At 37.9% G+C, this 65,280-nt stretch overlaps 3 protein-coding genes and 2 long non-coding RNA genes across 5 annotated transcripts; all 5 read left to right on the forward strand.

The window, feature by feature from the left end:
* The first annotated feature begins 12,226 nt into the window (after positions 1-12,226).
* LOC110873402 (pentatricopeptide repeat-containing protein At1g56690, mitochondrial) lies at positions 12,227-14,608 on the forward strand. The gene has a single exon (XM_022122320.2). The coding sequence runs from the start codon at positions 12,268-12,270 to the stop codon at positions 14,368-14,370; it is 2,103 nt and encodes a 700-aa protein (XP_021978012.1). The 5' UTR covers positions 12,227-12,267; the 3' UTR covers positions 14,371-14,608.
* A 23,088-nt stretch (positions 14,609-37,696) lies between these two features.
* LOC110871334 lies at positions 37,697-40,291 on the forward strand. The gene is made up of 4 exons (XR_002553658.2): positions 37,697-37,872; positions 38,755-38,825; positions 39,784-39,899; positions 40,050-40,291. It is a non-coding gene; the product is annotated as an uncharacterized LOC110871334 (long non-coding RNA).
* Positions 40,292-40,997: 706 nt separating this feature from the next.
* LOC110871333 lies at positions 40,998-41,514 on the forward strand. The gene is made up of 2 exons (XR_002553656.1): positions 40,998-41,117; positions 41,316-41,514. It is a non-coding gene; the product is annotated as an uncharacterized LOC110871333 (long non-coding RNA).
* Positions 41,515-47,692: 6,178 nt separating this feature from the next.
* On the forward strand, positions 47,693-50,536 carry LOC110873401 (scarecrow-like transcription factor PAT1). Its single transcript, XM_022122319.2, has 2 exons — positions 47,693-47,847; positions 48,900-50,536. Exon 2 carries the CDS (start codon positions 48,931-48,933, stop codon positions 50,389-50,391), a length of 1,461 nt encoding a protein of 486 aa, XP_021978011.1. The 5' UTR covers positions 47,693-47,847; positions 48,900-48,930; the 3' UTR covers positions 50,392-50,536.
* Positions 50,537-56,046: 5,510 nt separating this feature from the next.
* LOC118480851 lies at positions 56,047-59,676 on the forward strand. The gene is made up of 6 exons (XM_035975770.1): positions 56,047-57,012; positions 57,084-57,242; positions 57,307-57,690; positions 57,767-58,872; positions 58,961-59,125; positions 59,194-59,676. The coding sequence occupies exons 1-3, from the start codon at positions 56,247-56,249 to the stop codon at positions 57,666-57,668; spliced, it is 1,287 nt and encodes a 428-aa protein (XP_035831663.1). The 5' UTR covers positions 56,047-56,246; the 3' UTR covers positions 57,669-57,690; positions 57,767-58,872; positions 58,961-59,125; positions 59,194-59,676.
* The last annotated feature ends 5,604 nt before the right edge of the window (positions 59,677-65,280 follow it).

Genomic DNA, 65,280 nt, shown 5'->3' on the forward strand with positions numbered 1-65,280 from the left:
TGACATTACCCTCGGCTAAGTAGTCTGAGTCAGCAGGGATACAGTCCTAAGTAGCCGGGTTAAAGTTTTAATAATAGCTTACATATGAGGGGATCAAAGAGTTTGGACCCCCGCCATCCAATACCGGTGGGTATTGAAGGAGGTCCTACTAAATTTGACCCAGGTCCTTACAGGATCTATACACTGAACAAGGCAAGACTCTTACCAAACCGTTCCCTTAACCCCCGACCAGGTAGCCAACATATCTCCATATAGACCGTGGAGACATGAATGGTGAAAATCTTTTATCTTTTATAGACAGTAAAATAATGTCAAAACACCACGGACAAACGATAAGGAAGAATCACCTTCAACATAAGAAACTAGTTATTAAAGTCATTAATATATAACCAAATAAAAAGTGCGAAAAGAATAAAAATAAAAAGTATTACACTAGACACTTGTCTTCACCAAGTAATGTAAGAGACTTAGGCGAACATGGCCTTCGATTGTTAAGAACTCTTACGATCAATTTTGGATCCCGAGACGACTCACACACTCTATGATGGATGATGGATGATGGTGGTGGATGATGGTGTTGTGATGGTGGTGGTGGGTGGGTGAAGTGTGAGAGTGGTGGTGTGCCAAGGGATGGTTTGCAAATAAGCCAAGCACCCATATTTATAGCCTGAACAGCAGCTCGGGCACGGCCCCGTGTCCATCCTCCTTCTCTTTCTTCATTAATTGCAGTTTGTCTGCATTAGTTGACCATGCCCCCGTGTCCGCTGGGCACGACCCCGTGTGCAGAAGTGTATCTGTACTATCAAGATTTCCTTAGATTCTGCGAATCTTAGAGTTGACCACGGCCCCGTGTCCGCTGGGCACGCCCCCGTGTCCGCTGGGCACGCCCCTGTGGTGGGTGATAGAAGCTTCTACAACTGTCTTTTCTGTAGACACTTGGGCACGCCCCCGTGCTCACTGAGCACGGGGCGTGTTCAGCCTTCTGTTCTCTTGTTTTTGCTTGGGAAGATGTTGTCGGGGGGTCGAGCATGCCACGTTTGTTCCTTTTCTTGTATTTATGTTATATTTAGCTGCCTTTTTGCTTCATTTGTTCATTTAAGCTCATTTAATCCTGAAAATACAAAAGGAAGACAAAAACACACTTTTTCCAACATTAGTACTAAAAAAGGGTTAGTTTTATGCCACAATTAATGTAATTTATATGTTGCATTTTGTGCACATCAGCAGCTCGATTTCAACCTTGTTTCAGTCGAATTTGATGGATCACTACAAGAAAACCATAGCAATATAGGCGCCGCACCTCACCGCTAAAGGCACCGTTCCTTGCCACTAAAGGTATTAGCGGCGACATGTCGCCGCTAATTCTTGGCCGCTATTGAATGAGATGTCGCTGCTAATGAGATGGGTCGCTGCTAATGCCTCTGCCAGAAATTTTGCCTGAAAGTTCATTGGAGACGAATTTCCAGGTTACACTGGTTATTTTTTTGAATGATTTATAATTGAAGACAAAGAAGTTAAAAAAAATAGACAAAATGATACGTTATACAAAATTATACATAAACATTGCAAATCCTCCTAAACTTGTTATGTTTTATGGTTGATGAGCACTACAAAAAATCTACATAAAATGTCACGACTGGTCGGAGCTATTTTCGTCGAAGCTTGAGCTCGTCTTCGGAGCTTGACGGATACGGTGGTGGTTGAGAGATGGAAGAGGTGATGGTTTGCTTTCTACGTCGTTAACGGTGGATGAGCTTCACTTGTCGTCGGAGCTTGACTGGTACAATGGTGGTTGATGGAGGGCGGATGTGGTGGTTGACTGTGGACGTCATTAACTGGAGGAGGTTGACTTGTCACTGGAGCTTGAGCTTCTCCCCGGAGCAGCCTTCCAAGAAGAAAGGTAATCGACACTTGTGTTTTTTGAGGAAGAGGAGGAGGAGGATGATGAAAAAGTTTACGAAGTGTGTTTGTTTGAAGGGGAGAACAACTGCCATTGGATCAAGTTTTCATCAAGGGCTAGGATCAATCACCTTTTACAGCACACAGATCACAGATTTACCGACGACGCCAATAACGGCGACGACGTTCAATAATGGCGACATGCAATCGCGACGGCATGATTACATGTCGTCGCTATTGTACGGCGTCACCGCCATTGATGTCGACAGTAATACAAAACTTTCTTGTAGTGGATGATTGAAGTCGAAGTGTCGAACACATTTTTGTCTTTTGTTGAAGTCGAACACATAGATGGGGCACAACTTAGTCATGTATTGTTATTTTTTGTTTAAACATCTTCCGGTTAAGACTAATGAACCCTCAAGTTTCATTTATATAAAAACTAGTTTCAAACTTTATTTAAACTCACTTTAAGTTTAATATCAATTATAAAAATTTATTAATTGCCCCGTTCTTCACGTTTTTTAAACTCAATACGAAAATATGTATAATTTTTATGAACAATAAACTTTGTAGGGGCAAAGAATTTTTAGGCAAAATAATTGGCGGAGGTGAACCTATTTATTTTCTATAATTTTGAGATGAAAAATCAAAAAAATTACACCACTAACCAAAATGTGACGAAGACAGGTACACCAAAGCTAGTAGTTAGGGTTTCAACTTTCTATATCTTTAGATAAGGCTTGGTTTTTACTTTTTTTAAATATAATTACTATACTATGTTAAGGAATTATTACATATATAATTATTATATATACAGTAAATCAGTTGTTAGCTACATTAACTTAATTTATTATTATTATTATTTTTTTGTTAATTTTACCCTCAACTCTTATTGTTTGTTTTTGTTTTCACCCCTCAACTTTATAATATTCACATTTAAACCCTTTAAAATTTCTAAAAATTTTGTGACATGTCATTTTGACTGTCTTGAGTTTTACGTGATTATCTTTATGTATATGTCGGGTATAAATTCATGTTTTACATTTCAACATAATTTTTATCGAAAATGAGTCGTGTCAAATATAGGGTAAAGATCCTATACAAATAGTCTTACCGTATAAAACATACTAAAGGCATGAAAAGGTAAAAAAAACGCAGTTGTGTTTTCGTAATTATTTTACTCGTAATTACCCTACAGGATTAAAATTACCATACGGGATCAAAATTACCTTACAAGATTAAAATTACCCTACAAGATCATTTGTAGACTAATTGTGATGCTCTACAAAATTACCATACAAGTTCAAATTAAATTACAAGATAAAATTACCCTACAATATCATGTGTAGAGTAATTATGATACTCTACATAATTACCCTACAAGGTCATTTACAAAATTACCCTACAAAATCATTTATAAGTAATTTTGATAATTACTCTACGAGTAAATAATTACGAAAATGTAATCGCGTTTTTTACCTTTTCATGCATTTTGTACATTTTGTATGATAAGGCTCTTTGTATTTGATCATTTGCCGTCAAATATAGATTTAAGTTCACGTACAAAGTGATTTATTGTATAAAACGTACGAAAGGCATGAAAAAGCCGAAAAATGCGGTGGCATTTTCGTAATTATATGCTCATAGTGTAATTATCAAAATTACTCTTAAAATGATCATGTAGAGTAATTTTGATTCTGTAGGGTAATTATCAAAATTACTGTAACAACTCTCACCAAAACTATTATTTCTTATTATAGTTTGTCCAATAGGAAACCCTAATTGAGACCCCCAAGTGATACTGCATGACCCCTAAAATTTTCAGAACAATCAAAATCAGGATCAGGACCCCTAAAACTCGGGGGGGGGGGGTATTTCCTAGTTAGTATTATCCAAACTGTTTTCGATAGAAATTGAATTTTAACGAACCGTCGACTCACCCAAGCTACTGGGACGCGTGGCTACCTCATATTAAAAGTGATCTCTCGCGCCAGGACCAGGTTTCCCTGTCGTGACACGCGAGCGCGCCATTTTTCCAGTATAAATAGAGGAGTTTGGCACTTGATTTCCTGCGTTAGTTCGACGGTAAAATTCAATTCGTACACCCAGATATCGTCGAAATACTACAAAAACCCACATAATCTCGAAATTCTGCCGCAAAACAGGGTAATGACTCGATCGCTATTACGATTCATTTTCCGAGCAATCAATATATCCAAAGAATGTCTAAGTGCCGCCCACATTGGGTTATGCTTTGTCGTTTGTCGATAATTCGATAAATGAGTTGAAGCATTATACTTTGTCGTTTGTCGATAATTCGATAAATGAGTTGAAGTATTATACTTTGTCGTTTGTCGTTAATACGATAAATGAGTTGAAGTATTGCACTTTGTCATTTATTGGGAGAATTTGATCTCGTGAGTTATCGTAAAAGCTGTATTGATCATTAACCCGGTTTTTGTGAAATTCGTTAAGGTTCGAATCTCATGACTACCGTTAAGGTTTGATTTGGGTTTTACACCAATACGTATTCTATTCTGTTAAACCACCAAAAACACTCCCAACTACACCCTTACAATCAAACAAACTATTAAATCATCAGAAGATCCAGAATAATAAAGTACATGCTTAATTATCGGGAAAAGTAGAATCAAGAAGTTTGTTAACTCAGTCCTGCATGATGATTAGTGAGTTATTCTTCTTTTCTAAACTCTTTCTCACCATTTGTGAGTGTTAACTATTTTACAATACTCCAAATTCATTTTTCCAAGATTATAATACCAGTGATTAAGTTGATGTAATCACCAAATTACAGCCAGTATGTGGGGTATTGTGCACAGTATTATTATTATTGTTTCCTTCACATTAGGTGGGCGAACCTAAATGTGACATACGTCATTCATTGGGGCAGCCAATGGTGATATGACCACAGTCACAGATCCGGTCGAGTGACAAATACTGTGGGTAGTTGGTTGATATCAGAAACAGGCGTAAAAGATCTTAAACACTGTGAATAATCATAAAATGTGTCATTTTCAGTAACTAGAATAATTCACTCAGTATTTCCCGCTGACAAAATCTTTTTAAAACACGTTTCAGGTAATTACAGTAGATTGGAGTAAGGATTGGATCCGGCACTAAAAGACTTCAAGAAGTGGCTTATTTTATTAATTAAATCAACTTAAGAAATATTGTTTTCATCAAAAGCTACCTTTGTAAAACATGGAATTTATTCCATCTTATGAAATAAAATCCGGTGTTTCTAAACTCTGATATTTTCTTAACTCACGGTCCTGATGAAATTTCCGCTGCAATGTTTTTCAAAATAATCACCGGTACCACTGGACTGCTCGCGGCTTCCGATTCCGGCCAGGATGGGGTCGGGGGTCGTGACAGAAGGTGGTATCAGAGCTAAGCCACTACTTTAAGCCTATAAGTGTTGTGATAACAATACTTAAGCTTAAATAAAAGAGTTAGGAGATTACTATTAACTTAACTGGTAGCACATCTGATATCATTTAGACTTGAACATAAGAAAAGATGCCTTAGTATAAGCTAAGCCACTTGTTTACGCAAATAGGTGTTATAATAATACCTAAGTTTAAACGGAGAATTAGAAACTTAATATTATCTGATAACATTCTGAATGATATTTAGACTTGAACTTAAGAATCTCGCCTTAAAATAAACTTTAAACGTAAATTACTTATATAAGTATAATGTAATGGATACTGGTATGTCATAAGAATGCCGGTTAGCAGGCAATAGCACTTAATTGCTATTTATTCTTGCTTATTGATATTATTTGGTCTAGAATAAGATATGTTATGGGAATACAAATTTCCTTGATTCTGGATAAAAGTCCTAATAAAAGAGACACTTTTAAAATCTTGAAAAGATACTATTTATGGGAAATAGAAAATTTTCTCCGGCAAAACTGGGTATAGAGTAGCAGACTCTCCAGCTTGTCCGAATATACTGAGGTTACCTCTCCGGCGCGAACCGGGTAAGATGGGGTATATATAAAATGTCAAACAAGTGACAAGATTTCCCTAAATAAGTATCATGGCCTGATATCAGACTTGTTTTTGGAAATAAGAATCTGTTAAATACATTAACCTTATAAAGGGTATTTATATTACAGCATGTGAAATATATGATTATATAGATATGTATATCTATAAGAAATTTCAAAAAGCCATAACAATTGATAATTAGGGATAAAGCACAAGTATATGTGTCAATAATAAATCTAGATTCCTTTATCAAGAATCTCTTACCTACATCGATATCAATCATTATTTCATCATCTACCTCGTAACTCGAGCATCAACATAAACAGTGGAAACTCTATAAGTTGGAACACCATCAAAAATATAAGAATTACCAATGCGTTACCATAAATTATTAACGCCATAAATTATGAACGCAAGTAAGAACCATCTAAAGTTGTGCTAATGCACCAGAAAACACATGAAACCTAAAATTTCACGTCCACAAGACATCAAAGTGTATCACATACAATTTCCAAGGCAAGACCTTTGAAAAATATAAATTTGGGCATGATGATACCAAAACTAAAAGAACTCCTAATCAAAAAGCGGCATTTTGCCACATGATCTTACAAAACAATCAAAATCTTGCTGAGGTACGTTGAAACAATATTTCACAAACATCGGTGCATAGTCTAACCTGAGTCATAATTATTAGCACTACAAAAGAAGTCATATAGTTTTGCAAATTCCCTATTTCATTTCACTTCATTCGGCATTCTCTGATAATGTCATTTAACAATAGTTATCACACGAAATTCCAGATAAGAAGTTCTTATATTTCTTTCGTTACAATTCTAACTTCTGCCTATAAAGAGTTAACTTTCACTTCTTTTAATGGTAATCATACCATGAGGATTTCTTTCATAGCAGCAAATATTGATCCATTTTATTTCTTGGTAAATCCACACGTTACACATGCACTGTTTGTTGCGCATATGGTTCAATTGAATTATGAAAACCATAGGAGGGCAACATTCCAATTTGTTGTTTTATCAAAAGTTCAAATATCATTTCACTATACTTGATCTTTGCATTGTAAACCGCGTTTTTACAAAGCAATGACTCTCTAATATCGAAGCAATGAGTTTCTCGAAAAACTCGAGTTTCTTTTGAAAGGTATACATGGTTTTGTTGTAATCATGTCGAACTTTCTTATTCAAACTCGGTTTATTCAAAATCAGTTAACTTGCTCGCAATACATATTCCATTCAAAATCCCATATGATGAATTGCAACCATCATATTCAAAATAATCCCAACAAGCACTTCAATTTTCTTGAACTATAACATGCTTGTTGGTCTTCAACTTCATTGAATCATTTTCTTTAAATCACGATCACTTTGTGGTGACGTTTTCACAAAATCTGAAGCTTGCGCTAATCTCGGATTAATTATTTAGTTATTTACTTATTTTGAATCCGCTTTGTTGATTTATTCTATACAAACAATCTTAACACAATTATGTGCTAAGATAAGGATACCCCATTTCATGTCTTATTTCCGTGTATCTCTTAAATAGTTCTTACAGCATCAATCAAGCCTTTCGTGATATTTATTATCATCATTGATCGAAAAACATTATATAAATTTAAAATATAAATTTTATTTATTTTATATGGAAACTTACATAAGTAATTACCTAATTTATAATATAGTATTACTATATTTAAAATTCTTGTTAAAACCATTGAGGTGCAGAATTTATATTTTACATATAAAATTATGTTTGAGGTATACTCTCATTTTAGTTTTATTTAGTTATTTATTATTGGTAATTCATATTAATTTTATTATTAGTAATAATATTAATAGTGATAGTGTTAGTATTATTTTAAAATACTAGGGTTATTGTCAAAGATAGGTATTGGATAGCCTAGCCTTAGTTAGGCATGGACTGATCACCTATGCTTAAACAAGGCAGCACTAACCAATATCCAACCATGATAATAACTATTTACTATATATAAATTAAGTCATCATACTTAGTTAGTAAATTTCAATTACATGTAAAAATATTTTTATATTATATATAGAAATATATATACTTCGTACTGTAAAGAGAAAATATATTTTCATAAAAATAAATTAAAGGGACGAACAAAATTATCTAAATAATTGTCTAAGCATTCATGAACAAAACATATTATAAATAAATGATCATCTTAATTAATATTTCACAACTATTAAATACTTATAGAAATATTCTTTTATAATATATACATATTAAAATATCAAATGTCATTTACGCAAGCCAATATTTAAGTATGCTCGATAGTAAAATAAACATTTATTATTCTACTTTCATGATACCCTAATCTTATAGTAAACATACTTGATTTTAAAAATAATAATCATGAGTTCTACGATATTGGGTAAACCTATTTATAAAACATATATTATTATTATTACGGGTTTTGATATTTTAAACCTATCTATATTTATGTATTATTTTACTTTATGATAACATAAAAGGAAAAGGTATTTAGTAAATCAAAATATCACCTATCTTTAAATCAAATATTTTGATTAAAATCATCTAAATATAATTATGTATTAAGACAAAAATATACTAACTTTATTGTCTTTTCATGTATTCTTATAAAACACCCATCTCAGCACATTGATTTTCTCATATCATAATTCAATATTTGACGAATCATTTTCATGTTTTCATTTCATTTTGAACCGGTCAATCTTAAGTCTTCCTTAGGTACCAATCAAGGTAAGTTTTCTTCTGACAAAGAATTTTACTAATTCCAAAAAGTTCTTCACATTCATTTTAAGAATCTATAGATCATATATCTTTTGGCTTGAACCCAATCACCTTGAAAAACTATACCATTTCATCTCATTCGTTTGAACATTTCATCTTTTGAAATATCTAGATTCGCTTCCTTGAAACTCACAATTTCGAAAACGGTGAATTTATTCGGTCATCATTATTGAATTCTTTCAATCATTACAAACACTTTGTAGCATCCGAATAGAGCTGTAACCTGTGTTAAACCCTATTCATGAGTCATTCGTTTGATTTGTCATATTCTTGGTACAATTATGTACTCAGATTACAATACACTAAATCCGGTTGTCCAGTACCATTTAAGTAAACGATATTGATTTTTCGGATAATCATTAACTAAATCATTTTCCATACTTCCATTCACAAATAAATATCTATCCATTCAGAATCTCCCTCAATTGATCAAAGTAAGTTCATTTCGAATACTGAATCCAATTGTTTCTATAAATCATTTTTAATTTTAAATTTTCATACCCCTCAAAATATCATTTGATTCCATTCCACGCTACATTATTCCTCTTAATTAAAAGAAGAAACATAACCCTAAGAAAATATCATAGTTCAAATCTCGAGGACGAGATTTTTATTAAGGTGGGGAGGATGTAACAACTCTCACCAAAACTATTATTTCTTATTATATTTTGTCCAATAGGAAACCCTAATTGAGACCCCCAAGTGATACTACATGACCCCTAAAATTTTCAGAACAATCAAAATCAGGATCAGGACCCCTAAAACTCATGGGGGGGGGGGTATTTCCTAGTTAGTATTATCCAAACTGTTTTCGATAGAAATTGAATTTTAACGAACCGTCGACTCACCCAAGCTACTGGGACGCGTGGCTACCTCATATTAAAAGTGATCTCTCGCGCCAGGACCAGGTTTCCCTGTCGTGACACGCGAGCGCGCCATTTTTCCAGTATAAATAGAGGAGTTTGGCACTTGATTTCCTGCGTTGGTTCGACGGTAAAATTCAATTCGTACACCCAGATATCGTCGAAATACTACAAAAACCCACATAATCTCGAAATTCTGCCGCAAAACAGGGTAATGACTCGATCGCTATTACGATTCATTTTCCGAGCAATCAATATATCCAAAGAATGTCTAAGTGCCGCCCACATTGGGTTATGCTTTGTCGTTTGTCGATAATTCGATAAATGAGTTGAAGCATTATACTTTTTCGTTTGTCGATAATTCGATAAATGAGTTGAAGTATTATACTTTGTCGTTTGTCGTTAATACGATAAATGAGTTGAAGTATTGCACTTTGTCATTTATTGGGAGAATTTGATCTCGTGAGTTATCGTAAAAGCTGTATTGATCATTAACCCGGTTTTTGTGAAATTCGTTAAGGTTCGAATCTCATGACTACCGTTAAGGTTTGATTTGGGTTTTACACCAATACGTATTCTATTCTGTTAAACCACCAAAAACACTCCCAACTACACCCTTACAATCAAACAAACTATTAAATCATCAGAAGATCCAGAATAATAAAGTACATGCTTAATTATCGGGAAAAGTAGAATCAAGAAGTTTGTTAACTCAATCCTGCATGATGATTAGTGAGTTATTCTTCTTTTCTAAACTCTTTCTCACCGTTTGTGAGTGTTAACTATTTTACAATACTCCAAATTCATTTTTCCAAGATTATAATACCAGTGATTAAGTTGATGTAATCACCAAATTACAGCCAGTATGTGGGGTATTGTGCACAGTATTATTATTATTGTTTCCTTCACATTAGGTGGGCGAACCTAAATGTGACATACGTCATTCATTGGGGCAGCCAATGGTGATATGACCACAGTCACAGATCCGGTCGAGTGACAAATACTGTGGGTAGTTGGTTGATATCAGAAACATGCGTAAAAGATCTTAAACACTGTGAATTATCATAAAATGTGTCATTTTCAGTAACTAGAATAATTCACTCAGTATTTCCCGCTGACAAAATCTTTTTAAAACACGTTTCAGGTAATTACAGTAGATTGGAGTAAGGATTGGATCCGGCACTAAAAGACTTCAAGAAGTGGCTTATTTTATTAATTAAATCAACTTAAGAAATATTGTTTTCATCAAAAGCTACCTTTGTAAAACATGGAATTTATTCCATCTTATGAAATAAAATCCGGTGTTTCTAAACTCTGATATTTTCCTAACTCACGGTCCTGATGAAATTTCCGCTGCAATGTTTTTCAAAATAATCACCGGTACCACTGGACTGCTCGCGGCTTCCGATTCCGGCCAGGATGGGGTCGGGGGTCGTGACAATTACTCTACAAATGTATATTGTAAAGTAATTTTGATTTTGTACGGTAATTATCAAATTACTCTACAAGTGTATCAAAATTACCCTGCATCAAAATTATTCTACAAATGTATAAAAATTACTCTACAAGTTTATCAAACAACATACAATTCAAAATTACTCTACAAAATCATTTGTATAGTAATTATGATACTCTACAAAATTACCTTACAAGATCAAAATTACCATACAAGATCATTTGTAGAGTAATTATGTACTCTACAAGATTAAAATTACCCTACAAGAACATTTTACAAAATTACTCTACAAGATCAAAATTAACCTAGAAGATCATTTGTAAAGTAAATCTGATAATTACTCTACGAGTAAATAATTACGAAATGCCAGCGCATTTTTTTTTTACTTTTTCGTGCTATTCGTACGTTTTGTATGATAAGGGTATTTGTATTTAATCTTTTGTCGTCAAATATAATACATTTTTGTGCTTATTTTTATGGACGTTTTTAGTTGGTCTACATCTTGACGTAAATTTTGTTTTGAAACGAATCGGGCCAATATAATACATTTTCATTATACTTATTAAATTCGAATTACTTTAAGTTTCATGAGTCATGTTAAACATAATATATTTTCGTGTTTATTTTTCTGAACGTTTTCCATTGATCTACCCTTTGATCGTTAAGAAATTACAAAAAAAAAAAAAATCAGTACGTTCAAATCACATTAAAAAAACGGACCCCACAACACAGGGAATCAATTCTACTTAGGTTAGGGGGGTTAACAAACATAAGGGGGAAAGTAAATAATAAAAAAACATTAAAAACTTTTGTGAGATAAACATATACGAACGAAAACGAACATATTACCGAACGTTAACAAACGCAGTTGAACAAACAAGACTTTTTCCGTGTTCATTCATTTAATTAATTGAAAGAAATTTTCCGGTCGTGTTCATTCGTTAACTTAACAAACAAGACTTTTTTAGGCATATCATGACTTTGATTTTTTAGGTTTTCTTTTATTGTTGCTATAGCGAATGTCAATGCAGTAACAAACCGTATCTATAACGACCAGATTCCGGTAGCGTTGTAAGTGAAAGTCTCAGTAGTTATACCTTGCATTTATGAAACTAAAGTAAAAGAATTAACAATTAATAGACATTAAAATTAAAATGAGTTCTATATTAAAGAACGTTGTGTGTAAAATCAACAGTTTGACTACCAGTCAACAAACCAAATGCGTACTCTGTTTATACACTGCCGAACCTACTGCTCAAATATTGCAAATTCTCAGATCACACGCCATGGCCGCCTCGGCCAAATTCATCGTGCTCGTGAAATATTCGACTCTTTACACCAAAAAACCATCGTTTCATGGAACTCAATTGTCGCCTGTTACTTCAACAACAACCAACCTTATGAAGCCCGCCAACTGTTCGACGAAATGCCTGAACGAACCACTGTTTCTTTTAACGGTTTGATTTCTGGGTATGTGAAAAATGGGATGTTAAAGGAAGCCCGGTGTGTGTTCGACGAAATGCCTGAGAGAAATGTAGTGTCCTGGACTGCTATGATTAGAGGGTATGTGGAACAGGGTTTGGTTTCTGAGGCGGAATCGCTTTTCTGGCAGATGCCGGAACGGAATGTGGTGTCGTGGACGGTGATGTTGGGTGGACTTATTAAAGAGAATGAGGTCGATAAGGCTCGTCGGCTTTTTGATGCTATGCCGGTTAAAGATGTGGTTGCTAAGACTAGTATGGTTGGTGGGTATTGTCAGGCGGGTCGGTTAACTGAAGCGCGCGAGCTTTTTGATGAAATGGATGAAAAGAATGTGGTTACGTGGACGACGATGATTTCTGGTTATGTTCAAAACCAGCGTGTCGATGTTGCGAGGAAACTTTTCGAGGTGATGCCGGACAAAAACGAGGTGTCGTGGACCGCAATGCTGATGGGATATACGCAGAGTGGACGAATGGAAGAGGCTATGGAGCTTTTTAACGCCATGCCTTACAAGTCTGTTGTTGCGTGTAACGCGATGATACTTGGGTTGGGCCAGAACGGGGATGTCGGTAAAGCGAGGAAGATATTCGATCAGACGAGGGAGAAAGATGTTGCAACATGGAGTGCGATGATAAAGACTTATGAAAGAAAAGGGTTTGAATTGGAAGCGTTGAGTTTATTTACGTTGATGCAGACACAAGGAGTTAGACCGAACTTTCCTTGTTTGATTAGTGCCCTTTCGGTTTGTTCCAGCTTGGCGAGTCTTGATCACGGAAGAGAGATTCATGCGCAGTTAGTCAAAGCTTTGTTCGATACGGATGTGTATGTCGGTTCGGTGTTGATCACGATGTACGTGAAGTGTGGTGATTTGGTTAAAGCGAAGAGCGTATTCGATAGATCTCCGACTAAAGATATTGTTATGTGGAATTCCATCATTACGGGTTACGCGCAACATGGTTTAGGAGAAGACGCGTTAGAAATGTTCGGGAAACTGTGTTCTCTAGGCATTGCGGCAGATGACGTTACCTTCGTAGGCGTTCTCTCAGCTTGTAGCTACACCGGAAAGATCGAAGAGGGGCGTGAAATGTTTGAGTTAATGAAGTCAAAGTATTTGGTTGACCCGAAAACCGTTCATTACGCATGCATGGTGGATCTTCTCGGTCGTGGTGGTCGGTTACAAGAGGCAATGGATTTGATTAAGAAGATGCCAATGGAAGCAGATGCGATCATATGGGGTTCGTTAATGGGCGCGTGTCGAACGCACATGAATCTCGAGATGGCTGAAGTGGCAGCGAAGAAGCTTTTACAGCTCGAGCCGTGGAACTCCGGACCGTACATCTTGCTCTCGAACATATACGCGTCGAAAGGTAAATGGGCTGCGGTGGCAGAACTCCGCAAAACAATGAGATCGCAGGACGTGAAGAAAACGCCTGGTTGTAGCTGGATAGTGATTGATAACGAAGTGCACATGTTCAGAGGTGGGGAAAGCAGGCCCCACCGTGAACAGTCGTTGATTGTCGGGATGCTGGAATACTTACGGGGTTTATTAACGGAAGCTGGTTACGCTCCTGATGGAAGTTTCGTGCTGCATGATGTGGATGAGGAGGAGAAGGTGCATAGCTTGGGGTATCATAGTGAGAAACTGGCGGTGGCGTATGGGCTGTTGAAGGTGCCGGAAAAGATGCCGATTCGGATAATGAAAAATCTTAGGGTTTGTGGGGATTGTCATTCTGCGATTAAGTTGATATCGCAGGTGACGGGTAGGGAGATTATTGTGAGAGATGCGAATAGGTTTCACCATTTTAAAGATGGGTTATGTTCTTGTAGGGATTATTGGTAACAAATATAAATATAGTTATTGTGAGAGATGCGAATAGGTTTCACCAAATGATTTAATTTACAAGTCGCGAATTAGTGACGACGAGGAGGAGGAGGAGGTAGTCAGCGGTGTGGTGGTGGCCGGTGGGTTGTGCGGGTTGCAACTTGCACCGATAGGTAAGGAGTAATGTTTTTGTGTCTTACACAAATGGCCCCTCAATTTAACATACAGAATATTATATAAATGGTCTCTCTAATTATATAAGGGTATTTTAGTCATTTTACACTGATTTAACAGAAAAATTAACGGTGGTTAGCCTTAATACTCAAATGTGTTATCAGGGTTGTACTGCAACAGTGCTTCTAATCTGCGCTGATGGTCCTGACAACTACTTTGCTGCAAATATTGGGGATTCAGCCTATAATATCTCAAATTATGTCACACGTTTTCGTTGTGAATTTATTTTTGTTGTGTTTAGAATCGGCCTTTTTGCTTATGTCTAAGCGTTGCCTACTGAAGGATTATATTGTTAGTTGTTGAGCGCTGGATGCAATCGTACTGCAGTGTTGAAGGAAACAAGTTAAGATGTCGGAAGACTATGGTGTATCCAGTTATACCGAAAGACTGCGGATGGCAGCAGCTGGTGAAACACGACTATGATGTGCCGCATATAGGACTCACATGGTGGAAAAATGATGCGGCCCCTCTTCGTCACTTGAACAACATTGTGGCCCCCACGACGGCTCTTTTCCGATAACCAGAAGGTCCCCATTCCTGCGTGTATTTTCAAACGGAAGCCAAAAATGGTACAACAGTTTTAAAACGTTATAGAAGGATGACCAGCCAATACATAAGAAAAGAGAGACTAAAACAACCAGAGGGATTGTAGCGTTCTTGGACGAAGGTGGTTGAGATGATTGGCAACAACTTATTTTATTTTGAATACAACTTTGTTTTCAATAACCATCTTTAATTTTTTTAAATACAAGAAAATATCAATAATTTTATAGCAACTAACTAACAAAAAAAAAAGATTTAGTAAACATAAACGTAGAATACTAAAAAGAAAATTAAATATCTAGTCTTCATCGTCGTTAGGTAGTCGAAGTGCGTAATTTTATTCTGCTGAAGTTACGGATGCAGCACGTGCAAAAGTCTCGGTACTGGTACCAAAAGTACCAAAATCAATACAATATTGGTAGTGCAAAAGTACTTAATAAAAAGATCGAAACCAACTCATATCGAAACGTGAAACACTAAAAATGAATACATCATACAGGTATAATCACCGATGTTCGGTCGGTATTAGTTCGGTATGGTATCGGTACACAGTTAAAAATTTTCATCCCTAATTTACGATACCAAAAAGTATTTTATTTTGAATATATCTACGTTTAATAAAATTTATATCAGATTGTTGATTTTTTTTTTCAAAATAGTTTTTGTTTAGATCTTTTTTAAAGTTAATGAATGCAAATCATTAGAGAAAAAACAAGGTAGGGATAATAATTAAAATACTATTAAAAACATGACTTACTAAATACCCTAGTAAGTTACTACACATTTTTTGTAAATTCTCAAGTTCATGAAATAGAGAAATTAGTGCATGTTGTTGATAATTGTGTTGAAATTTATTGTTGTTGATGATTTAAAAGAAAATAAACACATGTTTTGAAAACATGGGAAACCTCAAAAATTTTGACACTTAGAAAAATATATAAGTTTTGAGAAACTTATTCCCTAAAAATGTATACCAAGGTATTTACCAAGGTTTCCCTAATTTTTGAGTTAAGAAACGATGATTTCGTCAAGGTTAAAAATTGACATTAAGTATGTATATTTTTGAGAAAAATATATATATTATTTTATCACCAAACTTTGTGCTAAGTGTATGTAGTATGTATTATACGTGCTAGTGTATTAGGACTTAAAAATACACTAAATACTCTTGAGAAGTAAAAACACAAAAATACACATACAACATACTTAGACAAATACAAGAAAATATATTTGTGAAAATATATTAGTTGATAGAATAAATAACTTGGACAAGTTATGGACATAAAATGAAGTTTTGAACAAAGATACATAATTCGGGTGCAAAGTGCAAAATACAAGATACTTATATTAATTTTTGAGAAAATAATATAAGTAAGATGCATAGTTGAAAATATAAAATATTTTTAACACAACAATATATATATATAAAAGATAGTGACTTGTGCTTGTACGATACAAGTCTAGTGACTAACGATAATAAAACACGTTTAGGTCACGACGCACTATAAGCAAATCCGGTGAAGTTTACGACGCAAGGAACGCAAAGTTGTGAGTTCATGCTCCCCCTTTTCTCTAACTGTTTTGGTTTTAAAACTTCGGGGGTGAAATACATGTTACAAATATTACAATGCTTATAAATGGTATGATACAAAAACAAGAAGCACTTTTGGTGATAACTAGTACCAAGTATGATGCGTTTTGAGACATGATACGAGAAAACGTGTCACGAATAGGGTACCATAAGCACCATTAATCGTGTACATACTTAGACCGCAGAACAAAAGGTTAGATCTAATGGGTTTCATGGCAGCCCCACTCTTGGTGACAACTAGTACCGAGTAGTGTTTTTGTGTCTCATTCGTGAATCGACTACTAGGAAAATGCCTATGGTTTGGTGACTTCCTATGTCATGTCACATGTTAATGGCCTTGCAACCCATTAACAACTTAATACATACATGAATACTTGATTTATACATGAATACTTGATTTACACAAAATACATACCATGTTTTTCATACAAAGTATACAAACGTTCAATACAAGAACTGCATGAATTCACACCAACATTTTGTTGACGTTTTTCCAAAACTCACATGTATTTTAGGTAACTAGAAGTGGATGTGCGCGTGGCTTTACTCATGCTTGTGGATGTCGTTTATGTTTATCTCTAAATAAAGTTGTAAACTTTTTAAGACAATGTTTTATGCTACCTTGCGATGTAAACGCTAACTTATGTTTTCAAATTATGAAATGTTTGGTATTTGAAGTTATTTTTACGAGCATGTAGTATGTTTACCTTTCGTATGCAATGAGAACCTTTCATGATCACACCTTGTGCTTCCGCCGAAGAAAGGGGTGTGACAGTTCTAACCTGAGCTCTCACGGTTTCGCAATTTAACCCCTTACAGATATCATCTAAGTATACTCACCTGTAAGACTGAATATTGGGATCTGGATACGGGAGTATATTCAAGTAGTGGGACACGCGAATAAGTTTAAGTGCTTAAAACATTAATCTCGTATCTCGAAACAGTTGAATTTTGTGTGAGAATTTAAGTGGATTAGTATACTGGCAATCTAGGTGAATTGTTTAGAACTTAAAATGAAATCAAGATTAACGGTGTTGGTGATTTGTCTCATAAACTGATATGATCCTCTTACACATACTCACAAAAAAATATTGTTTTTTAATATTTCATTGCTGCATTTCATATTATTCAAAAATCCAAAAAGATTTTATGTGTGTTTTAGCATAAATTTTGAAAAATCCAAAAAGATTTTCGTCAACTGTTGTTGGAAAGCTGGTATTCAAAATACCAAGTGATAAACATGATGAACAAATGATTTAGGTATAATTGTTTGAGATGTTTTGATATGAAATAAGAAAAGTTATTTGAAATGAAAATTGTATTTCTGCAAGTGGTTCATCAAAAATTAATATTGTAAAATCCATTGTTTGAATATGTTATCCACAAGTGATCATCAGAAAATTTATTTTTGGGTAGAGATTTGTGCAGGATAAGAGTTAGGTGATCTTGGGATAAAAGATTGAAAAGCCAGGCTTCAATCCAGAGCAGGATGAGAGCCAGGGCACGATCTTGAACCTGTGGAAACCAGACTCCCAGCTAATTGAGAGGGGGAGTCTGAATGACAAAGAGCCAGGTTCTGATCCTGAGAATGCTGATGCTGATAACTTAATGAATCATGAGATCTGATCAAGTGTAGCAAGAGAAAAGTTCAGATCCTGATAAAGGAGTTCGAGGGGAGTTTGTTGATGATGATAGAGAAGAAAAGAGAGAGTTTTGAAGGATGCTTTACAGTGTAAGATACTTTGAAAAGAAGCCCGAAGACTGATAAAGATTGAAGATGCGAAGACTCGACACTGAAGACTCGTCAACATTCGAGGGGGAGTTTGTTGGTGCATGCGTCTGTCGACTTCGTCTTGTATCGAGTCTTGTATAGAACTAGTTAGATCAGGGCACGAAAATCAAGAAAGTGAGAATTAGTGGTGATTCCGCTTGAAATGACATCAGGTCACTTTCAAGCGAAATCAGAAATGTCTTAATTCCGCTTGAGTTTATCCTGATGATTTCGCTTGAATCAATGTTGCTTATTCCGCTTGAAATGAACATGTCATGTTCAAGCGGAATCTGATGCCTATATATAGGATCATTCAAGCGAAATCACATATAGATTTTCCGGTTTTGCAACGAAGTGCTGCCGAAGTGTCGTCACGCTGTAAAACGTCATTATATCAATCAAACCGACAGTTTAAAGTGATATTCTTGCTGGATTGACCTCAATACGTCTGTTTCCGCCTTTCATATTGAGTAAAACTCTTCTGATCGACTCGTTCAGGTCCGAATACGATCCTACACATTCTAACTAATGGATATTAGAATGTTGGAGGATCATTTATAAAAACCACAAGACCTTCACTGCTATCATCTTCACACCATCAACATTTCATCTTCCTCTTCCCCTCTCTTGTGCTCTCGGCCGAACCCAACCAAGGAAACTCTGGCGAAATTTTCTAAAAATTCCAACACTTAGAAAATATTTTTCTAAACAAGCGTTGCAAGTATATTTTATAACTTGTGTTTCGAATATAAACTTCACCATAATTTTTGTGGCAAAATACAAAGTATCGAAGGTTGACTTTTACAAGTAAAATGGATAAATATATATTTAGAATATATATTTTATATTAGAACACTTGTGTATATACTTGTTTATTTTGTGAGATAGTTAAATTATTTTAGGGTAAAATAATGTAAGTTAACAATATAACTTGACATTTGAATTGTGTGGTATGTGATAGAAGTAATGAGTAAATAAACCGTATGTAGGATACGTGTTATGCATGCACGAGAAACTGATTGTTATATGTACCTTATTAGGACGTGCTTGATTTCCTGATTATTAGAGTAATTAATCTAACCGAGCAAACCAAGGTGAGTTCACACTTTCTACAAGGCATGGGATTCCCGGTGGTTTGGGAATGGGTTAAGAAACTAAAACAGAACCTACATATCCTCCTTGGGTAGGATATGTACCGCCATCCTCCATAGGTAGGATGCCAATAATAATCCTGCGTATTCTCCTTGGGTAGAATACGTACGTTCGTCCTCCTTGGGTAGGACAACAACCCTAAAACTTACTAGACAAAACTCTATCATTAAGTCCCTCGTTTTATATCGACTTAATCGCCGAGGCCGATGGCGAGCGGGTCATTAGTTAATAGCGCTATTAGGTTTAACAAACCTCACACCGTGTCGTTCGGACGGGCGTGTACTAATGGACTATGGCAAACTGTCAATGATGATACACATTGACGTAGGGCACAACTTACTTTCGTTAGTAGTCGATATCTTAACGGTCTAATGGTTCACATGGGGAAGCCCCCACTAAATATGATTTGGGAGAAGAGAAATTGGTTAAACATATTTTCAACTATGGGGTAACCCCCACGGCAAGTAAGCCAACTAAACAAAAACTATGTTTTTTTGAAACAACTTAAAATGAATAACCAACCGTGAACTCACTCAACTTTGTTGTTGACTCGTTGTTACATGCCTTACAGGTCGTTAGATGCTTATGGAGCTTGCACGAGGAGGAGGTCGTTGTGGGACATGGACTGTCGAGTCCCGTGCTAAACATTTAATCCTTATGAACTAATTAAACTTACGTTTTGGACTTTAAACTTATGAACTATGGAACTTATGTTTTGGACTTACGTTTTATGCTTCCGCTGTTAACTTAAAGTTCGTTACTTTCTTTTGGTCACCAATTGTATTGTGGTTGGTTTTATTTACTTAATTTCGTTGTTCAATATGATTGGTGGCTCGATCCTGGTCATGTCACGCCTCCAAGCGGTGATACTCCGCATGGTGGATTTTGGGGGTGTGACAGATTGGTATCAGAGCCATTGGTTATAGTGAACTTGGTTTTAAGAAGGGAAAAACTTTTTGATAAAAACCAGACTATAACCTGTACAGTGCTCAACGATCCACAACGACGTTTCGCTCCATGTGCAAGACTCAACATCCTAGGTGATATGGTTTATGTTTATATTACCTACTTGTTAGTTACATGGTACATTGTTCATGGTATGCATTAATTAATGTGATAACTGTTATTTGAACCTTGTGTGCTTACTCTCTTCTGTCACTCCACAGTTACGCACCTTGCGACACCTCTCTTACGTGTGTTCCTTCAATGTGAAGATCATGAGTGGACGTCTCGACATGACCCAGGGTCAGCTGACGACCTTGATTAACGAACGGATTGCTGAAGCCTTAGCAACCCAATCAGGGAGTCAACCCATGCGCACCCAATCACGCATAGGCACTTTCAAGGCGTTCTTGGAATGCGAACCTCCCACTTTCGACGGCACTGGAGGAGCAATCGACCTTCTACACTAGATCCGAAGAATCAAATATAGATTCGAAGAGAGTGAAAGCCCTACCAGCAAACGAGTAGAGTACGCTACTGGCATGTTGCAAGGGAAAGCGTGTTCTTGGTGGAACGCGCAAGTTCGGATGCTCGGGTTGGCAGACGCGAATGCCACCCTCTGGAGCGACTTCAAGGATTTGATTAAGGAAGAATTCTGCCACCTGGACGACATTCTGAAACTTGAAATAGAGTATTATGGTTTAAAGATGGAAGGATCAGAGATTGAGGCGTACACAAAGAGGTCCAACGACTTGGCTGCCTTATGTCCTAACTTGTCGCAACCCGTATCTAGATGAATCAAGCTATACCTCAGAGGCTTAGTCCTGGAAATCCAAGGGTCTGTAATTGTGGCCAACCTTTCCACAATCTAGCAAGTCGTTCGTTTGGCGCACCAGCTCACCGATCAGGCGGTGGAAGAGGGAAAGTTGCCCAAGCGTAACGTTTCCAATGCAAACACTCTTAATAGCAACAGGCATATTTGGGGTGATCACCAAGGTGAGGGTCCTAACTCTATACGACAGGACCCGCACAGGAAACTAGTACAGCAGGGGCTGAACTACCAAAATCAGGGGGGATACCTAGGGAATAAACCGAGATGTCGCAAGTGCCAACGGCACCACAGCGGGGTATGTGCAGGATCGTGTTGCCAGTGGTGCAAGAAGATGGGACATATGGCTAGAGACTGCAGGAGCCCATATCCTGCAAACCGGAACCACCACCACCACCAGCAGCAGGGTAGCAAGAAGGGGTGTTTTCGATGTGGTGCTGAAAACCACTTCAAGAGGAACTGTCCGCAGATGAGACAGAATCGTGACAACAGCGGCAACCAGGGCAACGGGAACAATAACGGAGACAATAAGGATAACCGCAGGACTGGTGAGCATGAGTTCCTGAATGGACAAGAGGAAGAAAGAAACAACCCCAACGTTGTGGCGGGTAAGTTCCTACCAGACAATTTCTTTGTTTCTATTTTAGTTGATTCGGGTGCCGATGTTAGATATGTGTTCCTAAGAGTTAGTCAGGTGCTTAAGCGTACCCCATTACCCTTAAAACACCAAACATGTTGTAGAACTAGCTAATGGTGAAAGTCTTAAGGGCACACACACAGTTAAGGGTTGTAACCTCATCTTAGCTGGTCAGACCTTCTGAATCGATCTTATTCCTATCGTACTTGGTAGCTTCGATGATGTTATTAGGAAGGATTGGTTATCTCACCAGCAAGCGGAAATTCTTTGCAACGAGAAGATTGTCCGCATCCCTCGTTCTGGTAAAGGACCCCTCATGATTCATGGCGACAAGAGTGGTGCTGTTGTGGGCATCATCTCTTTCCTTAAGGCCCAGAAGTGTTTGCGAAAGGGCCACACTGCTATCCTAGCCCTCATTTCTGATACATCCTCGAAGGAAAAGAAGATAGAAGACATTCCTATTGTGCGCGACCTTCCTGAGGAATTACCTGGTCTTCCGCCTCATCGTCGAGTTGAATTTCAAATCGAGCTAGCTCCTGGAGCAGCGCCCATAGCTCTAGCACCTTATCGTCTAGCTCCATCAGAGCTTAAAGAACTGTCTAAGAGACTACAAGAACTCTTGGACAAGGGTTTTATTCGCCCTAGCTCTTTGCCTTGGGGAGCTCCAGTGTTATTTGTGAAGAAGAAAGAAGGTACCTTCAGAATGTGTATTGACTACCGCGAACTCAACAAGGTGACCGTGAAGAATCATTATCCTCTTCCACGCATTGATGACTTATTTGACCAGTTGCAAGAGTCGAGTTTCTATTCCAAGATAGACCTGAGGTCAGGTTACCATCAACTGAGAGGCCGAGACAAGGATATCTCTAAAACAGCATTCAGGACTCGTTATGGGCATTACGAATTTCTGGTTATGCCTTTTGGATTGACGAATGCACCTGCGGTCTTCATGGATCTCATGAACCGAATGTGCAAACCTTACCTGGATAAGTTTGTCATAGTTTTCATCGACGATATCCTGATCTATTCAAAGAGTCAGGAAGAACACGAGCAACACCTGAGGCTTATTTTGGAACTTCTTTTAACAGAGTAGTTGTATGCTAAATTTCGAAATGTGACTTCTGGCTTCGCGAAGTCCATTTTCTAGGCCACATGGTAAACAAGGATGGGATTCATGTGGATCCATCTAAGGTTGACTCGATCAAGAACTGGCCTGCACCCCGTGCACCAACAGAAATCCGCCTATTCTTGGGTTTGGCAGGATATTACAGAAGGTTTATCAAGGGTTTCTCAAAGATTGCGCAACCTCTCACTTCACTGACTCAGAAGGGTGTCACCTATCGTTGGGGTGATGTACAAAGTCCGCATTCCAGCACATAAAAGATAAACTTTGTAGCGCGCCTATCCTCTAATTGCCTGAAGGCACAGATGATTTTGTGGTTTATTGCGACGCTTCCATCCAAGGACTTGGTTGCGTGTTGATGCAACGTGACAAGGTCATTGCCTATCCATCGCGCCAACTTAAAGTACACGAAAGGAACTACACTACGGATGACTTGGAATTGGGAGCAGTTGTTTTCGCACTTAAGGTATGGAGACATTACCTATACGGTACCAAGTGCACCATTTACACCGATCACATGAGTCTCGAGCATATCTTCAAGCAAAAGGGGTTAAACATGCGACAACGCCGATGGGTTGAACTCTTGAATGACTACGAATGTGCGATGAAGTATCATCCGGGCAAAGCCAATGTTGTGGCCGACGCCCTCAGACGAAAGGATACTATACCTAAGCGTGTACGTGCGTTACAGCTTACCATTCACTCTAGCCTTCCCGCTCAAATACGAGATGCTCAGGTTGAAGCGTTGAAAGCAGAGAACATCAGGGCTGAGCCCTTATGAGGATCGAGGCAGTGGCTAGAACAAAATGAAGACGGCGCCTACTATGTAACAGGGCGCATTTGGGTCCCACTTTACGGAAATTTACGCGAGCTTGTGATGGATGAAGCACATAAATCTCGTTATTCAGTACATCCTGGTTCGGATAAGATGTACCACGATCTCAAGACTACGTATTGGTGGCCTGGTATGAAAGCCAACATACGTTAGCAAATGTTTGACTTGTGCGAGAGTCAAGACCGAATATCAGAAACCATCAGGCCTACTTCAACAACCAGAGATACCTAAATGGAAATGGGAGCAAATTCCCATGGATTTCGTTACTGGTCTGCCTAGATCTCAACACGGAAATGATACCATTTGGGTGATCGTGGATCGACTGACCAAGTCTGCACACTTTCTGGCCATCAAGGAAACAGATAAGTTTTCTACCCTAGCAGACATCTATCTAAAGGAAGTAGTGTCAAGGCACGGAGTGCCAACCTCCATCATTTCTAATCGTGACTCACATTTTACATCTGAATTGTGGCATGCCATGCACAAGTCCTTTGGCTCTCGATTAGATATGAGCACGGCATATCATCCACAGACGGATGGGCAATCTGAACGCACCATCCAAACCCTTGAAGACATGCTTAGGTCATGCGTAATCGACTTTGGTAATGGCTGGGAAAAAAACACCTCCCGTTAGTGGAGTTTTCGTATAATAATAGTTACCACACCAGTATCCAGGCCGCTCCGTTCGAGGCATTGTATGGACAGAAGTGCCGATCACCTCTCTGTTGGGCAGAAGTTGATGACAGCCAAATCACTGGCCCAGAACTTGTAGTAGATACAACCGAGAGAATTGCTTAGATACGGCAACGAATGACGGCAGCTCGTGACCGTCAAAAAAGCTATGCTGATAAGCGAAGAAAGCCACTCGAGTTCCAGGTTGGGAACCGGGTGCTACTCAAAGTCTCTCCTTGGAAAGGTGTAGTTTTTTTGAAAAACGAGGCAAACTCAATCCGCCTTATGTCGGACCATTCGAAATCATTGAGAAAATTGGCAAAGTCGCTTACAAATTGAATCTACCTGAAGAACTCAGCGGAGTTCACAACGTATTCCATGTGTCGAATCTGAAAAAGTGTCTGTCAGATGAGACCCTCATACTTCCCTTAAAGGAGTTCACCATCGACGACCAGCTGCGATTCGTCGAGGAACCAGTAGAGATTACTGAGCGAGATGTTAAGATTCTCAAGCGTACCAGAATACCTCTTGTCCGAGTTTGTTGGGATTCCCGTCGTGGCCCAGAGTATACCTGGGAACGAGAAGACCAAATGAAACTCAAGTACCCCCAGCCGTTTAAGAAAAGTGCAACAACTACTGAGGCTGAAGCTATTGCAGAATTTCGGGACGAAATTCCAAACCAACGGAGGGATGATGTGACACCCCAGGAAAACCAGGAAACCAACGCAACTTAACTAGCTTCCTCAGTAACCACGTGCTAAATTTCGGGATGAAATTCTCTTAACAGGGGGAGAATGTGACAACCCTCAAAATTTCATGTATCCGTATGATTTATTTATGTTAATTAAAGTGCTTGATGACTGTGCTGAATTACTTAACTGCTTTCTGATTTCTGTGTCATACTTACATGTGCTTGTTAACATACTAGTCTTGTGCAAAAAAGTTACTAAATAGTCCTGTATGCTTTCCTGAGTGTTGGGAATTAAAAGTGTTACAAAAAGATATATATAGAACACTATATGGAATAACTTAGCACTTTAACAGAACGGTATCTAACCGAACACCCGGACATTACCCGGAACACTAAAATATTACCAGAGGCATTGTTTTTATTTTTCTAAACTAGTTATGGTCCCCGAATATCATAACACACACTACATAAATATCTAGTAATTTATATCACTAACAAAATACTAGAAATCTAACTAAACATCCAACTAACTAGTTGAAACCCAACTCTATACCCCCCCCCCCCACCTTACGGTTACAAGGGTGGTATCCCACCCTTGATTTTCTTGATTTGTTTAATAGAATTGCTATGTACTTAGGAAACATTCTAACTAATGGATATTAGAATGTTGGAGGATCATTTATAAAAACCACAAGACCTTCACTCCTATCATCTTCACACCATCAACATTTCATCTTCCTCTTCCCCTCTCTTGTGCTCTCGGCCGAACCTAACCACCTTCACCATCATCATCATTCAATCATCTTCAACCAATCTAAGAGCATACAAAGGTGTTAAAGTACATACAACGAAGTTTGGTGTTCTCGGAAGTTGAAGGACCTTCTCTACTTGCTATTAACCACCACTTTTCCTCTCTTTAACTTCCCTAGCCTTGAGCTAGTGGTAAGAACTTGAATCCCTTCATTTTACATCTTATGAAAGTGGTTAAAGTAGAATACGTGATGTTAATCTTGAAGAACATCAAGAACACTAAAGAACATAAAGATGAAACTTAAACTTAAACATAAGCTTTAAATATAAAGAAATCATGTTGTGGTAGTGTTGATGTTAGTGCATTACGTCTATTGACTTCGTCTTGCATCATGTAATAGATTAGGATAGATTAGAATAATCAGTGCACGAGGTTTCAGAGTCGAGACTTAGTGGTTAAGCAAGAGGTTCCGCTTATATGGACAATGTTCATAAAAGCGAAACCACAAGCATGAGGTTTCGCTCATATGGACGTCCATATAAGCGAAACTACCCCAACTATATATAGGTGCATTGTTGTTCATTTGGCAACGGATCTGGAAATTGTAACGAAGTGCTGCCAAATTGCTTTCAGGTTGTAAACGTTGTTAAATCAATCAAAGAAGCATTATAATTAGATTAAGCATCCGTCTCACTGATTCCGCCTTTGAATCGGATTCACAACTCTTCTGATTGACTCATTCGGGTTCAACAACGATCCTACAAGTGGTATCAAAGCTCAGGAGGAAGAGTTTAGCTCAATTGGATCTGTTTTCTGTCTTCTACACCTTCTTTTTCGATCTGAACAAGTTTCCACGGTTAAAATCGGCCAAATTTTCACAGAATGTGTATTAGTGGACATTAACAACCCCTTGAAAGTTTCATATCAAAATTCGGACTAAAAATGGACTAAATTGAACTTCGAATAGGTTCCGCTTATTTGAACAAAGTGTGATTTCGCTTATTTGACCATATAGTTTCGCTCCAACGAACATGAATATGCGTGGTTTCGCTCATGTGTCAGTGTAGTTCCGCTTATTCGGACATTGAGTAGTTCAGCTTATCCAGACATTGAGTAGTTCCGCTTATTTGGACACTATAAGGTTTCGCTTATTCGGACACTTAAGGTTTCGCTCCAAAGGTTCAAAGGGTTTCGCTTTTGTGTACACTAGGAGGTTTCGCTTTTGTGGCACTTTGTTTGAAGTTTCGCTCATTTGGACGTAACTTGGTTTCGCTTTGGTGTGCTATTTCGCTCGAAAGTATTTCAAGAATTTCAAGACATGGCTAATGTTGATCCTGATAGATGGTGGAAAGCAGATTATGCAAGATGGGAAATTGGAAAACTAAACGAACCATTCAAAGAAGCTCAGAGAGCCGAAAGATGGAATGATGTTTTGGATTGTTACATGGATCCATGGGATAATCCAGTTGTTGATCCATCAAAGGTGAATTTTGAAGCGGTAATAAATTTGCTTCCAAGGCAAGCTACTTTCAACACACGAAGGTTATCGGATAAAACATATTTGTCGGATTTGGAGAAAAAGATAAGAGAAGTTTGTATAGCAAGTCTGCCAAAGGTAGTAGAATTGAGGAAGAGAACAGAAGAAAGTACATCAGCAAATGAAATTTCAAGTTCTGAACCAGTGTGCTCAAAATGCGAAAAATCAGAAGCAGACAATGTGAAACTCTCGAAGGATGTGGAGAGTTTGACATGGGAAAACAAAACTTTGAAGATTGAAAAGAAAGCTACTGATGAACAGATTCTAGAGTTACGCTTGAATTGTGAAAAGCTGAAATCTGAGAATGATAAACTATTAAACGATTTGAACAGTTTGACATCAGAAAACAAAATTTTGAAAGAAAAAGAAAAAGACTTTGAAAGCAAAAGGAAATCTTCAGAAAATGAAGATTTCTGGATAAAACTGGAAAACAAGAATCTGAAAGAAAATGAAACAAAATTTCAAGAACAATTAAAAGTTTTGGAAAATGAAAAATCTGTTCTTGAAAATATTAAAATTGAAAATGAAAAATCAATCAAGTCTCATCTTGAAAGAATATCTCAGCTTGAAAATGAAGCTGAGAATTCACGAAACAAGATTGATGAACTTGAAAAGAAATTGAAAGGTTTTGTGACCTCATTAGATTTTTTGAATTTTCCCTGTCCAAAACCGATCAATTCTGTTCCAATAAGTGACAATGTCACAAATTTTGACAAAGTCAAAATTGAAGATTGTGATGAAATATCTGATGATGAAAAAGAAAAGGAAAAGAAAAGAAAAATATTTTTAGATTTACATGAAAATTTTCAAAATACTGTTTTGCAATCTACTGAAATAGGTGAAAGCTCAAAGCAAAAACCTGTTCAGAAGAATGCAGAACAGAAACAAAAAGATAAAAATTTGAAAAAATTCTAAAAATGAAAATAAAAGTTCATCAGATAAGTCATCCAATCGTTATAAAAAATCACAAAAATTTAAAAATGAAAACTCACAAAATGTTGGTAATAAGTGGTGCAGGTTTGACCACAGTGCTGAAAAGCTAAATCCAGCGTTGAAGAGGAGAAATGACTATAATCAAGCCAAACAATGTTATGATCTGAAGATTTGGACTGAAAGTAATGAATGGTACGATAACAGAGTGTGCTACACTTGTTGTGTTAGAGGACACATTGCTGTTAACTGCCAGAATTGGAATTATGAAACAAGAAGATGCTATAATTGTCATATCAGAGGACATATTGCCAGAGATTGCCCAAGGAGTCCGATGAGAAGATCGAGGGTTGAATCTCAGAGAATGGTGAAGAAACCAGTCAATGTCAAGTTCGAAGAACAGAAGGTTCTGGAACAGAAAGTGAAGCTTTCGCAGGGGCAAAAAGACAGACTGAGGAAAAAGAGGAAGAAAGCACGAGATTATTTGGAAAGGATTTTGTCTTCAAATTCATCGGATGGTACAAATAAGAGTTCTGACGAATCGGTTCAATTGACTAGAAAGCCAAGAAAATTGAATTCTTCAGATGCAAATTTAAGGGCAAACAAAAAGAAAAAGAAAGTTGTTGGCGATGAATCTGGCTCATCAAAGTCAGACAAGCCAAGATCGGGCAATGAATATGATTCCACAAAATCAGAAGAGCCGCAACTTGAGGTAAAAAAGGAAGAAACAATTCATTTAATGAATGATAAGGATTTTCCACCATTACAAGCCACGAACTGGAAATCAAAAGGTGTTGATACTGTAAAATTGTTTAATAGCAATGTTAAACAAATTTTTAGTAAGATGGCTGATGGTAAGGAAAAAGGAGTAAAAGAATTTTATGAAGAAAGGAGAAAAGTTCAAAATACACCTAAGACTGGTCAGGCTTGTGTGTCAAAATTTGTTGGTTGAATTTCTGACTTGCCAGAGCTTCCAGGTTGGTAAGTGTGAAGCAGGTATCAGCATCATTTTTGAGACATTTACAGGATGGTAACTGTGATATTTCATCTTACTAGTGGTTAATCAAGGACATTAAGTTGTACTTGATTTTCTACCAGTGATTGTGGTATTTGACCTAACATTGTTAAATCTTTCAAAATGATTAAAAGTAAACAAGGTGATGATGTGAACCCCTAACCTATGAGTGGTTGGTAAGCAAACTATGTTTCCGGAAAAACCATTTTGATTAAAACAAACTTAAGTGTTTTGAAATCATAATGGGAAAATAGTTTGTTGTAAGGGGGAGTATAGATTGTATACGCCGAAACCCTCACGGCCGAACAAACATGATTACATTCATCAGACTGAAAAACGGTTTTCAAACTGTAAAAATCAATGTGTTGTAAATCATGGGGGTAATTACTGCTTTTAGTGTAATTCAGTGCATGATTAGCAGAACATGGATGGCGAGACAAAGCTATCAGTATTGGGTTGTCAAATTTTTAATGATTTTGCATTTTAGGGGGAGAAAAATTGTTTAGAAAATACAAAAACATTAGAAAATTTGAAAAAGCCAAAAACATGATAAAATTCAAAAATTTGAGTTTTAAGTAAAAAGAGGAAATGATAGTACATCAGTAGACAGTTACAGTATGCTAAAGAATTGTAATGATTAAATAGCGTTAAACAGTCTCACTAATGATATGTCGATAGGTTTGTATACACTTAGTAAACTTTTTCGGGATATAAACCTAAATTCAAACACTTGCTTATTTTGTGGGGAACACTACTTGGATATATAGGTAACCCCTGAAATCTCGTTTGAAAGGTCCCATATTCTGAGATACTAGGTCTTTATACTCAGTGATATCTGGGGTATTATTCCGGGACTTCTGCTGAATGGAAGTTCTGACCTAGTCCCCGAATAATACTTTCTCGCATTGCTTGAAATATAGCAACCACCCTCAGCATAAAAAACGATGAAACATTGCAAAATGCTAATCGTGTGCTGTTGTAAATAAAAGATCCTCTAAAGGGAACACACCAGAAAGTCGAAGCCGTCATCTCTCTGCGTATACGGAAGTATCGACTGAGCTCTCACGGCCCTCGCATTTAACCCCTTACAGATATCATTTGTGGTATACTCACCTGTAAGATTGAATATCTGGGATTTTGGATACGGGAGTATATTCAAGAGGTGGGACACATGAATAAGTTTAAGGTCTTAAAACATCTAAATCGTATCCTGAATCAGTTGAAGTTTGTATGAAAATTTAAGTGGACCAGTATATCGACAATCTAAGTGAATTGTTTAATTCTTAAAGTGAAATTAAGCTCAACGGTACTTGTAACTTGTCAACAACTGATATGATCCTCTGTCGCATACTCAAACAAAAATATTGTTTGTAAATATGTTTGTGCATATTTTTATACTGCTTTATATTTTCAGAAAATACAAAAAGATTTTGATTTCTGCATTATTTTCGACAACCGATGTCTGACATGCTGAGTTTTAAAATCTGAGTAAGCTGATTGTGTTTCTATAAATAAAACAAGTTCATTAATTTGAAACTTGAAATTTCTATAAAAATTCAAAAACAGTTTGTGATATCTCCAAGGTCATTAGTTTGGACTTGGATGATTAACTGTGGGGGATTTGGATGCTTATATTGTTATAGAGCTAGTTTCTGATACGATTCGATGAAACTGCCAATTTCATGAGAAGTGAGTTTAAACAGTTTGATTTGTCAGATTATGATTTCTGGAACCTTAAAATGTTGTTACTTATCAAGTGTATGAGTGACTGCAGGAAAAATCCAGACTACGATCCCGAGAGCAGAGTCTAAGGGGGAGTCTGAAGACAAGCTGGAAGTTAGAAAGAGATTGTAGCTGAAAAGCTAGGTGTCGATCCCTAAAAGCACGGAAGCTTGACGAGAGGTGGAGCCTGCTGATGATGAAGCTGTTGATGATTAAGCCAGTGATGAGATCTTGGTATAACATTCAAAGAGAAAAGCTGATCAAAGAGAAAGATTGAAGGATATTTTCATTGTTACAATCTGAGTGAGATGGCAAAATGATCAAGACTGAAGAGGTGTCATAACAGAGAATAGTCACTGAAGACTTCGTCAATATCCGAGGGGGATTCTGTTAGTGCATTACGTTTATTGACTTCGTCTTGCATCATGTAATAGATTAGGATAGATTAGAATAATCAGTGCACGAGGTTCGAGAGTCGAGACTTAGTGGTTAAGCAAGAGGTTCCCCTTATATGGACAATGTTCATAAAAGCGAAACCACAAGCATGAGGTTTCGCTCATATGGACGTCCATATAAGCGAAACTACCCCAACTATATATAGGTGCATTGTTGTTCATTTGGCAACGGATCTGGAAATTGTAACGAAGTGCTGCCAAATTGCTTTCAGGTTGTAAACGTTGTAAATCAATCAAAGAAGCATTATAATTAGTTTGAGCGTCCGTTTCACTGATTCCGCCTTTGAATCGGATTCACAACTCTTCTGATTGACTCATTCGGGTTCAACAACGATCCTACAATTGATATACTTGTTGATTATTATTTGTTTGTAGAAATGATATTGATCATCATGTAATCTTGCTAGATCATGATTAAAAACATAATCTAGCAAGATGAGAGGATGAACATGTTAAAGGTTATGGATCATCTTCACAAAAGTCATGAACTTGAAAGAACACTTTGTTTTCTTGAAAAGTAATAAACAAAGTAAGTTGTTAAACACATAGATCTAAATATTTATGAATGATTTCTAAAGAAACCAAGTTTAAAATATAAGTTTCATCAAATCTTGGTTCTTACAAAAACAAATCGTGTTTTTAATGGTTAAACAAGTGTAAGAACACTTGTGAAACAAGAAGGTTTCATGAAGAGATGTTTTTAGAAAATATGTTTTGAAGTTGTAAACAACCAACTCCTTTAAAAATGAAGGTTTTAAAGAAGTAAACACATTTTAAAGGGTAACAAGACTTACTAAGAATACTAGTAAGTTACTACAAAATTATATAAACTTTCAAAGTTCATGATGTAGAAATTAATGCTTGTTTTTAAGAAAACTGTTAAGTAAAGATTGTATATTGTTGATTGATGATTATTGAATGAAATTTCAAAAAGAAAATGATATGCTTATAAGCATGGACACCTCCATTTACAAAGGAAACTCTGGCGAAATTTTCTAAAAATTCAACACTTAGAAAATATTTTTCTAAACAAGCGTTACAAGTATATTTTATAACTTGTGTTTCGAATATAAACTTCGCCATAATTTTTGTAGCAAAATAAAAAGTATCGGACGTTGACTTTTACAAGTAAAATGGATAAATATATATTTAGAATATATATTTTATATTAGAACACTTGTGTGGATACTTGTTTATTTTGTGAGATAGTTATATTATTTTAGGGTAAAATAATGTAACTTAACAATATAACTTGACATTTGAATTGTGTGGTATGTGATAGAAGTAATGAGTAAATAAACCGTACGTAGGATACGTGTTATGCATACACGAGAAACTGATTGTTATATGTACCTTATTAGGACGTGCTTGATTTCCTGATTATTAGAGTAATTAATCTAACCGAGCAAACCAAGGTGAGTTCACACTTTCTACAAGGCATGGGATTCCCGGTGGTTTGGGAATGGGTTAAGAAACTAAAACGGAACCTACATATCCTCCTGGGGTAGGATATGTACCGCCATCCTCCATAGGTAGGATGCCAATAATAATCATGCGTATTCTCCTTGGGTAGAATACGTACGTTCGTCCTCCTTGGGTAGGACAACAACCTTAAAACTTACTAGACAAAACTCTATCATTAAGTCCCTCATTTTATATCGACTTAATCGTCGAGGCCGATGGCGAGCGGGTCATTAGTTAATAGCGCTATTAGGTTTAACAAACCTCACACCGTGCCGTTCGAACGGGCGTGTACTAATGGACTATGGCAAACTGTCAATGATGATAGACATTGACGTAGGGCACAACTTACTTTCGTTAGTAGTCGATATCTTAACGGTCTAGTGGTTCACATGGGGAAGTCCCCACTAAATATGATTTGGGAAAAGAGAAATTGGTTAAACATATTTTCAACTATGGGGTAACCCCCACGGCAAGTAAGCCAACTAAACAAAAACTATGTATTTTTTTTAAACAACTTTAAACGAACACCAAACCGTGAACTCACTCAACTTTGTTGTTGACTCGTTGTTACATGCCTTACAGGTCGTTAGATGCTTATGGAGCTTGCACGAGGAGGAGGTCGTTGTGGGACATGGACTGTCGAGTCCCGTGCTAAACATTTAATCCTTATGAACTTATTAAACTTACGTTTTGGACTTTAAACTTATGAACTATGGAACTTATGTTTTGGACTTACGTTTTATGCTTCCGCTGTTAACTTAAAGTTGGTTACTTTCTTTTGGTCACCAATTGTATTGTGGTTGGTTTTATTTACTTAATTTCGTTGTTCAATATGATTGGTGGCTCGATCCTGGTCATGTCACGCCTCCAAGCGGTGATATTCCGCATGGTGGATTTTGGGGGTGTGACACATAAACACGCGTCGGCGCATGCTGTGTACAGGCTCCGCCACCCCCGCGGACATCGGAAGTTCATCATCGGTTCCATTGAAGGCGTTCGCCCCTTACGCGAGTGCTCTCACCTGCAAACAAACTCTGCCACTCCATTATGTCCGATAACCTTTACTGCTCTTAATACCTTATCGGGCGTTTTGACTTAGATTGACAAAGGTCCGCGCACGTCGGATCCTCGTGCACGACGGACAAGCTCCGTGGCACCTGAAAAATGAACACGACATGTGGCTAATCAACAGTCGGACATACTTGTCACACCCCAAAAATGTCGGAACAGAAATACAAACGTGGTGCTGACGGAGGTTGGTACCCATAAATATCTTGATGATCAATGCAATATTTATTTTGGACATTTGAGTTAATTAAAACATAAAGTTTATAGTTCTAACACAAACCACAACCACAACCACAACATAGTTGTTTGATCCTTATGGATCTTAGTACACACGATCCCAAAGTAGTTTTAAAAGTTGTCCAAACATTATTTATTTAACTATTGCATTAAACAACCACAAGATAAAACTAGCCAAAATCTCGAAGTCAAACTCATGTACCTGAAGGACACGTAAAAATCAAATGTCAACACAAAGGAAAGTGAGTTCACATATTACAACGTGTAACAATTTGTTTAAGGAAAACTTTCTTACAGATTGTTAATGGAAAAACATCCATATAGAATTAAGAAAGTTAATTTTATTTCCTTTATAAAAATCCAAGGGTTAATCGTCGTGAGCGGTTTTATAGAAAAGCCTCCGATAAGATCATCAACCCAAGGTTTGTATATTAAATTTTAGTCCGTTCGTTCAGATTCGTAAGTTTGCAAGACGTTACGAGCTATATATTACCATTGAGTTTCTAATCAAGCTAGACAATACTCGGAATAAAAATTCGTCGCTATATATACATGGAGCTACCGGTCACGACGATGTTGTCAACTCGATAGATCTATCAACAATTCCACGCATGCAATATTTAATGATTAAAATAGCAAGAAATGCATCTATAGTACCCTCCTCAATTGACCAATATATATACCTATTGGAAGGCAAATTTAATATTTTGCATTGTACGAACCCCGAAGTCCCCGACGAAACGTAAGCCAATTTCTGACACTTACTCTCTTGAGACTCAGGCTAATTCGATCCAACTTAGTTTCAAATACTTTTGAATCCATACGGTCGTTTTACTCCAAACACTGTAATTTTCCCCATTTCTCCCCGAAACATATTTATAATCAATCACATTTCCAAAACCATGTTTTCCTCGAAAACATATTTATATCATTCCAAACTATATTTTCCATGAAAATATTTTTATAATTTATTCAAAGGCGTATTTTATACAAAAACGTATAATTATCTTTTTTAAGACATGTTCTTCCTCCAAAACAATGTATAAAACAGTAAAAGAGGGGTTAGTGACACTCACCTTTGGGTGTGTTTTTATATTATCGCAGTCCGTCAAATTGGTTATCAGAAATGCAATTCGTTATCTAGGTCTGAATATGCAACTGTGACTGCTTGATTTGGTTGCGACGACGTTGGGTGGAGGTGAAGGGGTGGTTGTGGTGGTGGGTTAGGTGTAGCGGCGGTGGGTGATTTGGTTGTGGCGGCGTTGGGTGGTGGCTGGAGATGAAGGGGTGGTTGTGGTGGTGGGTTACGTGCGGCGGGGGTGGGTTAGGTGCGGCGGCGGTGGGTTTTGCATATATGCCCGGCTTCCTGTTTTGCATATATGTTGCTATCACTGGTGGTGGTGGGTTGATGATGGTGGTGGTTGTGGGAGGTGGTAGTGCTAGAGAGGGGGTGGTAGAGAGAGAGTGGTAGATATGACATATATATAATAATATTTCTTTAAAATAGTTTGTTTTATTTTTTAGATAATATTAAATAAAAATGGGTAAAAAGACTAAAATACCCTTATGTAATCAGATTTAACCAAAAAATCTAACTAAGTTTGGCCTAAAGGACATAACATGCAAGATTTTGGAACATTTAGTACAGAACTTGTCAACTTTTGCGCTAAAGGACAACGCCTGCAATTTGATGTAAACATAAAGGACAAAACTTGTAATTTGCTCTTTTTATTTTTTGGATTAGTTTTTGTATGTTTATTGTTGGATTATTATAATTTAAGGCTGCAACTTTGGTCCTGGAAGATTTGGAACAACCGGAATTAGAGGGTGTTCGGACAGAAATTTAAGGCTGCAACTTTGGATCCTAACAAAGTGGCGGTTTATGAGTATGGAAGCATTGCATGAAAAGATAGAAGGAGGAATGGAAAAAATGGCTCAAAGATAGAAATCGAGTGGTGATATTGATTCATAAGGTTTAAATTGTTATTGTAAGTCAAAACTTTTTAGGATTTATCATATGTGTATTATTTAAACTATATAATATTATTTATGTATATTATTTACAGGTAAATATAAATATATAAATATATAAATATTTAATTGTTTCATTTTTTTTTTGCAAATGATCATTAGTTTTGATGAATACGTTTTCGACATTTTTCTATAGTTTAACAGTGTTTAAAATGGAGGTCAAGTTGTTGTAGATTCTAAAGCATAGCCATAATCAAGGGGTTTGGAAAAAGAACAAATGGGCCACTACTTAGTGTTCTTACTGACCCTTTGGAAGATTTGAAACAACCGAATGAGAGGGTGTTCGGATAAAAAATTAAGGCTGCAACTTTGGTCCTGGAAAATATTAAACAAGAGTCTTATTAGTGTATGGTGAGAAGAGGTAAAATGGTGAGTCCTGCTACGGATAGCTGGGAGAATTTTGAAAACATGGATTTTGGTTAGGTTGTGTAATTGTCTGTTTTGTTTCGTGTGTATTTTGTTTTTGGTTGGGATGTAACGACGTATTAGTCCTTGGTTAAGAGTTGTATGTTTCTTAACGAATGAAAGTTTGTCTGTTGGCTGGCAAAAAAAAAGAAACTAATTTCAATGACACATGTAATATGTTAAAAGTAGTATTTAAGGTAGACATGTTACTTTAATGTCTTTTTAAGTGGGTATTTTGGATGGATGTGTTGCAGTTTCCATTCCAAAAACATTTAAGATTGTAATCAATCAAATTTTAAGTATATAATATGAATATTTTATTTTCCCATTATTTACATGAATTTTATTTGAATTAGTGATGGTTTAAAGCTTTATATTAACTTATTATATATTTCAAGAAATTCATAGTTGTAACACCCCAAAAATATTTTAGCGTATATTTGTGTGTAAAAATAATTAGAAAGCATAACTTAGTTAGAATATATGTGAAATATTATCTTATGAATGAACTATGACCAAAAAAATAAGTAGACACTTAAATTGGGGGGGGGGGACTAAACTTGTACATGGAAAAAGCAGTTTATTAAAATAAAATTTGAAACACAAACACACACATCTGGTGTTCTGGTGTGTGTGTGTGTGTGTGTGTGTGTGTGTGTGTGTGTGTGTGTGTGTGTGTGTGTGTGTGTGTGTGTGTGTGTGTGTGTGTGTGTGTGTGTGTGTGTGTGTGTGTGTGTGTGTGTGTGTGTGTGTGTGGCGCTCCAGGCAGGAGAAAAAGGAAGGAAACCCTCACAAATCAGAAGTTAGTAAAATTGAAAAGGAAATTCAAAGCAAATCATATGCATGAGCCTTAATTTGCAATCATCTAAGTTTACTCAACAAGTGGTAAGTTGAATTTCATAATTTCATGATTTTGTAGAAAGTGGGTTTCAACCCAATCATAAGTTCATGTAAAAATTTGTGTAATCGTAAGTTAGGATTACACTATAGAACAAGAATTATGTTTGATTTTGGTCATTTGGATGATTTAAAGTAGAAACCCAATTGATGTAGTATTATGATGAATGTGATGTTTATGTAGATGTAACTATAAGTAACTTTGATGTATAATCTTCTATGAGTAGGAAATTATAGACAAAATTGATGTAGATTAAAAAGAATAGGTGAATTTGATTGATTATGATAATCCATGGTATGAACAAGTAAAAGTATGCTTAGGATACTTGTATATTGTGCATTAGATGATGTACGCACGCCAAGTGTTTGATTAAATGCCTAAACCAAAACAAAAGTGAATTTTTGAAAGATTAGTCATGTTTACTTTATGAAATGATTTGTTAATAATCAATAGTTAATTAGTAGGCGCAAGTTTATGACAAACCTAGTTGGTTAATTGGTTTATTATATATTATCATAATGACACATATGAGTTCGTTATGTCAAAGAATGGGCTAATCGACCAAATGGGTCATTTGGGTTAATGGAAGTATATGGTTTGGTTTAGGATAATAACTTATGTGTTATTATTAATTTGTGATTTTAAGTATGCTTTTAAATCTTAATATGATAGTATTGACCCGTAACTTGTGGTTATACAAAATGGGTGATAACAGGTCAAATGAATGATAATAAACCAATTAACAAATTTGGGGTAAAAGAATGATTTAGAATGCATGATTGATGATGGGTGAATAAATACTTAGGTATTATAAGATGAATACCCATGTTATGTGTTCTAATGATTTGCAAGTTTGATTTGATGTCAAGATAGGTGAGGTAACGTTTGGATGGCAACGGGTCAAACGAATGATAAAGCAACAACACTGCTACGGGCGAAGGTGTGACTCGAATGTGTTTAGATTGTATTGAATTAAGTAGTATTCTTGTTAACTCGAAATCTTATAGTTAAGGTGGACGGTTTAATACAAATTATTGAATAGGGTTTGAATTAACAATAACGTATTGTTTTTGTGACGTTTTGGGGGTTTAAACCGAATGAAAAAGAATGCAAATTGTTAATGAGTCGAGATACCCAAGTGCTGAAAATTCAGCTTATTTCCAGATTTTTGCTGATCTTTAAAAATTCATAGTAAATCAACCGAATGTCCGTTCGGGGTGTATTTTATATCCACAGAAAGGTCTCTGAGACGCCATCACTAAGAATTTTAGTTTGAACTGAAATACTCTTTATAAAGAGGGGAATATACTGAATTACTACTGAATTACTACAGCTGAATTACTACAGCTGCGCAAAGCTGAGTGAAAAACAAAAAAAATTATAACACTTGCATAATCTTGGGGATTTTATAAAGAACCCGTTGGAAGTGATTTTATTATTGTTGTAAACCTCATCACAATTATATATATTTACATGAGTTAAAATGAGTGATTCCATGAATATGGGATGTGTATGCTAAACTAAAAAATCATGGGCATTTTGACCCGTATGTGCAAATGCATGTGTTCATTGTGTAGTAGTTAGTGCTTATGAATAAATGGCATTTGTATCGCTAAAATTATATAACCTAATTGAGTAGGTTATGAATGCATATATGAATTATTAAGAATATGTTGAGTAATAATGGTCGTTGATAATCACATGAGATGTGGAAAAAAAGGGGCTCTCATATTAGAACGGAAAAAGCCACAAATGCGTGACTCGAGATAATGAAGTAGTGGTCTGATGTTGTTTCATTGGGCGTCATGAGCATTGAAAACTCCTTTATGTTTGATAAAAAAATAATATTATGAGTCCTCACTTAGCAAAAGCTAATTTTTGTGGTATCTTCCATGTAGGTGATATGTTTGAAAACAATGAACGAGTAGATAAGTCATGAGAAACAACGGGGTGGCTTGAACCGGTAACATGGAAGAAGAAGAAAAGAACTCAAAAGTCGTTCACCAATAATCCGGTTCACTCAATATATATATATATATATATATATATATATATATATATATGTGTGTGTGTGTGTGTGTGTCATTGTTATGTTTACTGTAGGAATGTATATTTGTATAGATTTCTCGGTCGAGGCTAATGATATGATAATGTTATATGGCAGATTCGGATGGTAGAAAGGCGAAAGTGATCAAGTCTTGGAAGCGGGTCAACTATGGAAAGATTTAGTGATGATTTGTTCACTAAGTATATGGGTTTTCTTATCGGGTCAAATTGACCTAGTTATTTACATTTTGGAGTTTAACTTCAATGTTTGTTTTCGCTAAGCGCTAGTATGTCAATGTAGTAGTTGTTTATGTTTATTTTATAAAAACTTTGGTAATTAAGCAGGTTTTGTCTTCGTAAGGAATTGTCGTTTTGCAAACAGGTCATGGCAAAATTTTCTAAATGAGGATTTGTAAATGTTTTATTAATCCGAATATGGGGATTAATATATTTATGGAATAATAAACTTTATTAAGTAAGATAAAAAAATTTGGGCCTATTTCTGGAAAGTATTTTAATATTGTTTTTAACGAGACGGGCGTTATAATAATTATAACACTTGCATAATCTTGGGGATTTTATAAAGAACCCGTTGGAAGTGATTTTATTATTGTTGTAAACCTCATCACAATTATATATATTTACATGAGTTAAAATGAGTGATTCCATGAATATGGGATGTGTATGCTAAACTAAAAAATCATGGGCATTTTGACCCGTATGTGCAAATGCATGTGTTCATTGTGTAGTAGTTAGTGCTTATGAATAAATGGCATTTGTATCGCTAAAATTATATAACCTAATTGAGTAGGTTATGAATGCATATATGAATTATTAAGAATATGTTGAGTAATAATGGTCGTTGATAATCACATGAGATGTGGAAAAAAAGGGGCTCTCATATTAGAACGGAAAAAGCCACAAATGCGTGACTCGAGATAATGAAGTAGTGGTCTGATGTTGTTTCATTGGGCGTCATGAGCATTGAAAACTCCTTTATGTTTGATAAAAAAATAATATTATGAGTCCTCACTTAGCAAAAACTAATTTTTGTGGTATCTTCCATGTAGGTGATATGTTTGAAAACAATGAACGAGTAGATAAGTCATGAGAAACAACGGGGTGGCTTGAACCGGTAACATGGAAGAAGAAGAAAAGAACTCAAAAGTCGTTCACCAATAATCCGGTTCACTCAATATATATATATATATATATATATATATATATATATATATATATATATATATATATATATATATATATATATATATATATATCTGTGTGTGTGTGTGTGTGTGTGTGTCATTGTTATGTTTACTGTAGGAATGTATATTTGTATAGATTTCTCGGTCGAGGCTAATGATATGATAATGTTATATGGCAGATTCGGATGGTAGAAAGGCGAAAGTGATCAAGTCTTGGAAGCGGGTCAACTATGGAAAGATTTAGTGATGATTTGTTCACTAAGTATATGGGTTTTCTTATCGGGTCAAATTGACCTAGTTATTTACATTTTGGAGTTTAACTTCAATGTTTGTTTTCGCTAAGCGCTAGTATGTCAATGTAGTAGTTGTTTATGTTTATTTTATAAAAACTTTGGTAATTAATTGTCGTTTTGCAAACAGGTCATGGCAAAATTTTCTAAATGAGGATTTGTAAATGTTTTATTAATCCGAATATGGGGATTAATATATTTATGGAATAATAAACTTTATTAAGTAAGATAAAAAAATTTGGGCCTATTTCTGGAAAGTATTTTAATATTGTTTTTAACGAGACGGGCGTTATAATAATATTTTCATTTGTTAAACCGCATATACACGCGGGCAATAACCTAATTGAAGACTTAAAGGCGATTAGTTAGCAGTGGGTCAAAAACAGATCCAAAGTGCTGAACCTAGAATGGTCAAATTGGCGTAGGTTTATTTTCAATTATCACAATCTTGTATGATTATTTTTGCGGTTCTCTGGTTACTTACTCAGGGGGCGAAGTATAGAAGGGGCGGGAAGGGCGTCCGACCCCCCGAACTTTTCGCTCAGTAGTGTTATATATGTTATTTTCGTATATAAAGTTTTAGGTATATATATGTTTTCGACCCTCCGGTTCTCTAGAAATTTTTTTGTATATACTTTTTCGACCCCCTCGTCATTCGGGTCAAGTTTCGCCACTGTGCTTACTAGTGTTGGCTTGGTTTAATACTATCTTCCACCATTAAAAACAAAATCTTCAATATTCCGGTTGTTGGCTTGGTTTAATACTATCTTCCACCGTTGAAAACAAAAACTTCAATATTCCGGTCAACCGGTTAGTCAAATGTAGCAACTCATAGGTGCTTAACATTGCAAAAAAAACGTTGGAATTACAAATCTAGCCATCTTGACCGCACGGAGGGATCAACAAGTGACAAACACGGTCCTATTGTACCACATTGACGAAGATAAATGTCAACATGACCGATATACGCCATTATCCCTAATGTTTTATCTATTTCTATATTAGTCCTTTAGTTTTTCCCTTTACAAGATGACCAAAATAATTGATATCTCTAGCGACGGATTCAATAATTTTCGTTAGTGAAGGTTAAAAGTGTGTCGGATGGAAATCAGATTGAGTGGTTAACAATTAAATTAATTAAACTATACAAAAAAAAAAACTATTTATTGGGCCTAGTTATAAGTTTTAGATTATGTGAATGTCTACTAATAAAATGACACAAACTAATGATGATTTATGTTAGGTAACTTGAATTAATATGATGTTGATGATAGGTTGAGTAGACATCTCCCCCACCCCACCTCACTCAACTTCATATTAGGTACACCCTATGTACCTTAGATAAGAGTGATATGTAAACTTGATTTCAATTAGAATATGGATAAGAATAATCTATAAACTTGATTTCAATTGGGATATGGATAAGAGTAATCTATAAACTTGATTTCAATTGAGGATATGCAAGAGGTCATGTAGTGAAACAAATATATTTTTAAATGTTTTATTATTTACTTTTTTAAGTTTAATGTATCAATGATAGTTTAAGTTAAGAGTTAACTTTCGTTTTGCTCCTTGTGGTTTGGTCATTTTAATTGTTTTGCTCCAATAGTTTAAAAATAACCATTTTCCTCCCTGGTCTTTCGAGTTTGTCGCCAGTTTGCTCCCTAGCTCCAACTCAGTTAAAACATTCAATTAAAAGTATGGATATTTTGATAGTTTACTCTCTGGCTCTAAATCAATTAAAATGTTTAGTTAAAAAAGTCGCGGTAGTTGTGGTCGACAGGTGGTAGTTGCAGGTGGTGGTGGATGGTGGTGGATGGTGGTGGCCGGTAGAAAGAGTGGCTGGAAAGATGGGGGATCAGAAAATAATTAGTTATATACATGTAAATAAACAAGTTATAGGTTTATTTAGGTGAAAAGACTTCATGCCCTTGCTTTTATCTATAAAATTACCAAAATACCCTTCTAGTTAATGGATTTTTTTAGATGGAGTTAGAGGCGGTTAGCAAAATGACGATAAGTTAGAAAAATCAGGGAGGAAAATGGCTATTTTTAAACTATTTGGACAAAACCGTTAAAATGACAAAATCACAGGGAGTAAAATGGAAGTTAACTCTTAAGTTAAACAAGTTAAAATCATTAAATGATAAAATAAATCCATGTGAAACAAATATATATGATGAATGACATGCATGGGAATATGACTTTGTAAATGGGATTTGTTGTTACTAATATGAAGTCGACTTCTAAATTATGATTTGGCCAATAAAAATTTTTGTGCAATCACATCATACGAGATGAATTCCAACTCGATAATGTTAGATCAAACTCTCGCTCGCATGTTAGTTTAATGGTTTTAAATGTATTATTGAGCGTAGCTCAAAAGAGATCTAACTCGCAGAAAATATATATATATATATATATATATATATATATATATATATATATATATATGACAAAGATCCGTTAGGAACCACCCTTTATTGCGAGAACCGCGAGAACCAGTGTGAACACAAACAGTAATACCTAAAAAAATCTAAAAAACACCCAAAAAAATTTGTTTTTATTTTTTTACTATTTTTTATATAAAAATCGCTACTTTTAGTATCCAAAAAAAAAAATTTTTTTTTAATTTTTTTTTTTTAAAAAAAAAAATTTTTTTTTGGCTACTAAAAGTAGCGATTTGAACATAAAAAATAGTAAAAAAATAAAAAAAAATTTTAGATTTTTTTTTGATTTTTTTAGATTTTTTAGGTTTTTTGGGGGGTTTAGTTTTTAGCATTTTAGCTTTGGGGGGGGGGGGGTGGGGGGGGTTAGGTTTTTTTTAGGTTTTTTGAGGGTTTTAGTTTTTAGCATTTAGCTTTGAAGGGGGGGGGTTAGGTTTTTGGGGGGGGGGGGGGGGGTTAGGTTTTTTTTGGGGGGGGGGGGGTGGGGGGGGGGTTTAGGTTTTTGGGGGGTGGGGGTTAGGTTTTTTTTAGGGTTTTTTTAGGTTTTTTTAGCTATTTTAGCTTGTGTTCACATTGGTTCTCGCAATAAAGGTGGTTCTCGCATGAACCTTACCATATATATATATATATATATATATATATATATATATATATATATATATATATATATATATATATATATATATATATATATATAGACCCTATATATATATATATATATATACCCTATATATATATATATATACCCTATATATATATATATATATATAGGGGATGGTTCAAATGAAAACCATTTTTATTGTGAAAACTCGAAAACTAACTAAAAAAGCCTAAAAAAACCTAAAAAACATACAATTTTTTTTTTACAATTTTTTTTAAAAAAATCGCTACTTTTTATATATGGAAAAAAAAATTCAAAAAAAAAAATTTTTTTTGTTGTACTGCACATGTGCACTAATACGGAAAGCCTAAACCACTTAACCCACCCCCCACCGACACCCCCCAAAAACCTAAACCCCCCACCCTAAAAAAAAAAACCTAAATTCACCCTCCCACCAAAAGCCTAACCCCCCCTCCCCCCCAAAAAAAAAAAAAAAAAAAAAAAAAAAAAACTAACCCCCCCCCCACCCCCACCCTCCCGAAAACCTAAAACTAAACCCTAAACATAAACCCGAAAAAAAACTAACCCCCCCCCCCACCCCCACCCCCCAAAAACCTAAACCCCCCTCCCCCCCACACCCAAAAACCTAATCTTAATCCTAAACCTCCAAAAAAACTAACCCTAAAAGCTAAACTAGAATCAAAAAGCTAATTTTAAGCATGTAATGCACATTGTAGTACATGTTATATTGCACATGTGCACTACTATAATAATAGTATTTAAAACAAGACGACACCATAAATCTTTTTTTATTTCATAAAAAATATGCTCGAATATACTTGAATGAAAGATAAGAAAATTTGTGATCTTATGGTGCCATTTTTGTTTTAAAATGATAACGTATGGAGAAATGGGAAATGTTTGAAAAGTTATATATTTTTTGTTCCAATTTTACCCCTCCTTCATTAAAAGTCTTCCCCCCTCCTTTTTATTGGGTTTTAGTTAGTTTTCTAGTTTTCACAATAACTAGTGGTTTTCATTTGAACCCTCCCATATATATATATATATATATATATATATATATATATATATATAATAAAAGAAACCTGATTTTGGACACGTGTCATTCATTGAAGATGTCTACATTTGTAATTTCCTACATTTTCATACTTAATATTATTATTTACCAAATTGACACTTTTTTATTTAGTTTACCCTTATCTCATATTTTATATTTTATGAAAAAAAATATCGATTATTCTGTCTCTTATTTTTCATATTGCAATTTTTTTTAAATTTAGTTTGTACTTATCTTTTCCATTCAAATGAGACAGAAGTAAAATTATTGGGTTTCACATTTGTAATTAGTTATTTTTTTTATTAAGATGCTATCGTTCTATTTGCTCATGTTCAAAATGATCAGAAAAAAAACTCAGTTATTTTTGTTTCTAGGAAATCATAATCCTTTTATTTGATTCAATCATTCTAGAAGTTTTAAAACTAAAATATAATCTATCATAATCAAATTCACATTTCAAAACCCTCAAAATTCAACCATTCAATAATCACAATTACTCACACGTATAAGCCCATATATAATCTAATCTAACTTTTAATAATGTATATATGTGTGGATGGTCGGAGGGCAAAAGTGAAATTGCACTAATTTTAACGTTATTTCACTAAATTTGTGAAAATAACGTTAAAAGCGGCGGACGGTTAATCATGCATCATCATCATGTGGTGGCGTTGATTGCAGAAAGACAAAAGGGAACATGTACTAATCGGTCTTTGTCCTGGTTGCTAAGTGTTATGTGCCTTATGTCCAAAGCTTGATGCAAAACTACTATCGAGTCGGGGGTCTTACTGAAAGCAGCCTCTACATGTTACTCTCCTCATACCCTACCTTAGCTTTGCTATTTGTGGGATTTACAGAGTATGATGATGATGATGATGATGATGATTTAGTATATATAATTAGATTTATTCAACCCGTATAATACATGGGGTTTATAAAGATATAATTTTTTTTATTATTTAGTTTATAAAATTACATTTATCCAACCCGTGTAATATACAAGGTTACAAAATTACATTTATTTAACCCGTGTAATACACAGTGTTTTTAAAGATATAACTTTTTTATTATTTAGTATATATAATTAGATTTATTCAATCCGTACAATACACAGGTTTTTATTATTTGGTATATAAAATTACATTTATTCAGTACAATACAGGAGGTTCTTAGAGATATAATATTTTTATTATTTAATATATAAAATTACATTTGTTCAACCTGTGTAATAAACGAGATTTTTAAAGAATAATTGTTTTAATTTAGTATATAAAATTACATTTATTCTACCCGTGTAATACACGGGGTTCTAACCTAGTATATATATATATATGTTCGTTAAATATATTTTGATTAAAAAGCCAAAAAAAATCCATAAAATATCTACTAAACTATTCTCATTATATAGATCTATTTTAAGGTCCACCAAAAGATATTAAGACATACATAATGTTCAAAAAACATAATAAGAATTGAAGTCTAGTCAAAACCTAATTTTAAAAACTTAAACTCGACTTGTTAACTCTTTCAAAGCCATTTGTATATTTGTTCTTGAACTTAATAAACTTCTGAGTCGATAAAGCATGAGTTAATTGGCAAAATGGTCCATAAGGTTTGGTCACTTTTGACACATTAGTCCAAAACTCAAAACATTTGAATTTGGGTCCATATGGTATCAATTTTGTTGCCATTTTCATGCAAAATAAAATTTTGATTAAAATTTTCAGTTAACATCCAACTTTTATTTCTTTTTTCTCCCTTTTAATGAAGGGCAAAATAGGCTTTTAATGTTCTATTATAACAAATTAAAAAAATCTAACTATTATGCCCTTCGTTAAAAGGGAGAAAAACAAACTAGATGTTAACTGAAAAATCTGACGAGATTTTGCTTTTGGTTGAAAAAGGACAACAAAATTGAAATCACAGACACCCAGATTTAAAGGATTTGAGTTTTAAACTAAAGTGGCAAAATTAACCAAGTCTCGGGGATCATTTTTACAGTTTACTCAAAATAAAAACATAAACATGAGGATGTAACATGGAAACAAACCAAACTAGGAGGACATGAGAAGCTTGAGTTTGACTATCCATATTATTTTTTTCTTCAAAGTTGTTCAGAAGCTTGAGTTTGACCAATGTCACTATCCATATTTCTTTTTTCTTCAAAGAAACCGCGGAAAAGCGGCTTACTTTCAGTAGCATAAATATTCATTCATTCACACTTCATATCTTCAAATCGAACCAACAAATCTCCTTCCAAAACAACAACTCACCCTCAATTTTCTCACACAAAAGGTATGTCAACTCAATTTTGAATTCAACTTTGACTCTGTATCTGTTTAGCAGAGATTGTTTTGTTATGAGTGTTTGAAGACGTTTTGATTGTGTAAATAAGGTTTAATTCGTGTTTAGTTGGTTAATTAAGTGGTTTTGATTGAACTAGTTCTGTTAATTTGGGATGATTATTATTATTCTGTAATGAGAATTTTGTAATTAGGGTTTTGGCTTGCTGATTTAGGTGAGATTTTGATGCTTGAATTTAGTTTAAGAAACAGTAAGTGGTGATTTGAAGTTGATTGTTTGTGAGTTGTGTCTACATGATTTTAGGGTTTTGTATGATTATTTGCAAAACTTGGGGTGTTCTGTTCACTATTTGAATCGGACTTGAGAACCTCGAAATTCTTTCCGAATCGAGTTCGAATTTCAGATTCGAAGTCTGTTTTTGAATATTAGAATTCAGTTCGAATTTCGAATTGCATGCGGATTTTTTTTTATTTTTGATTCGAAGTTCGAATTCAAATTACGCATTTTATTTTTTTATTTTTAGGTTTTTTTTTAGCTATTTTAGGTTGTGTTCACATTGGTTCTCGCGGTTCTCGCAATAAAGGTGGTTCTCGCATGAACCTTACCCTATATATATATACACACGCATATGTATACACTAGAGGGGTGCCTGCACGATGCAGCGTGGAACACATACACTCGTAGTCAAGTTACATGTTAATTTTTATAAAGAGAATGCCATACTCAAATGAAGGAGAATATATTAACGTTAGAAAAAGTTATGGCTGTTTTAAAATTCGTGGGGGAAGTCAGCTTAAAGGTCAACAATATGTTTTGTAAGTTGTAATTACATAGACCCTTAAAATTATGTAAAATTGTGTTTTTGTCGTCCTCGTATGTATTATAATATGGTATAGATATACAAAAGCGCTTTTAAATGTCTAAAATTCTAAATCCCTAATCGGCTTTAAGTATTTGCGTTTGATTTCTGGTTCATTTAGCAATTTGTCAAGTTGACACTGTTAACATATGTAGCATAAACTGATAACTTTAAGCTTTACCAGGTTAGAATTATTGTCAAACAGCTGAATTCAGATGAATCAGAATCTATACGATATAAACCGTTTTACCGTTCAGACATCCGAATTCGGTAACTATTCGCCTTCAACCGCCAGCTTTTCCTCAAATGGCAGCACGGTTTCACAACAAGACTCTCACTCCCACGTACCAGACGCGTATCACTCACCCGACTATACTTACACCTCACACGTAACCAGAGCCGGTGTTACCGATTATGCAGATGATTTCGAATATAAACTGAGAGAACTAGAAACTGTTATGATGGGAACCGAACACGATTATATGGAATCGTTTGATGGGTCGTCTTCTTGGGGTGTCGGTAATCAAAGAACGTTAACAGATATTATATCTAGGAAAGATGTTAAAGAATTACTGATTGCTTGTGCTAAATCAGTAGCGGAAAACGATACGATAACCGCCGACTGGCTGATGTCGGAATTACGTCCGATGGTTTCGGTATCTGGCGAGCCGATTCATCGGTTAGGTGCTTACATGTTGGAAGGGCTTGTAGCGAGATTATCTTCTTCGGGTAGTTCTATCTACAAAGCGTTAAGATGCAAAGAACCGACGGGTGATGAACTCTTTTCGTACATGCGTGTACTCTACGAAGTATGCCCGTATTTCAAATTCGGATATTTATCTGCGAACGGAGCGATTGCGGAAGCTATGAAGAACGAAAACAAGATTCACATAATCGATTTTCAAATCGCGCAGGGCGGTCAATGGGTAACCCTTATCCAAGCTCTTGCGTCGCGGCCCGGTGGGCCCCCTAGCGTTCGAATCACGGGTATCGATGATTCCACTAACGCATACGCTAGAGGTGGAGAAGTCAACATTGTTGGTCAACGGCTCACGAGTTTGGCAAGGTCTTGTAACGTCCCGTTCGAGTTTCATGGTGTAACGGTTCCCGCTTCCGAAATTGAAATCAAACACCTCGCGGTTAGACCCGGTGAGCCGTTAGTGGTTAACTTCGCGTTTATGCTACATCACATGCCCGACGAGAGCGTAAATCCTCAAAATCCCCGAGACAGACTTTTACGAATGGTAAAAAGTTTATCTCCGAAAGTTGTTACACTCGTCGAACAAGAATCAAACGTCAACACCGCCCCGTTCTTCAACCGATTCCAAGAAACGCTAAACTACTACACGGCTATCTTCGAGTCAATCGATGAAACTCTACCTAGGAATCATCAACAACGAATCAACGTGGAACAACATTGTCTTGCACGCGATATAGTGAATATTATAGCGTGTGAGGGGGTGGAAAGAGTTGAACGACATGAACTATTAGGGAAATGGAGGTCGAGATTTACGATGGCTGGATTTACGCCATACCCTTTGAGTTCATCGGTGAATTCGACCATTAAATCTTTGCTTCAGAGTTATTCTGAAAAGTACAGACTTGAAGAACGAGACGGGGCTCTGTTTCTTGGCTGGATGAATCGCGATTTGGTTGCTTCGTGTGCTTGGAGATGAAGTAAAGTTTGTTAAGTTTTAGATTATAAGATTAGCATCCTTCCTTGTTGTATATTGTATAATGTGTTAATTAATAAATTGTATATTGTATGTTGTAATGCATAAAAAGTCCTAAAATCAATTATACAAATATTTAGATTCTTTATGAATATGTTGATATATAGGGTAGGGCTAGGTAGAAAACCCTAAAAATTTTAGAAAACTTTGAAAACTCCCATTTTTACCCAACCTCTCGACGTTTTTTTTTTTTTTTTTTTTTTTTTGAAAAAAATAACACATGTAGTATACATGTTTTTAAGAGTTTTGGGCCAAAAAAAAAAACAAAAAAGCGCCGAAGAGATGTTTTTAAAAAAATAAACAAATTTCAGCAATGTCCGGGTAACTAACATGTGTTAGGCAACAAAGGCTGAAACTTGCTGAAATTTGTTCTTTTTTTAAAGATTCCTTCGGCGCTTTTTTGTTTTTTTTTTTTTTGGCCCAAAACTCTTAAAAACATGTATACTACATGTGTTATTTTTTTCAAAAAAAAAAAAAAAACGTCGAGAGCTTTGAGTTTCCCGGGTTTTCTCAAAATGGAGGGTTTTCTACCTAACTTTATCCTATATATATATACCCCTATGTTGATAATGGGTTAAAGTTATCTTAAAAGGAAATGGCTTAAAGGGGTCACAAGGTTATAATTTTTGTTAATTACTTTTAAAGAAGTTAAAAGATTTTGGAGAAAAATAATGTTTTGGGGCAACCCAAGTTGACTGTTTTTTTTTTTTTTTTTATTTTGAAAAGTGAGCATTTGCTCCATAAATATATTCAAAAAAGGGACGTGTTATTTTTGACACGTTTAAAGTTATAGTTTTGACTTGCTAGTTGTCACAGCATGTGGAATTTACCAATATACCCTCAGGTTATAGCAATGGCTAGTTTATGAAATCGGATGTCAAAGAGGGTTAATAAAGTAAAAGCAGGAAGATACATGTACAAACTGTGTTTCGATGAAGATGTTTGATGAGGAGCTGATTTGTGGATCGATACATGAAAATGGGCCAACTAGATTTAAGAAAGAAATAACCACAAGGGTGTATGGGGTGTATGTGGGTAGTGTGTATCGGGTAGTCACCGGGCAGTAACACCACCGCTGGTGTTTCATGTTGGGAGGGCAAGTAAGGAAAACAGGAAGTTGTTACGGAGATAAGAGAGCTGCGTTTGTGTGTGGAGAGAAGAGAGACACTGTGCGGGTAGCCAAGAACATCGCTACCGGTGTCTGCGAGTACTTGCAAAACTGCTGACGTGGCACCGAGTTGTGGTGTTTTGGCGATGAACACCCCTACCCTAAATAAAATGGTTTAAATGAGTCAAAACGGGTCTAATCCTTGAAAACCACAAAATATATCTAAAGTGATTATACTTTTAAAAATTAATTAACCATACAAAATGAGGTATAATTGAATTTTCACCCACAAATATATTGGAAACCAAATTAAAAATAAATGGAAGTCAATTTCCAATAAAGATAACAATTTGTATCTCCAACCATATAAAATATAGAGTAAATTAGATAGTTTTTTCTTTAACTTTACACCAACTTGCATTGTATGTCATTTGTCTTTACAAATTACACCGAGTGTCCTTTATTTAAAACTTTTGCACACCATAAGTCTTTTACGCTAACCTCCGTACATTTTCTTGGTTAAGACAAGCTATGTGCTCCTCACGTGAGGGGCAAAACTGTCATTTTATTATTTTTATGTAAATTACATGTATTGTTTTATAAAAAAATCTCAGGTTTATATATACATATATATATATATATATATGTGTGTGTGTGTGTTTGTGTGTGAGTGTTTATTTCTAGTTCTTTTGCATGAAAGATGTGTATGGAATTGCGTTTAATTGCTGCAACTGCAGGTGTTGTATAATGTATGTATTTTTTGTTGCAACTGGTAAAAACCTACTATCAATAGTGATGTAAAAACCTGTTGTATGCAATTTATTTGGTAAAAACTTGCTTTCATGTTTGGTGTATGCAATTTATTTGTTAAAAAATTGTTGTCGATAGCCCATATAATGTGATCAAAACCTTCACAAAACAAAGTTTAAAAATCTCTCTCCACCTATCCAACTTGTAAAGTGTATACCTCTTTCCATTATATAGAGTATTATCCATGGTGCGTGTGAAGATTGTTAGGGTTTTTAGGGTTTAAATTCAAATGGTTGTGTGTGAGAAGATAATGAGACGATAGAATAAGCTACTTATATTAACTTGCAATGTTTTTAAATGACAATACATGTAATTTAAATAAGAATGATAAAATGAAAATTTTGTCCCTCACATTAGGAGCACATGAGTGGTATTAACCCAAGAAAATAAATGAAGGTTCGTGTAAAGGACATGCGGTGTGCCAAAGTTTCAAATAATAAACATTCAGTGTACTTTCTAAAGACAAAGGACACACGGTGTAAGGTTAAATTACAAATCGTGTAATTTACTCAAAAATATCTCTTAACAACCAAGAAACAAAATGAAATGGAATAATTATTCACTATTATACGAGGATGCATTGTTAATATAATTTGTTAATAGTTGAATACGCGTGAGCTAGTACATAACAATAACGTACATAAATAATTTGTTATGAGAATAGGTCATATGTGTTTCATAAACATTGTTCATCAAAACCGTAAAGAATCTAATATTTTAGTATCTAATCCGTAATATTCTTTCTTTGCGTGTTTCCTGTATGACTTGTATGAAGCAAGTGATAACACTATACCATGAGGACAAACATTACATGGGCATGATTAGGTCCCTAATATGATTAACTTAGGCTAGAGGGTATGGTGATGGTCCTCCTTTGGGGGATGATCCGCCACGTAGGCGCCACATTATAGTCTTCCTAAGGATGGTCCATCCCACAAAACTAGAGGGTATGAGAGGATGGTCCTAGATGATCCTACCCCACCACTTTTATATTTTTTTATTTTTTTAATCTTCTACTTTTTTTTAACATTTAACAAATAAATTAACAAAATATTTTCATTAATTTTCATACCTTGTTTTAGACTTTTAGTGTATTGTTCCTTTTACTTCATTTTTCCTATAGAAAGAATATTCGAATATATAATTGAATAATTCCACAAAGTCTAGGCACCACACAAACCTTCATTCATCTTCAACTGTTCTTTCATGGATGAAACCAAAATGGCAGAAGAAGAAGAAAACCCCCATTTTTTTTATTTTAAACGGTCACTTTTTAGAGGGGGGCCTGATGAAACAATGGTTAACCGAGCAGGGTTAACACACTGGTCTCGTCAAGAAGGGTTAATCCCTTCCTCTCGAGGATCGCTGGCTAGATCGCCTGCCGGTTGATCTCCTGCACAAGGAAATAAACCGTGACTCGTAACAAGGAGGATGGGGTGGGGGGTCTCCTTGTTACCACTCTCCGGCGTGAGAATCAGTAGTCTGCTCGGGAAGCAAAGTATGATAGTAGTAGTAGTGAGAGAGTTGTAAAGAGATACCTCAAACCTGGTTTGGGGTTGGTATTTATAGCCGAGGAGTGAAGGAGGAGGTGGATGGATAGACTGACGGCATGCTGCACCTTTGCAGGTGTGTCAGGCATGTCGGCTGTGGAGGTGATGCCACGTCAGTCTGTCGCTTACGTAGACCTGACAGGTGGCTGCCATTGGTGCTACTTGCTCTGTGGTGTCAGTCCCACTTGCTGAGTGCACAGGATGCGGTGCGGGCCGCATCGCTGTTTGCGGTAACTGTAGACGTTCCGGCGTCTCACTCTTTGATCAAGAAATACGCGAGATGCGGTGCCAAGCCGCATCGTCGTCCGTGGTGACTGTTGTTGTTATCCAGCTCCCTTGTATTGATAGAAGTGTTCACTGGATGCGGTGCTAGGCTGCATCGCTGTGAACGCTTCCGTTTTCATACACCAGATGCGGTGCCAGCCGCGTCACTATACCGTTCTCATATTCCAGGTAAGTCCTCCTCCATCATTGGGCAGATTGGATTCAACCACTGTGTCGGCGCGTTCCTGCACGGACACAGGTAGGTTGTTAGCTAGTGGGGGTTTTGATAAGGGTAATGGTCACTCGCGGTCGATGCTGACGCGAGATCTGGGACCATACCCATTCAAGTCCCCCCAGTCTAGTGTTGCTGCCATATGCAAGTTGCATGTGGGAGGAGTACTGGACTATGGTGTCTAGAAGGTAGTTTGGAGTCTGGAGAAGATCCTAGGCCATGTAGATGGTCTTTGCTCTTTGTAAATCAAGCTGGAGATCTGGAAGGGTCATGTGATGCCTCTTCCGTACCGATGAGAATGTTTCGTCTGATGCGAAATTCTCAGCCTCGGGTTGGGTGCCACCTGTTGGTGTGTCGAACCAACCTTGAGACCTTGCTAGGGGTGTGCACAAACTTCGAACCAACATTTGAGGTGGTGAATGAAGAAGAGAGTGGTCTTCCGCAATAATTGGACATCTAATGATGATCCCTTTTGTGGGGTGTTCATGTTCTTCCAATTAGCTCTCTAGTCACCGTACGTCCTTTGCGGTTACCTCGTTGCTTGACATTGTTGGCCACGGTTGGGTAAACAATGTTGGATACTTGCGTCATTGTTGGCCATGTTTGGTCGAACAATATGAATCTGGATAATGGTCAAATAAACATGGTCATAGGCATGGTAATGCCCACCATTGTTTATTCTATCCGTCTTACAAGTAGGGTAACAAAGTCATAAGCAGACTTGTTACCGCTGTTCGGCCGCTTGTTGTTCGACGAGATCTCTTATGAGCATTGGGGATCTCGTCCACATCTCTTCCTTAGCCACTTTCCTTCACGCTCCAATACTGAGGAGTTTTCCTTGAAGTAGCTTCGTTCATCTATGTGATGACTTAGTTGTGGCTCTTCCGTAGCAACCATTTGCGGAGCTATGGGTGTGTCCGTAGCGACTCATGAGTGTCTGCGGTTTTGTCACCCCATACTCGCTTGAAACGAGTGTGTTGCTCGGATGTGGCTCTTGAAGGATCAGGAGTCAGGGTTGCTGATGTGCGTGCACGTACATTCCCCTACTTCTTTTTGTTGAAGAAGTTGTTTATGCACCCTCTGTGGTTGTGAACCGGATAGGAGGGATTTGAAGCTTGAAGAGAATGAAGGCAATGCGGTTTACCTGTTTCTGAGATGCGGTTCAGTCCAACGAACAACGCTGGTTCTGAGTATCTGACACACCTGTACGGGCTCGTGTGTGTCATTTCCGCATATTCCACGTGTGCTCGTGGGTATGTGCGGACATGTGTATACCCCCTTAACCACGGAAGGATATAATTTTTAGCTATATTGAGGGGTATGTAAAAAAAACGACATGCGGTATGGGTTATGGTGCGATATACCAGATAAACCGCATGCCGCTTGTGTTTGGATAATGTTGTCGCTTTTTGTTGTATACGTGGCTGAGTGCACGTGTGAGTTGGTGGAAGTTGGTGAGATTTCCTGGCATGTGCTGAAATGAAAGGACATTTGCACTGCCCGAGGTCATTAAATGCACTGTAGCAGGAGTGTAAACGTCTCCTATGTCAGGCGCGTGTGCGGCCACGCGCGCGTGGTAACCGTCAGGGGAAGCGTCGCTTGACACGTGGTGTCGCATAATTTGCTCTTTTTGAACGTGATGATTCAGTTTCCATGTTGCATTAATTGCGATCAGTATATAAGGGGAAACCGTTCGTGGTTTCCCCTCACTTGTTCAAAATTTCAAAATTTCCGGTTTAGAGAAAAAGAGTCCTCTGTCTTCTGCGATAAGGTTTTCTGAAATTCCGGTGAGGTTGTTTGAGTTTGAGTCCTCATTTTTCTTTTCTTCATCTTGATGGCTGAACCCTCAAGTCCTCAAAATGTGGAGGGTGGAAACCCTGAGAAACGGCCGCTGGCGGCGGCCGATGAAGATGAAGCGGATGATGGTGGAGCAGTCGGTGGTGGTTTACCGGTGTTGAACTGGTCAAAAAGTTATTTTGATAACCTGATGACCAGCATACAAATGCCCAAAGAGTATGGGGCTATCTATCCCCAAGAGGGAGATACCGGTGCTGATGCTCCGGCGGGATATATTACCCTGTGGGCAGAGTTTTTTTATGATGGCAATCTCCGACTGCCGTTGACGGTGTTTGTTGCCGAAATTCTGGAGTTCTATCAGATACACATCTCCCAACTGAGTCCGTTTGGGATGTTTCGGATCAGAAATTTTGAGTACACCTTCCGTGCTCATGGTTTAGACGTGTCTGTTGAAAACTTCCGGCGGTTCTACCACCTGACTGTGAACACCGGGTTCTTTTCGTTTAATCAACGACAAAGAAGTAAGAAGCTGATGACCCCTCCCAAGGGTGTCACAAAGTGGAAGACGAAGTTTTTCTACATTAGGGCTGTTGCGGTAGCCGCAAAGATGACTTTGCGGAATGTGAATGCGGACCTCCCTACGGAGAATATTGTTGTTGCTACCGCAAAGACTGTGAGCTGGTTTTCAAGGCTGCAACCGATTGAACTCAAAAGACTGGATAATAATGAGTTGTGGGTGTTGCGGATGATGCTGACCAGGCCGGATAGGAGGGCAAGGCCCGTTTTGTGGGAAAAGAGTGGTGGTAAGCATGTTTATTCTTGTGCGCTTTCCCTGCTTCCTTATACTCATATTACTTTGCGTGTGTTTTAATAGAGGATGCGGTCGGCCTATGGAGGATGTTTGATCCAACCTTTGAAGGCAAGGTTGAGTTGCTTCCGTGCGGGGAACGTGAAGGCTTCAACCTAAAGATTGTTGGGAATTTCCGCGTTCCTGATCGCGCGGCGCTGAAGGCACCACTGCCGCAAGGCAAAGGTATAAACGAAGACTTTTTTGTGTAAAGTATATCTTTGTAATTTGCTTGTTTGTTTACATGCAGGTGATCTTGGGGTCTTGGGGAAGTTTCAGGTGAAAACTGTCCCCAAGAAGCATACAGAGAAAAAGCATGCAGAGAAAACCGCGTGGGGGCGCGGTAAGAAAAATCCTGAGGGTTCTGTTGCCCCTCCTTTAGTGTCCCAAGCCGCAGGTACCTATCGTTCTTGTTACCGCAGATATACCGATTACGTAGTAGTATCTGATACCCTTGAGGGTTTGGGTGTTCCAGGTGGTGGTGCGGCTGTAGGTGGGACTGCTGCGAGTGCCACCCTTGCGGGTGAGAAAAGGAAACCGGAACAGACAGCTGCTGGTGCCGGTGAAATTAAACGTCGGAAGCTGCAGTCCAAGAGGGCTGGTCCGACATAAAAGAAACTTGCGGTTACTGCTGGTAAGTGTATAACTTTCGCAAGTGTTTTGTATGCACAACTTATTTTCTGATAGTTGTTGCTTTCTTTGCTTTGCAGAACCGCAAGGTAAAGATTTTTCTATCTTTGATGCTCCCTCGTCTCCCCTGCATACCACGGCTACGGATACGGGTGTTACGAAGGAAACTGCGGTACCTTTTGCCAAGGTGGTGCCCGATCCGACCGCGCGGGCGGAGGAGACTGTGGAGAAGGTTGCGGACCAGATCTTTGATACCGTTGATTCTTCTAACAACTTGATCTCTCCAAACGATGCTGATAATTTGGATCTACGGTTTTCTGATGCTGGGAAGCAAAAATCTGGTGCTGAGCCGCAAAAGTCTCCTGCTGGTGAGAAGGTTACTGGTTCTTCTTCTGGTGGTGCGGGTTATGATGGGCCTCCGATTCAGCCTGAGGAGTTTGAATTGGAGTATTATTACCGCACTTACACACAGGATCGAACTACAAGTTATCACCGACCCCCCTGGACTGTTATGCAGGGGGATGATATTTCCAACGATCCTTCCGCTTGTAGAGAAATTTTGGGTGGCCTGGGCACCCCGTTTGAAGTTGATCGCGCTCGTGCCGCATCCTATGAACTTCGCATCAACCAACTTTCCACGATGCTTGTGGGAAGTTCCATAGTGGCGAATGCCATTATGGAGGACTATAAGTTGTTGAGTCGGAGGGAGGAAGAAGCTGCACGGATGCGGGCTGAGGCGGAGAGGTTGGTTAGAGCTGCTCGCGCAGGTGCGGAGCAGCTTGAAAAAGATACGGCTGCTTTTGAAAAGCATAAGCAGACTGAGGAATGGGCTGCAACCGCCGAGCTTAAACAGGTGCGTACTCTTGCCAAGTTACTTTCTGGGGAGCGTAAGAATTGGAAAGAAACACTTTCCAATGAGCGCAAGACATGGAAGGAATCTTGGGCTAAACAGAATGAAAATCTGTTTCGTGCTCGCCAGTAGTTGGCCAATCTGAAGGCAGCTAAAGCTGTTTTGGCCAAAGAGAAGGTTGCGGCCGAGGCAGCTGCAGGTAGGGCTAAGGAGGATGAGGCCCGGACCGCGAAGGCTCTTGAAGAGGCCAAGAAGGCGGGGGCTCGTTTTGCCAATGCCCTTGATGAAGCGAATGCTGACCGCACTCGTTTAAACCAGACTGTTGTGAGCCTCCAGGTATGGTTTGCTTTTCTTGTTTTATTCTTCCTTCTGTCTTTCGAGAATGTTTACTGATTTTGTGCAAACTGCTTCTTGCTTTTGAAAGGCTGAGGTTCAGGCTCTCGAGGCTAAGCTTGCAGACATTACTGCCCGCGTGACTGTAGCGGAAGAGCGGGCTAATGAGGCTGTCGAGGCCAGAGATGCCCTGACCTCTTCGTTTAACCAGCTTGAGGCTGACCGTAAGTGGATGCGGAGTCACGGTATTGCACATGTAAGTATCTCGTGCCTTTGTACTTACTTGGATTAGCACGTGATGATGTTATTGTTCTTTTGTTGCAGATTGTTCAAGCTATCATGGATGCGCCCGAGACTGCAACTGGTATAGACTTGATCAAGCAGCGTGCCCGTGATGCTGGTTTTAAAGCTGGTTATAACCGTTGCATCGGTCATATAAACATTTTGTCTAAAGGTGGCTATACTGATGAGCGGTCCGGGTTTCGTGACATGGACACCGAAGCGCTTCTTGAGGCGGCGTTGCATCATTTTATGACATGTCTCTTTCTTCTGTTGAGAAGATTGATGAATGCTTAGATGCAGCAGACTATGTAGACCGGTTGCGGATGCTGTATGCCGATGCGGAAAAGGAAGATACCGCTGGTGATGGCCAAGATGGCGCGGGTAACAGTGGTACAAAGTAGAACTAGGTTGGCCTGCGTGCCCCTTTTTTGTTTTCCTCTTGTATATGTTGAAACTTTATGTAAATCCGTTGTGCACCAAGTGGGTGCACGAATTTTTTGAATATAAAGTTTAACTGTTGCTCAATTTGTACAAGCGTTTTTACTTCTTGCATGTTTGAACGTATGTATGTAGAACTCTACCCACTGTGAATGGGGATGAGTATACTCTATACCTTTGTCGTATGAGTATGAGTCAATTCCATCATTTGCCCTATTAGGGTTTAGGAATTGTATAAGTTTTGTAAAAACTTGTGTATTCGGAACTCTACCCATTGTGAATGGGGTCGAATATACTCTATACCTTTGTCGTATGAGTATGAGTCAATTCCATTGTTTGCCTTATTAAGGTTTAGGAATTGTGTAAGTTTTGTAAAAACTTTTGTATCCGGAACTCTACCAATTGTGAATGGGGTTGAGTATACTCTATACCTTTGTCGTATGAGTATGAGTCAATTCCATTGTTTGCCTTATTAGGGTTTAGGAATTGTGTACGTTTTGTAAAAACTTGTGTATCCGGCCGGATACACTTAATGTTTTGCCTCTGCTGGCCTATTACAATATTTGTGTGTGGTTAGCACTTTGTGTGGGTATCGCGAATGAAGATTTTGCCAATCTGTTTTTGCGGATACCGCAAAGTGGAACACGCATTTGTAATAGCAGTAACCAACAATATTGGATTGAATTGCTCTTTTATTTATTTGCAAATGGCCTGCGGCCCGATAGGTTACATGGAAATGTAAAAAACATGGCTTACATGTAACAGCGTCTAAGCTGTTGTGCATTCCATGTGCGTGCGATAGTTTCGCCTTCTAACGTTTGTAGTTTATACGCGCCTTTGCCCAAGACCTCTTTGATGAGGTAGGGTCCTTCCCACTTGGGGGCAAGTTTTCCTGTGCGCTCAGCGTTAGATGCTTCGTTATCGCGAAGGACGTAGTCTCCCTGGTTAAATGTACAAACCCGCACGCGTGAATTGTAGTATTTTTCAAGCTTGGTTTTGTACTTGGCCTCATTGATGGCAGCGTTTTCGCGCCTTTCTTCTAGGAGGTCTAAGTCAAGTCTGCGTACTTCATCGTTGGCTATTCTGTTGATGGCCATCATTCGAGGTGAAGGAAGCCCTACTTCCGCGGGGATTACCGCTTCTCAGCCATAGACCAGGCTGAAGGGTGTCTCCCCGTTGCTTGTTTTTGGGCTTGTTGGGTGAGCCCATAAGATGCTTGGGAGTTCATCGACCCAGCCACGCCTGGCTGTTCCCAACCTTGCTTTGATGCCTTCGACAAGACTTTTGTTGATACTCTCAACTTGGCCATTCCCTTGCGGGTGTGCCACGGAGGAGAATATATGTTCAATATGTAGTTCCTCCAGCCATTTTAGAAATTCGTCAGCAGCAAAGTTGGTGCCGTTATCGGTAACGATGCACATTGGTAGACCGAAACGGCAGATGATGTGTTCCCAAATGAATTTCCTTGTTATCATAGCAGTGGTGGAGGCAAGTGGTTTTGCCTCTACCCATTTTGTGAAATAATCGACGGCTACTATGATAAATTTGACTGCACCTGGTGCGTCTGGGAATGGTCCGACCACATCAATTGCCCATTTTTGAAAGGGCCATGCGGTGGTGACCGGGATCAAGTTGTTCTTGGGACGCAAGGTCTTGGGGGCATGCCGTTGGCAATTAATACACTTGCGCAATTCTTTGACGGCATGCAGGTGCATGCCGGGCCAGTAATACCCAGTGTTCATGATTTTAGCCACTACCATGCGTGGCCCTGCGTGTATGCCGCACATTCCCTCGTGTATCTCTCTGATGAGGTATGTGCCAGGTATGACTTGCGATATAGGATACCGTCTCCCATTTGATAATGTCACGCTTTGTATTGCAACTTGCGTGCCTCTGACTTGCTTTCGGGAGTCACACCTAATTGTAAGTATGCAATGATTGGTGTCATCCAGGATGTTGTACCATACTGGATGACGCTGACTTGTCGCAGGGGTACTGAGGGATTCTGCAGAATTTCAATGCGTATCTCCTTTGCCAAGTGTTGGAAGCTGGTGGACGCGAGTTTTGATAGTGCGTCCGCGGATTTGTTTTCACTTCTGTTGATATGACGGATATTGAAGGAAGTGAATTTTGATTTCAGTTGCAAGGCTTGCTCGAGGTAGAGGATCATGATATCCCCTTTTGCGGTATAGTCACCGCGCACCTGACATGCAACTAACAAGGAGTCGACGTGTGCTTCCAAATGTTGCACGCCGAGCTTAACTGCTAGACGTAGCCCTGCCAATAGAGCCTCATACTCTGCCTCGTTATTTGTGCTTTTGAAATCAAGGCGGATTGCATAGGTAAGCTCCTGGCCATCGGGGCTGACGAGTCGCAGACCTGCACCCGCACCTTCTTCGTTGGACGCACCATCGGTAAATAGTGCCCATATTTCTGAAGAAGGTGGCGGTGATGCAGGGTTTTTTTCTTGTTCGCATTCTTGGATGCGATTTGCCGGTACCTCGGCGACGAAATCGGCCAGGACCTGGCCTTTGATTGCGGGGCGCGGCCTGTAGTTTAGCGTGAGTGCGCCCAGCTCGATTGCCCATTTTGCTAACCTCCCAGAGATGTCAGGTTTGGATAGGATCGGGCCGATCCTGTAGTTGGTTAACACCATGATGACGTGATTTACGAATTAGCGTCGCAACCGTGTTGATGCGTGTACTAGTGCTAGTACCAACTTTTCCATTATTGAATATCTTGTTTCTGGGTCGTTGAGCATTTTGCTGATGTAGTAGATGGGTGTTTGAACTCCCTCCCGCTCCACTATTAGTACCGCACCCACCGCATTGTCTGCGGCGGATAGGTATGATATAAGTGGTTCGTCTTTGCGTGGTGCGGTTAGGGTTGGGAGTTGTATCAAACACTCCTTCATTTCCCGGAAGGCATCTTCAGCCTCTACGGTCCACTGGAATTGTTATTTCTTTAGACAGTTCCGCAGGGTCTTGATGAAAGGATAAGATTTAGCTGCATGGTTGGCTAAGAATCTATTTAGTGCGGCTAGCCTGCCGGCTAGTCGTTGCATCTCTTTCATTGTTGAAGGCGATGGCATGCGGTCGATCACCTGAACTTTTTCCGGGTTTACCTTGAATCCATCTTTGGTTACGATGAATCCAAGGAATTTGCCTTCTTCCATTCCAAACGAGCATTTCCCTGGATTGAGCTTCATATTGACGCTTCACAGAGTTTGGAATGTTCTTTCAATATTAGTGAACATGGTATCCTCTTCCATGCTCATGACGACCAGGTCTTCCATGTAGATTTCGACACTTTTGCTGATTTGCCCGCGGAAAGTGTCGTTCATCAGTTTTTGATAGGTTGCGCCCGCGTTGCGCAACCCAAACGACATTTTTATATAGCAATAATTTCCGGTAGGGGTGCGGAATGCCGTTTTGTCTTCATCCTTGATTGCCATCTGTACCTGGTGATAGCCTTTGTAACAATCGAGGAAGCACTTCCATCGAAATGGTGCGAGGTTATCGACCTTTTCGTCGATTTCCGGAAGTGCGTAATAATACTTGGGACAGGCTTTGTTAAGGTCTTTGTAATTGACACACATGCGCCAGCCCTCGGGTGGTTTTTCTACCATGACCGGGTTGGACAACCAAGTCTGGTACTTGACTTCCCGCAGGATGCCTGCGGAGAGCAATTTTTCGACCTGCTCACGCATCGCCTGGTTTTTTGCGGATCCAAGGTGGCGTTGGCCTAAGATCATTGGCTTGATACCTGGTAAGGTATTCAACAAATGTTGCGCAATGTCGCGTGGGACCCCGGTCATGTCTGCGGGTGCCCACGCAAAAATATCTTGGTTTCTGAAGAGCAGCTGCTTCAGGTGCGATTTGGTGTTGGGAGACAAGGCGTGGCCCAACGTGACCTTTTGCTCTGGGTACTTTGAATTGAGGACCCATATTTTTTGTTGGTTGTTGGGGGTTGGCCTTGCTATCTTGGTCGGACGCAGTTCGTCCGACGTCATAACTTCACGGCGTGCATAGATTATCGCGACCCCTGTTTCGGTTGGGAAACCGATTGCAGAATGGGGTACGGACGTAATCATGTTGAAATCACCTTGGGATTCTCTCCCAAGGAGCACGTCATATTCGGAAGTATGAGGTAAAACTATGAAGTTTACCTCTTCTGTTCGTGTGTGCCTTCCACTGGTAAGGCGCACAGGAAACGTAATTTGGCCCAGGGGAAAGACAGTTTCCCCTGCGAACCCGGCCAACGGGTAATCCACTGCTTGCAACCGGTCTTTGTCTTTCTGATCGAACTGGTTGAAGCACTGCTCGTATATGATATCAGAAGTACTGTCCGGGTCGATGAATAATCGCTCGGTGCAGTAATGAGCTTGTTGGCCGGTGATAACGACGGCGCGCCTGTCGAGCGGACCGCCTCGGACTTTTGGGAAGACGACTTGCTCGTCTTTCCAGTTATTGTACGGTCTTCTCGCCGCCTTGCGCGACCTTCCTTTGCCTCCGTTGATCATATGGGTTGAGGCCACATACATGGTCCTCTTCCCTGAGGAGGTGCCCTCGCCATGAGGGGTGATGCGTCTGGTGGCTTTTTTCCCACCAGGCAACAAGTGTTGCAGCTTCCCCTCCTTTAGGGCTCGCTCAATCTCCAGCCGGAGACTGATGCAGTTATTTGTTGTGTGGCCCGAGTCCTTGTGTTACTCACAATAGAGAGTGAGATCCTGATTTTTCTTGGACTTCATTGGTTGGGCCGGTTGCAAGGTCTGCACGTCCGTAAGGAGGACTTCGCTCGGCGATTTGGTGATCTCGGTCCAGTTGCGGTCCCGAGACTCTTTCTTTGACGCCCGGTTATCCCGTTGGGCGTTAATTGTTGCCCTTGCGTCAAACTAGTTGGTGTGCGGGAAATAAGGTTTGGAATCGCTGCCGCGATTCCCTGCGTCCCGGTTGCGCTTATTGTTGCGCTTAGGCTCGTAGCGGGAGGTTTAACCTTCCGCATGGGGCTGTGCCTTTGTGAGGTGCGGTTTAAGAGACCGCTGAGTCTGGGCGTATGTCTTGACCGCAGTCATGACATCCTCCCATTTTTTCGGCAAGCCGTCTTTGCCGGAGATAGTCATAACCATCTGTTCATCCCTGACGGCATGGATGAAGTGGTTACGTGCCATTTGGTCAGCTACGTGCCTATCTCCAGGCATTCTTCATTGTAGCGGACGACGAGTGCTTCGAGAGATTCGTCGTCCATTCGCCAGATATTCATGACGTCCATCGTATCACGTACGTGACGTCGCTGCTGGCTGAAATGTGCGAGGAACTTTGCATGTAGTTCCTCAAATAAGGCCAGTGATCCAACTGCCAAAGAATCGAACCAAGCCCTGGCCAGACCCGTGAGGGTCTGCGGGAAAAAACGACACCAGGTGGGCTCAACCCACCTGCCGTTGCACCCTGCGCCCATGAAAATATTCATGTGATCGTCCGGGTCGGACGAACCGTTGTATTTCCCAATGTTGAATGGGAATTTTGTGGTGGTGACATGGGCGTGTGCGATTCTTGGGGCGAATTTAAAGTTTTCGGCCGCGGCTATTGGCCTGTAGGGTTGGTTCTCGAGGCGCTTTGCAGCGCGGAGATATGTGTTGCGGGGGTGAGTGTGAGGAGAATAGTTGTGTCCTCCCGGTCTGTTGCTGGTGTC

This window comes from Helianthus annuus, chromosome 8, assembly GCF_002127325.2.
Source record: "Helianthus annuus cultivar XRQ/B chromosome 8, HanXRQr2.0-SUNRISE, whole genome shotgun sequence".
Classification (NCBI taxonomy): Eukaryota; Viridiplantae; Streptophyta; class Magnoliopsida; order Asterales; family Asteraceae; genus Helianthus; species Helianthus annuus.

Excerpts from the sequence above, each read along its gene's own strand:
- LOC118480851 (XM_035975770.1), top strand. The coding sequence starts at position 56,247 with ATGGCTGAACCCTCAAGTCCTCAAAATGTGGAGGGTGGAAACCCTGAG. Across the intron at positions 57,013-57,083 it reads TTTGTGGGAAAAGAGTGGTG|AGGATGCGGTCGGCCTATGG; the intron begins GTAAGCATGTTT and ends GTGTTTTAATAG. Across the intron at positions 57,243-57,306 it reads ACCACTGCCGCAAGGCAAAG|GTGATCTTGGGGTCTTGGGG; the intron begins GTATAAACGAAG and ends GTTTACATGCAG.
- LOC110873401 (XM_022122319.2), top strand. The coding sequence starts at position 48,931 with ATGAATCAGAATCTATACGATATAAACCGTTTTACCGTTCAGACATCC.
- LOC110873402 (XM_022122320.2), top strand. The coding sequence starts at position 12,268 with ATGCGTACTCTGTTTATACACTGCCGAACCTACTGCTCAAATATTGCA.